This window comes from Salmo salar, chromosome 18 (genome assembly GCF_965601325.2).
Source record: "Salmo salar chromosome 18, fSalSal1, whole genome shotgun sequence".
Lineage (NCBI taxonomy): Eukaryota > Metazoa > Chordata > Actinopteri > Salmoniformes > Salmonidae > Salmo > Salmo salar.
Window position 1 is genome coordinate 99139478 of NC_138308.1, and position 72089 is coordinate 99211566.

General features: G+C 41.0%; 2 long non-coding RNA genes across 2 annotated transcripts; both read right to left on the reverse strand.

Annotated features, from left to right (window-relative positions):
• Positions 1-20122: 20122 nt before the first annotated feature.
• LOC145861686 (uncharacterized) lies at positions 20123-20520 on the reverse strand. Its single transcript, XR_014381309.1, has 2 exons — positions 20416-20520; positions 20123-20265 (listed from the first exon to the last, which is right to left on the reverse strand). It is a non-coding gene; the product is annotated as an uncharacterized LOC145861686 (long non-coding RNA).
• A 1145-nt stretch (positions 20521-21665) lies between these two features.
• On the reverse strand, positions 21666-23168 carry LOC123739373 (uncharacterized). The gene is made up of 3 exons (XR_014381308.1): positions 23083-23168; positions 22202-22283; positions 21666-21760 (listed from the first exon to the last, which is right to left on the reverse strand). It is a non-coding gene; the product is annotated as an uncharacterized LOC123739373 (long non-coding RNA).
• Positions 23169-72089: the final 48921 nt, after the last annotated feature.

Sequence of the window (72089 nt, forward strand, 5' to 3'; positions counted from 1 at the left end):
TAGGGCTTTATGTGTAGTTGTATTAGTAGTAGAGGACTGTGTGTGTAGTTGAATTAGTAGTATAGGGCTGTGTGTGTAGTGGTATTAGTAGTATAGGGCTGTGTGTGTAGTTGTGATAGTAGTATAGGGCTGCGTGTTTAGTTTTATTAGTGGTATAGTGCTGCGTGTGTAGTTGTGATAGTAGTATGGAGATGTAGGTCTCGTTGTATTAGTAGTATAGGGCTGTGTGTGTAGTTTTATTAGTTGAATAGGGCTGTATGTGTAGATGTATTATTAGTATAGGACTGTATGTGTAGTGGTATTAGGAGTTTGGGGCTGTGTGTGTAGTTGTATCAGTAGTATATGGCAGTATGTGTAGTTGTGTTATTAGTACGGGCCTCTGTGCAGTTGTATTACTAGTAGGGCTGTGTGTGTAGTTGATCAGTATTATAGGGCTGTGTGTGTAGTTGTATAGGCTGTATGTGTAGATGCATTATTTGTTGAGGACTGTATGTGTAGTTGTATTAGTAGTTTAAGTCTGTAACTGTTGTTGTATTAGAAGTGTGGAGATGTGTGTTCAGTTGTATTAGTAGTACAGGACAGTATGTGTAATTGTACGAGTAGTTTGGGGCTGTTTGAGTAGTTGTATCAGTAGTATAGGGCTGTATGTCTAGTTGTGTTAGTAGTATAGGGCTGTGTGTCTAGTTGTATTAGTAGTATAGGGCTGTGTGTCTAGTTGTGTTAGTAGTATAGGGCTGTATGTGTAGTGGTATTAGTAGTATAGGGCTGTGTGCAGTTGTATTAGTAGTTTAGGACAGTAGGTGTAGTTGTATTAGTAGTAGGGCTGCATGTGTAGTTTTCAATGTAGTATGTGGCTGTGTTTGTAGTTGTATCAGTGGTATTTGGCTGTGTATGTAGTTGTATTAGTAGTATAGGGCTGTGTGTGTAGTGGTATTAGTAGTATAGGGCTTTCTGTGTAGTTATGTTAGTAGTATAGGGCTTTATGTGTAGTTGTATTAGTAGTAGAGGACTGTGTGTGTAGTGGTATTAGTAGTATGGGGCTGTGTGTGTAGTTATATTCGCAGTAGGGCTGAATGTGTTGTTGTATTATTAGTTTTTGCTCTGGGTGTAGTTGTATTAGTAGTAGGGCTGTGTGTGTTGTTGTATTAGTAGTAGGGCTGTATGTGTAGTTGTATTAGTAGTAGGGCTGTATGTGTAGTTGTGTTATTAGTTTTTGCTGTGGGTGTAGTTGTATTAGTAGTAGGGCTGTGTGTGTTGTTGTATTAGTATTATAGTGATGTGTGTGTAGATGTATCAGTAGTGTATGGCTGTGTGTGTAGTTGTATTAGTAGTATAGTGATGTACGTGTAGTTCTGTTATTAGTATGGGGCTGTGTGTGTAGTTGTGTTATTAGTAGGGCTTTGTATGTAGTTGTATCAGTAGAAGGGCTGTGTGTGTAGTTGTATTAGATGTTTGGGGATGTGTGTACAGTTGTATTAGTAGTACAGGACTGTATGTGTAGTTGTACTAGTTGTTTTGGGCTGTATGTGTAGTTGTATTAGTAGTATAAGGCTGTATGTGTAGTTGTGTTAGTAGTATAGGGATGTGTTTGTTGTGGTATTAGTAGTATAGGGCTGTATGTGTAGTGGTATTAGTAGTATAGGGCTTTCTGTGTAGTTATGTTAGTAGTATAGGGCTTTATGTGTAGTTGTATTAGTAGTAGAGGACTGTGTGTGTAGTTGAATTAGTAGTATAGGGCTGTGTGTGTAGTGGTATTAGTAGTATAGGGATGTGTTTGTTGTGGTATTAGTAGTATAGGGCTGTATGTGTAGTGGTATTAGTAGTATAGGGCTTTCTGTGTAGTTATGTTAGTAGTATAGGGCTTTATGTGTAGTTGTATTAGTAGTAGAGGACTGTGTGTGTAGTTGAATTAGTAGTATAGGGCTGTGTGTGTAGTTTTATTAGTGGTATAGTGCTGCGTGTGTAGTTGTGATAGTAGTATGGAGATGTAGGTCTCGTTGTATTAGTAGTATAGGGCTGTGTGTGTAGTTTTATTAGTTGAATAGGGCTGTATGTGTAGATGTATTATTAGTATAGGACTGTATGTGTAGTGGTATTAGGAGTTTGGGGCTGTGTGTGTAGTTGTATCAGTAGTATATGGCAGTATGTGTAGTTGTGTTATTAGTACGGGCCTCTGTGCAGTTGTATTACTAGTAGGGCTGTGTGTGTAGTTGATCAGTATTATAGGGCTGTGTGTGTAGTTGTATAGGCTGTATGTGTAGATGCATTATTTGTTGAGGACTGTATGTGTAGTTGTATTAGTAGTTTAAGTCTGTAACTGTTGTTGTATTAGAAGTGTGGAGATGTGTGTTCAGTTGTATTAGTAGTACAGGACAGTATGTGTAATTGTACGAATAGTTTGGGGCTGTTTGAGTAGTGGTATCAGTAGTATAGGGCTGTGTGTCTAGTTGTGTTAGTAGTATAGGGCTGTGTGTCTAGTTGTGTTAGTAGTATAGGGCTGTATGTGTAGAGGTATTAGTAGTATAGGGCTGTTGTGCAGTTGTATTAGTAGTTTAGGACAGTAGGTGTAGTTGTATTAGTAGTAGGGCTACATGTGTAGTTTTCAATGTAGTATGTGGCTGTGTTTGTAGTTGTATCAGTGGTATTTGGCTGTGTATGTAGTTGTATTAGTAGTACAGGGCTGTGTGTGTAGTGGTATTAGTAGTATAGGGCTTTCTGTGTAGTTATGTTAGTAGTATAGGGCTTTATGTGTCGTTGTATTAGTAGTATGGGGCTGTGTGTGTAGTTATATTCGCAGTAGGGCTGAATGTGTTGTTGTATTAGTAGTAGGGCTGTATGTGTAGTTGTATTAGTAGTAGGGCTGTATGTGTAGTTGTGTTATTAGTTTTTGCTGTGGGTGTAGTTGTATTAGTAGTAGGGCGTGTGTAGTGTATAGTAGTGGGCTGTGTGTGTAGTTGTATTAGTAGTAGGGCTGTATGTGTAGTTGTGTTATTAGTTTTTGCTGTGGGTGTAGTTGTATTAGTAGTAGGGCTGTGTGTGTTGTTGTATTAGTATTATAGTGATGTGTGTGTAGATGTATCAGTAGTGTATGGCTGTGTGTGTAGTTGTATTAGTAGTGTAGTGATGTACGTGTAGTTCTGTTATTAGTATGGGGCTGTGTGTGTAGTTGAATTGGTAGCATAGGGCTGTGTGTTGTTGTGTAGGGATGTGTGTGTAGTTGTATTAGTAGTAGGGCTGTGTGTGTTGTTGTATTAGTATTATAGTGATGTGTGTGTAGATGTATCAGTAGTGTATGGCTGTGTGTGTAGTTGTATTAGTAGTGTAGTGATGTACGTGTAGTTCTGTTATTAGTATGGGGCTGTGTGTGTAGTTGTGTTATTAGTAGGGCTTTGTATGTAGTTGTATCAGTAGAAGGGCTGTGTGTGTAGTTGTATTAGATGTTTGGGGATGTGTGTACAGTTGTATTATTAGTATAGGACTTTATGTGTAGTTGTACTAGTTGTTTTGGGCTGTGTATGTAGTTGTATTAGTAGTATGGGGATGTGTTTTCAGTTGTATTAGTTGTGTGGGGCTGTGTGTGTAGTGGTGTTAGTATTGTATAGGTGTGTGTGTAGTGGTGTTAGTAGTATAAGGCTGTATGTGTAGTTGTACTAGTTGTTTTGTGCTGTGATAGTGTAGTTGTATTAGTAGTATGGGGATATGTGTTCAGTTGTATTAGTTGTATAGGTGTGTGTGTGTAGTGGTGTTAGTAGTATAGGGCTCTTGTCACGTCCTGACCAGTATAAGGGAAAATTGGTTATTGTAGTTTGGTCAGGACGTGGCAGGGGGTATTTGTTTTATGTGGTTCGGGGTTTAATGGGATATGTATTTATGTAAGAGGGGTGTTTGATTTATGTGTTCCGGGGTTTTTTGGTAATGTTCTTGTTGTGTATTTCTATGGTTTTCTATGTTGTGTATTTCTTTGTGTTGGCCTGGTATGACTCTCAATCAGAAACAGCTGTACATCGTTGTTGCTGATTGAGAGTCATACTTAGGTAGCCCTGTTTCACCTGTCCCTTTGTGAGAAGTTGTTGTTGTATTACTGTTCGTTCGATCGTTTTCTTGTCTTGTGTTTTCAGTGTTCTAAATGAAAAGTTAAAATGAGCACTCAACCCGCTGCGCCTTGGTCCCTTTCATACGACGACCGTTACAGCTGTGTAGTTGAGTTAGTACTATACTGCTGTATGTGTAGTTGTGTTGGTAGTACGGGGCTGTATGTGTGGTTGTGTTATTAGTAAGGGGCTGTATGTGTAGTTGTGTTGGTAGTACGGGGCTGTATGTGTGGTTGTGTTATTAGTAAGGGGCTGTATGTGTAGTTGAATTGGTAGCATAGGGCTGTGTGTTGTTGTATAGGGATGTGTGTGTAGTTGTATTAGTAGTATAGGGCGTTCTGTGTAGTTGTATTAGTAGATTAGGCCTGTGTGTAGTTGTATTAGTAGTGTGGGGCTGTGTGTGCAGTTGTATCAGTATTATGGGGCTGTAAGTGTAGTTGTATTAGTAGTGTGGGGTTGTGTGAGTAGTTGTATCAGTAGTGTATGGCTGTGTGTCTAGTTGTATTAGTAGTACAGGACTGTATGTGTAGTTGTACTAGTAGTTTTGGGCTGTGTGTGTAGTTGTATTAGTAATATAGGGCTGTATGTGGTGTTGTGTTAGTAGTATATGTCACGTCCTGACCATAGAAGCTTTTATTTTCTTTGGTAGAGTAGGTCAGGGCGTGACTGGGTTGTGTTTAGTTTAGATTTTCTATGTTGTCATGTTCTTGTTTCTGTATTTCTATGTTGTTGTTTTTTGGGGATGATCTCCAATTAGAGGCAGCTGGTTATCATTGTCTCTAATTGGAGATCATACTTGAGTTGTTGTTTTTCCCAACTGGGTTTGTGGGAGATTGTATTTTGAGTGAGTGTATGTTGCACCGCTTCGACATGGTTTGTTGTTTTGTTTATGAGTTTATTTGTATGTCTTGCATAGTTTCACAGTTATAATAAAATGTGTAACCGAACGCACGCTGCGCTTTGGTCCTATTCTTCAGACAGCCGTGACAGAATAGAGCTGTGTGTTGTTGAGTTAGTAGTATACTGCTGTATGTGTAGTTGTGTTGGTAGTAAGGGGCTGTATGTGTAGTTGAATTGGTAGCATAGGGCTGTGTGTAGTTGTATTAGTAGTATAGGGCTTTCTGTGTAGTTGTAATAGTAGTATAGGCCTGTGTGTGTAGTTGTACTAGTAGTATAGGGCTGTTTGTGTAGTTATATTAGTAGTAGGGCTGTATGTGTAGTTGTGTAATTAGTATGGGGCTTCTTGTGTAGTTGTATTCATAGTAGGGCTGTGTGTGTAGTTGTATTGGAGGTTTGCTGCTTTGTTTGTAGTTGTATTGGTAGTACAGTGCTGTTTGTAGTTGTATTAGTATTATGGTGCTGTGTGTAGTTGTAATAGTGGTGCTTTGTTTGTAGTTGTGTTATAAGTATATGGCTGTGTGTGTAGTTGTATTAGTAGTGTGGGGCTGTGTGTGTAGTTGTATTAGTAGTACAGTGCTGTGTGTAGTTGTACTGGTAGTACAGTGCTGTGTGTAGTTGTATTAGTAGTGTAGTTCTGTCACCTTAATAAAGATGTTATGGTTGTCAAATTGTCTCAGAGTAGAAGATCTGGGCCCTTTTTACAAATTGTCTCAGAGTAGAACAACTGGGCCCTTATTCATTATCCAGTGGCCTTGAACAGAAGAACTTGGATTTGGATATATTGTACAAATGATCTTACAGAATGACAGATGGTTTACAGGTGATCATGCTAAATAACAGATGGGTTACAGGTGATGATGCTGAATAACAAATGGGTTACTGGTTATAATGCTGAACAACAGATGGGTAACAGGTGATCATGCTGAATAACAGATGGGTTACAGGGGATCATGCTGAATAACAGATGGGTTACAGGTGATCATGCTGAAGAACAGATGGGTTACAGGTGATATGCTGATTAACAGATGGGTTACAGGTGATCTTGCTGAATAACAGATGGGTTACATGTGATCATGCTGAGTAACAGATGGGTTACAGGTGATAATGCTGATTAACAGATGGGTTACAGGTGATCATGCTGAGTAACAGATGGGTTACAGGTGATAATGCTGATTAACAGATGGGTTACAGGTGATCATGCTGAATAACAGATGGGGTACAGGTGATAATGCTGAATAACAGATGGGTTACAGGTGATCATGCTGATTAACAGATGGGTTACAGGTGATCATGCTGAATAACAGATGGGTTACAGGTGATCATGCTGAATAACAGATGGGTTACAGGGGATCATGCTGAATAACAGATGGGTTACAGGTGATCATGCTGAAGAACAGATGGGTTACAGGTGATATGCTGATTAACAGATGGGTTACAGGTGATCATGCTGAATAACAGATGGGTTACATGTGATCATGCTCAATAACAGATGGGTTACAGGTGATCATGCTGAATGACATCTGGGTTACAGGTGATAATGCTGAATAACAGATGGGTTACAGGTGATCATGCTGATTAACAGATTGGTTACAGGTGATAATGCTGAATAACAGATGGGTTACAGGTGATCATGCTGAATTACAGATGGGTTAATGGTGATCATGCTGATTAACGGATGGGTTACAGGTGATAATGCTGATTAACAGATGGGTTACAGGTGATCATGCTGAATAACAGATGGGTTACAGGTTATAATGCTGAATAACAGATGGGTTACAGTTGATCATGCTGATTAACAGATGGGTTACAATTGATCATGCTGAATAACAGATGGGTTACAGGTGATCATTTTGAATAACAGATGGGGTACAGGTGATAATGCTGAATAACAGATGGGTTACAGGTGATCATGCTGAATAACAGATGGGTTACTGGTTATAATGCTGATTAACAGATGGGTTACAGGTGATCATGCTGAATAACACATGGGTTACAGGTGATAATGGTGAATAACAGATGGGTTACAGGTGATCATGCTGATTAACAGACGGGTTACAGGTGATCATGCTGAATAACAGATGGGTTACAGGGGATCATGCTGAATAACAGATGGGTTACAGGTGATCATGCTGAATAACAGATGGGTTACAGGTGATCATGCTGAATAACAGATGGGTTACAGGTGATCATGCTGAATAACAGATGGTTACAGGTGATCAACCTGAATGACAGATGGGTTACAGGTGATAATGCTGAATAACAGATGGGTTACAGGTGATCATGCTGATTAACAGATGGGTTACAGGTGATAATGCTGAATAACAGATGGGTTACAGGTGATCATGCTGAGTAACAGATGGGTTACAGGTGATAATGCTGATTAACAGATGGGTTACAGGTGATCATGCTGAATAACAGATGGGGTACAGGTGATAATGCTGAATAACAGATGGGTTACAGGTGATCATGCTGATTAACAGATGGGTTACAGGTGATCATGCTGAATAACAGATGGGTTACAGGTGATCATACTGAATAACAGATGGGTTACAGGGGATCATGCTGAATAACAGATGGGTTACAGGTGATCATGCTGAAGAACAGATGGGTTACAGGTGATATGCTGATTAACAGATGGGTTACAGGTGATCATGCTGAATAACAGATGGGTTACATGTGATCATGCTCAATAACAGATGGGTTACAGGTGATCATGCTGAATGACATCTGGGTTACAGGTGATAATGCTGAATAACAGATGGGTTACAGGTGATCATGCTGATTAACAGATGGGTTACAGGTGATAATGCTGATTAACAGATGGGTTACAGGTGATCATGCTGAATAACAGATGGGTTACAGGTTATAATGCTGAATAACAGATGGGTTACAGTTGATCATGCTGATTAACAGATGGGTTACAATTGATCATGCTGAATAACAGATGGGTTACAGGTGATCATTTTAAATAACAGATGGGGTACAGGTGATAATGCTGAATAACAGATGGGTTACAGGTGATCATGCTGAATAACAGATGGGTTACTGGTTATAATGCTGATTAACAGATGGGTTACAGGTGATCATGCTGAATAACACATGGGTTACAGGTGATAATGGTGAATAACAGATGGGTTACAGGTGATCATGCTGATTAACAGATGGGTTACAGGTGATCATGCTGAATAACAGATGGGTTACAGGGGATCATGCTGAATAACAGATGGGTTACAGGTGATCATGCTGAATAACAGATGGGTTACAGGGGATCATGCTGAATAACAGATGGGTTACAGGTGATCATGCTGAAGAACAGATGTGTTACAGGTGATATACTGATTAACAGATGGGTTACAGGTGATCATGCTGAATAACAGATGGGTTTCAGGTGATCATGCTGAATGACAGATGGGTTACAGGTGATCATGCTGAAGAACAGATGTGTTACAGGTGATATACTGATTAACAGATGGGTTACAGGTGATCATGCTGAATAACAGATGGGTTACAGGTGATCATGCTGAATGACAGATGGGTTACAGGTGATACTGCTGATTAACAGATGGGTTACAGGTGATAATGCTGATTAACAGATGGGTTACAGGTGATCATGCTGAATAACAGATGGGTTACAGGTTATAATGCTGAATAACAGATGGGTTACAGTTGATCATGCTGATTAACAGATGGGTTACAATTGATCATGCTGAATAACAGATGGGTTACAGGTGATCATTTTGAATAACAGATGGGGTACAGGTGATAATGCTGAATAACAGATGGGTTACAGGTGATCATGCTGAATAACAGATGGGTTACTGGTTATAATGCTGATTAACAGATGGGTTACAGGTGATCATGCTGAATAACACATGGGTTACAGGTGATAATGGTGAATAACAGATGGGTTACAGGTGATCATGCTGATTAACAGAGGGGTTACAGGTGATCATGCTGAATAACAGATGGGTTACAGGGGATCATGCTGAATAACAGATGGGTTACAGGTGATCATGCTGAATAACAGATGGGTTACAGGGGATCATGCTGAATAACAGATGGGTTACAGGTGATCATGCTGAAGAACAGATGTGTTACAGGTGATATACTGATTAACAGATGGGTTACAGGTGATCATGCTGAATAACAGATGGGTTACAGGTGATCATGCTGAATGACAGATGGGTTACAGGTGATCATGCTGAAGAACAGATGTGTTACAGGTGATATACTGATTAACAGATGGGTTACAGGTGATCATGCTGAATAACAGATGGGTTACAGGTGATCATGCTGAATGACAGATGGGTTACAGGTGATACTGCTGATTAACAGATGGGTTACAGGTGATAATGCTGATTAACAGATGGGTTACAGGTGATCATGCTGAATAACAGATGGGTTACAGGTTATAATGCTGAATAACAGATAGGTTACAGTTGATCATGCTGATTAACAGATGGGTTACAATTGATCATGCTGAATAACAGATGGGTTACAGGTGATCATTTTGAATAACAGATGGGGTACAGGTGATAATGCTGAATAACAGATGGGTTACAGGTGATCATGCTGAATAACAGATGGGTTACTGGTTATAATGCTGATTAACAGATGGGTTACAGGTGATCATGCTGAATAACACATGGGTTACAGGTGATAATGGTGAATAACAGATGGGTTACAGGTGATCATGCTGATTAACAGAGGGGTTACAGGTGATCATGCTGAATAACATATGGGTTACAGGGGATCATCCAGAATAACAGATGGGTTACAGGTGATCATGCTGAATAACAGATGGGTTACAGGGGATCATGTTGAATAACAGATGGGTTACAGGTGATCATGCTGAAGAATAAATGTGTTACAGGTGATATACTGATTAACAGATGGGTTACAGGTGATCATGCTGAATAACAGATGGGTTACAGAAGGCCAAGAAATGGTCAGAGAGGGCGTTTCCTGTTTGGAATCTTCTCAGGTTTAGAAGTCTCGTGAACGCGCATCTCCAGTCTCACTGTCCCCAGGCTGACCACTTACAAACTCTGCTGCTGTACTTTGCCCAGAGACAGCAGACACCCCATTCCACTTTCTGGCGGCTTTAGAGAGCCAATGGAAGCCTTAGAAAGTGTCACATTACAGCACAGAGGCTGTAATGTCGATAGAGATGCAACAGAAGGACAACAAATTGTCAGACAGGGCACTTCCTGCATGGAATCTTCTCAGGTTTTGGCCTGCCATATGAGTTCTGTTATACTCACAGACACCATTCAAACAGTTTTAGAAACATCCGGGTGTTTTCTATCCAAATCAAACAATTATATGCATATTCTAGTTTCTGGGCAGGAGTAATAACCAGATTAAATCGGGTATGTTTTTAATCCGGCCGTGAAAATACTGCCCCCTATCCTAAACAGGTTAATGAAGATGCCAGTTGAGGACTTGTGAGTCGTCTGTTTTTCAAACTAGACACTCTAATGTACTTGTCCTCTTGCTCAGTTGTGCACTGGGGCCTCCCACTCTTCTTTCTATTCTGGTTAGAGCCAGTTTGCTCTGTTCTGTGAAGGAATTAGTACACAGCGATGTACGAGATCTTAAGTTTCTTGTCAATTTCTCACATGGAATAGCCTTCATTTCTCAGAACAAGAATAGACAGACGAGTTTCAGAAGAAAGGTCTTTGTTCCTGGCCATTTTGAGCCTATAATCAAACCCACAAATGCTGATGCTCAAGATACTCAACTAGTCTAAAGAAGGCCAGTTTTATTGCTTCTTTAATCAGAACACAGTTTTCAGCTGTGCTAACATGATTGCAAAAGGGTTTTCTAATGATCAATTAGCCTTTTAAAATGATAAACTTGGATTAGCTAACACAACGTGCCATTGGAACACAGGAGTGATGCTGTGTTCCAATTGCTGATAATGGGCATCTGTACGCCTATGTAGATATTCCATCAAAAATCTGCCATTTCCAGCTACAATATTCATTTACAACATTAACAATGTCTACACAGTATTTCTGATCAATTTTATTTTATTTTAGCCACACACAAATAGTTGTATTAGTAGCAGGGCTGTATGTGTAGTTGTATTAGTATTATTGGGCTGTGTGTGTAGTTGTGTTATTAAAATAGGGCAGTAAGTGTAGTTGTATTAGTATTATAGTGCTGTGTGTGTAGTTATGCTATTAAAATAGGGCAGTAAGTGTAGTTGTATCAGTAGTATAGGGCTGTATGTGTAGTTGTGTTATTAGTACGGGCCTGTGTGCAGTTGTATTACTAGTAGGGCTGTGTGTGTAGTTGATCAGTATTATAAGGATGTGTGTGTAGTTGTATTAGTTGTATAGGGCTGTATGTGTAGATGTATTATTAGTTTAGGACTGTATGTGTAGTTGTATTAGTAGTTTAGGGCTGTAAGTGTTGTTGTAATAGAAGTGTGGAGATGTGTGTTCAGTTGAATTACTAGTACAGGACAATATGTTTAGTTGTAGTAGTAGTTTGGGGCTGTGTGAGTAGTTGTATCAGTAGTATATGGCTGTGTGTCTTGTTGTGTTAGTAGTATAGGGCTGTGTGTGTAGTGGTATTAGTAGTATGGGGATGTATGTGTAGTTGAATTAGTAGATTAGGGCTGTGTGTGTAGTGGTATTAGTAGTATGGGGATGTATGTGTAGTTCAATTAGTAGATTACGTCTGTGTGTGTAGTTGTATACGGCTTTCTGTGTTGTTATGTTAATAATATAGGGCTGTGTGTGTAGTTGTATTAGTAGTAGAGGACTGTGTGTGTAGTTGTATTAGTAGTATAGGTCTGTGTGTAGTTATATTCGCAGTGGGGCTGAATGTGTTGTTGTATTATTAGTATGGGGCTGTGTGTGTAGTTTTATTAGTAGTAGGGCTGTGTGTGTAGTTGTATTAGTATTATAGTGATGTTTGTGTAGTTGTGTTGTTAGTATAGGTCTGTGTGTGTAGTTGTGTTATTAGTAGGGCTGTGTGTGTAGTTGTATCTGTATTATTGCTGTGTGTGTAGTTGTATTAGAAGTTTGGGTATATGTGTTCAGTTGTATTAGTAGTACAGGACTGTATGTGTAGTTGTACTAGTAGTTTTGGGTTGTGTGTGTAGTTGTATTAGTAGTATAGAGCTGTATGTGTAGTTTTATTTTTAGATTAGGCCTGTGTGTGTAGTTGTATTAGTAGTATAGGGCTGTGTGTGTAGTTGTATTAGTAGTATATGGCTGTGTGTCTGGTTGAATTAGTAGTATGCTGCTGTATGTGTGGATATATTAGTTTAGGACTGTGTGTGTAGTTGTATTAGTATTATAGGGCTTTAAGTGTAGTTGTATTAGTAGTGTGGGGCTGTGTGTACAGTTGTGTTAGTTGTATAGGGCTGTATGTGTAGTTGTGTTACTAGTACGGGGCTGTGTGCAGTTGTATTAGTAGTAGGGCTGTGTGTGTAGTTGATCAGTATTATAGGGCTGTGTGTGTAGTTGTATTGGTAGTATAGGGCTGTATGTGTAGATGCATTATTTGTTGAGGACTGTATGTGTAGTTGTATTAGTAGTTTAAGTCTGTAACTGTTGTTGTATTAGAAGTGTGGAGATGTGTGTTCAGTTGTATTAGTAGTACAGGACAGTATGTGTAGTTGTAGTAGTAGTTTGGGGCTGTGTGAGTAGTTGTATCAGTCGTATAGGGCTGTGTGTCTTGTTGTGTTAGTAGTATAGGGCTGTGTGTGTAGTTGTATTACTAGTAGGGCTGTGTGTGTAGTTGATCAGTATTATAGGGCTGTGTGTGTAGTCGTATTAGTTGTATAGGGCTGTATGTGTAGATGTATTATTAGTTTAGGACTGTATGTGTAGTTGTATTAGTAGTTTAAGTCTGTAACTGTTGTTGTATTAGAAGTGTGGAGATGTGTGTTCAGTTGTATTAGTAGTACAGGACAGTATGTGTAGTTGTAGTAGTAGTTTGGGGCTGTGTGAGTAGTTGTATTAGTAGTATGGCTGTATGTGTAGTTGGATAAGTAGTATAGGGCTGTGTGTGTAGTTGTATTAGATCTATAGGGCTGCATGTGAAGTTTTATTAGTAGATTAGACCTGTGTGTGTTGTTGTATTAGTAGTATAGGGATGTGTGTAGTTGTATTAGTAGTATAGGGCTGTATGTGTAGTTGTATTAGTAGTATAGGGCTGTGTGTAGTTGTATTAGTTGTATGGGGCTTTCTGTGTAGTTGTATTAGTAGTAGGCTGTATGTGTAGTTGTGTTATTAGTATGGGACTTTGAGTGTAGTTGTATTAGTAGTAGGGCTGCGTGTGTAGTTGTGTTATTATTTTAGGGCAGTAGGTGCAGTTGTATCAGTGTTATAGGACTGTATTGTAGTTGTGTTATAAGTATATGGCTGTAAGTGCAGTTGATTTAGCAGTGTGGGGCAGTGTGTGCAGTTGAATTGGTAGTGTAGGACTGTATGTGTAGTTGTATTAGTTGTTTGAGGCTGTGTGTGTAGTTGTATTAGTTGTTTGAGGCTGTGTGTGTAGTTGTATTAGCAGTAGAGGACTGTGTGTAGTTATATTCGAGGTAGGCCTGAATGTGTTGTTGTATTATTAGTTTGGGGCTGTGTGTGTAGTTTTATTAGTAGTATAGGGCTGTGTGTGTAGTTGTGATAGTAGTATAGGGCTGCGTGTTTAGTTTTATTAGTAGTATAGTGCTGCGTGTGTAGTTGTGATAGTAGTATGGAGATGTAGGTCTCGTTGTATTAGTAGTATAGGGCTGTGTCTGTAGTTTTATTAGTTGTATTGGGCTGTATGTGTAGATGTATTATTAGTATAGGACTGTATGTGTAGTGGTATTAGGAGTTTTGGCTGTGTGTGTAGTTGTATCAGTAGTATATGGCTGTGTGTCTAGTTGTGTTAGTTGTATAGGGCTGTATGTGTAGTGGTATTAGGAGTTTGGTGCTGTGTGTGTAGTTGTATTAGTTGTGTGGGGCTGTGTGTGTAGTTGTGTTAGTAGTATAGGGCTGTGTGTGTAGTTGTGTTAGTAGTATAGGGCTGTGTGTGTAGTGGTATTAGTAGTATAGGGATGTGTGTGTAGTGGTATTAGTAGTATAGGGCTGTGTGTGTAGTTTTATTAGTTGTGTGGGGCTGTGTGTGTAGTTGTATCAGTACTATATGGCTGTGTGTGTCGTTTTATTAGTTGTATAGGGCTGTATGTGTAGATGTATTATTAGTATAGGACTGTATGTGTAGTGGTATTAGTAGTATAGGGCTGTGTGTGTAGTTGTATCAGTAGTATATGGCTGTGTGTCTAGTTGTGTTAGTAGTATAGGGCTGTATGTGTAGAGGTATTAGTAGTATAGGGCTGTGTGCAGTTGTATTAGTAGTTTAGGACAGTAGGTGTAGTTGTATTAGTAGTAGGGCTGCATGTGTAGTTGTCGATGTAGTATGTGGCTATGTTTGTAGTTGTATCAGTAGTATTTGGCTGTGAATGTTGTTTGATTAGTAGTATAGGGCTGTGTGTGTAGTGGTATTAGTAGTATGGGGATGTATGTGTAGTTCAGTTAGTAGATTAGGGCTGTGTGTGTAGTTGTATAAGTAGTATAGGGCTTTCTGTGTAGTTATGTTAGTAGTATAGGGCTTTATGTGTAGTTGTATTAGTAGTAGAGGACTGTGTGTGTAGTTGAATTAGTAGTATAGGGCTGTGTGTGTAGTTATATTCACAGTATTGTGTTGTTGTATTATTCGTTTTTGGCTGTGTGTGTAGTTGTATTAGTAGTAGGGCTGTATGTGTAGTTGTGTTATTAGTTTTGGGCTGTGTGTGTAGTTGTATTAGTTGTAGAAGACTGTGTGTAGTTATATTCGCAGTAGGGCTGAATGTGTAGATGTATTATCAGTATGGGGCTGTGTGTGTAGTTGTATTAGTAGTAGGGCTGTATGTGTAGTTGTATTATTAGTTTTGGGCTGTGTGTGTAGTTGTATTAGTAGTAGGGCTGTGTGTGTAGTTGATCAGTATTATAGGGCTGTGTGTGTAGTCGTATTAGTTGTATAGGGCTGTAGGTGTAGATGTATTATTAGTTTAGGACTGTATGAGTAGTTGTATTAGTAGTTTAGGGCTGTAAGTGTTGTTGTATTAGAAGTGTGGAGATGTGTGTTCAGTTGAATTACTTGTACAGGACAATATGTTTAGTTGTAGTAGTAGTTTGGGGCTGTGTGAGTAGTTGTATTAGTAGTAGGGCTGTATGTGTAGTTGGATAAGTAGGCCCCATAATAATAACACAACTACACATACAGCCCTATACTACTAATACAACTAGACACACAGCAATACACTACTGATACAACCACACAAACAGCCCTATACTACTAGTACAACTACACACAGGCCTATACTAATAATACAACAACACATACAGCCCTACTGCGAATATAACCACACACACAGTCCTATACTACTAATATAACTGAACAGAAAGCCCTAATCTACTAATTGAACTACACATACATCCCCATACTACTAATATCACTACCAACACAGCCCTAAACTACAAACACAACAAGACACACAGCCATATACTACTGATACAACTACTCATACATCCCCAAACTACTACTACAACTAAACATATTGTCCTGTACTAGTAATTCAACTGAACAAGCTTCTCCACACTTCTAATACAACAACACCTACAGCCCTAAACTACTAATACAACTACACATACAGTCCTAAACTAATAATACATCTACACATACAGTCCTATACAACTAATACAACTATACACACAGCCCCATACTACGAATACAACTACACATACAGCCCTATACTACTAATACCTCTACACATACAGCCCTATACTACTAACAAAACTAGACACACAGCCATATACTACTGATAAAACTACACACACAGCCACAAACTCTTAATACAACTACACATACAGTCCTGTACTACTAATAAAACTGAACAGAAAGCCCTAATCTACTAATTGAACTACACATACATCCCCATACTACTAATATCACTACCAACACAGCCCTAAACTACAAACACAACAAGACACACAGCCATATACTACTGATACAACTACTCATACAGCCCCAAACTACTACTACAACTAAACATATTGTCCTGTACTAGTAATTCAACTGAACAAGCTTCTCCACACTTCTAATACAACAACACCTACAGCCCTAAACTACTAATACAACTACACATACAGTCCTAAACTAATAATACATCTACACATACAGTCCTATACAACTAATACAACTATACACACAGCCCCATACTACGAATACAACTACACATACAGCCCTATACTACTAATACCTCTACACATACAGCCCTATACTACTAACAAAACTAGACACACAGCCATATACTACTGATAAAACTACACACACAGCCACAAACTCCTAATACAACTACACATACAGTCCTGTACTACTAATAAAACTGAACACACATCCCCAATCGTCTAATACAACTACACACACAGCCTTACTACTAATACAACTACACACACAGCCCCATACTAATAACACAACTACACACACAGACCTACTACTAATACAACTACACACACAGCCCAAAACGAATAACACAACTACACATACAGTCCTATACTACTAATAAAACTACACATACAGCTCTACTACTAATACAACTACACACACAGCCCCATAATAAATTTACAACAACACATTCAGCCCTACTGCGAATATAACTACACACACAGCCCTATACTACTAATACCACTACACATACAGCCCTATACTACTAACACAACTAGACACACAGCCATATACTACTGATAAAACTGCACACACTGCCCCACACTACTAAATCAACTACACATACGGCGGTATACTTATAAGACAACTACAATACAGTCCTATAACACTAATACAACTACACCTACTGCCCTATACTAATATCACAACTACACACAGCCCTATAATACAAATACACACACAGCCCCATACAAATAACACAACTACACATACAGCCCTACTACTAATACAATTACACAAACAGCCCTATACTACTAATACAACTACTCACACATCCCTATACAACTAATACAACTACACACAAAGCCTTATACTAATAACACAACTACACATACTACTGCTGGTACTATTTGTACATTGTTATCAGCTCATTAACAATGTAGTTATACAGTTTTATCAGCTAATCAACAACGTACACTTCCGTTAAAAAGTTTGGTATCACCAAGAAGTGTCCTTGTTTTGAAAGAAAAGCAAAAAAAATGTGTCCATTAAAATAAAATAAAATTGATCAGAAGTACAGTGTAGACATTGTTAATGTTGTAAATGAATATTGTAGCAGGAAATGGCAGATTTTTTATGGAATATCTACATAGGCGTACAGAGGCCCATTATCAGCAACCATCACTCCTGTGTTCCAACGGCATGTTGTGTTAGCTAATCCAAGTTTATCATTTTAAAAGGCTAATTGATCATTAGAAAACCCTTTTTCAATTATGTTAGCACAGCTGAAAACTGTTGTTCTGATTAAAGAAGCAATAAAACTGGCCTTCTTTAGACTAGTTGAGTATCTGGAGCATCAGCATTTGTGGGTTTGATTATAGGCTCAAAATGGCCAGGAACAAAGACCTTTCTTCTGAAACTCGTCTGTCTATTCTTGTTCTGAGAAATGAAGGCTATTCCATGTGAGAAATTGACAAGAAACGTAAGATCTCGTACATCGCTGTGTACTAATTCCTTCACAGAACAGAGCAAACTGGCTCTAACCAGAATAGAAAGAGGAGTGGGAGGCCCCAGTGCACAACTGAGCAAGAGGACAAGTACATTAGAGAGTCTAGTTTGAAAAACAGACGACTCACAAGTCCTCAACTGGCAGCTTCATTAAATAGTACCCGCAAAACACCAGTCTCAACGTCAGCAGTGAAGAGGCGACTCCGAGATGCTGGCCGTCACTTACAACATTAACAATGTCTACACTGTATTTATGATCAATTTGATGTTTTTTAATGCAGTTATATCAGGTAATTAACAGTTTAGCTGTGCGGTTCTATCAACAGTATTTCTACAATGAATTTCCAGGAGGAGAAAGGAAAACCAATAGGCTAATCTACTACAGACTCTCTGAGTTGGCTGCAGTATAATAATAGCAATAGACTAGGCTACCACTGAAATATCAAGTTCTCTTCATTCATTGTAATACATACTATTTTACTAATACTCCCCTCCTCTCCTCCGTTCTGTCAGCTATACCATTCAACTATTCTGTCATTGAATACAAGTTGAAGCAACAGTAATGCCGGTGTGTGTGTGTGAGTGTGTGTGTGTGTGTGTGTTTTTAGGACTGATGAATGACCACAAGGTGGCAGTATTTGATCAGCAATTGTGAACCACTATGTTCTAGTTTGGCTGGAGTGGACTACAGTATTTGCACCTAATGTTCAGTACATTAAACCATTAACCCTCACCTCATTCTAAATCTAACCTCTAGTTTGGCTGGAGTGGACTACAGTACAGTAACCATAAACCCTGACCCTGACCCCAGCCCTAGTAGACCTTACATCCTATGCCCTTGAGGATATCGGAGACGATTTGACAGGTGTAAGAAATGTGTGTAAGCAATTTGAAAACATCATGAATTCAATGTTTTTTCAGCATTGACCTTTAAACATGAAGAAGGTAGTGATGGTGATGATGATGATGATGATGGTGATTTACATCAATTGGTCATCTCTGGTTTGACTATGAAAATGTAGAAAATGTTGACGACAATGAAAAGTATTACAAAGTGAGAAGCAACTGTTTAACTTCTTTGGGATAGGGGGCAGTATTTTCACGGCCGGATAAAAAACGTACCAGATTTAATCTGGTTACTACTCCTGCCCAGAAACTAGAATATGCATATAATTAGTAGATTCACATAGAAAACACTCTAACGTTTCTAAAACTGTTTGAATGGTGTCTGTGAGTATAACAGAACTCATATGGCAGGCCAAAACCTGAGAAGATTCCATGCAGGAAGTGCCCTGTCTGACAATTTGTTGTCCTTCTGTTGCATCTCTATCGACATTACAGCCTCTGTGCTGTAATGTGACACTTTCTAAGGCTTCCATTGGCTCTCTAAAGCCGCCAGAAAGTGGAATGGGGTGTCTGCTGTCTCTGGGCAAAGTACAGCAGCAGAGTTTGTAAGTGGTCAGCCTGGGGACAGTGAGACTGGAGATGCGCGTTCACGAGACTTCTAAAAAAAATTATTTCAGTCTTTGAATGAATACAACGTTGCCCGGTTGGAATATTATCGCTATTTCACGAGAAAAGTAGCATAAAAATAGATTTTAAACAGTGTTTGACATGCTTCTAAGTACGGTAATGGAATATTTTGAATTTTTTTGTCACGAAATGCGCTCGCGCGTTACCCTTCGGATAGTGATCTGAACGTACTCAGAATATTGCAAAATGTGCTTTCGCCGAAAAGCTATTTTAAAATCGGACATAGCGATTGCATAAAGGAGTTCTGTATCTATAATTCTGAAAATAATTGTTATGTATTTTGTCAACGTTTATCATGAGTAATTTAGTAAATTCACAGGAAGTTTTCGGTGGGTATGCTAGTTCTGAACATCACATGCTAATGTGAAAAGCTGTTTTTTGATATAAATATGAACTTGATTGAACAAAACATGCATGTATTGTATAACATAATGTCCTAGGAGTGTCATCTGATGAAGATCGTCAAAGGTTAGTGCTGCATTTAGCTGTGGTTTGGGTTTATGTGACATATATGCTTGCTTGGAAAATGGCTGTGTGATTATTTGTGTCTATGTACTCTCCTAACATAATCTAATGTTTTGCTTTCGCTGTAAAGCCTTTTGGAAATCGGACAACGGGGTTCGATTCAGGAGAAGTGTATCTATAAAATGGTGTAAAATAGTCCTATGTTTGAGAACGTTGAATTATGACATTTTGTGGTTTTAAATTTGGTGCTCTGATTTTTCACTGGCTGTTGAAAAGTGTGGGACGATTTCGTCCCACCTCCCCTAGAGAGGTTATTAACATTTAATTTACCAAAGATGTTATGTGGTACTTCACACTACAGAGTTTCATAGTTGGCTCCAGCTGGTGTTTTGTATAAATGACCACTGAACAAAAGGTAACATTGCAGACGGTGCCTTTATTTAAAACAATCTGAGAGCTTCTCCAATGTTGTCTCTCCCAAAATGTGGACATCAGCGCTTTCTGGAACACAGGAATGGACGTTTGTACCAGCAAGGGGCATCATTCTGACCGCGGGAAGCTGGGAAAGAGAAACAGAAAGGTAGGTATTATTTTTGTTTTATAAATATGTAGCTATAAAAGGAATAAATTCCCTTTAAGGTGTATTTTACTACTATCCAAATGATTGATGTATAATGAGCGGGAGACTAGTCTGGCGACAGCATTGTACCTCCATAATTCATCTCCATGCAATGCTCCCGGCAGTTCGTGTTGTCTTTCACAACAAAATGGTCGGAGTTAGAGGGTTGACCCGGGGCCCAGTTCTGGTAGTTAAACCTGGACCCGTCACTCCACAGCCAAAGACCCTCCTACAGAGCACACAGGACGATGCATCACCAGCAGACAGTAAACACTATATATACACACTGTAGTTACCTGGAGAAATGTAACCACTCTCAGATTCCTAGACAGAGCTATGGATACCAGGACTGACCATCTATGAGATAAGCATGATTTAACCATGGCTTGAAGCTAGACAGTGTTTGTAATATTAGATAACAAGCGTAGAAAACAAACTGATATGTGGGTTAAGGCACCACCAGGCCTTTATAGGTTCTATTCATCAAGAATCAATGCATCCTATATGTTTCAGGAGTGTTGAACAAACGGTGCATCTGACCTCGATGGCATCGTTGGCTCCAATCCAGGTGCGCTGGACTTTACCGGTACTATTACTGATGACAGACTGAAGGAAACGATACTGGGAAAGGCTGTGCACTGACGCCAGGTTACCTCCCAGGAGCAAACATTTCCTCTGGAGAGAGAGAGAGAGAGACAGACAGACAGAGAGGGAGAGAGGGGGAGAGAGAGAGAGAGCCAGAGAGAGAGAGGGGAGAGAGAGACAGAGAGATAGAGAGAGAGAGACGAGGAGAGAGAGAGAAACAGAGAGTGAGTGAGGGGTGGGGAGAGAGAGAGAGAGGGGAGAGAGAGAGAGACACAGAGAAAGAAAGAGAGAGAGAGACAGAGAGAGAGAGACAGAGACACAGAGAGAGAGAGAGAGAGAGAGAGAGAGAGAGACAGAGACACAGAGAGAGAGAGAGAGAGGAGAGAGAGAGAGAGAGAGAGAGAGTGGAGAGAGAGAGACAAAAAGAGAGAGAGAGAGAGAGAGAGAGAGAGAGAGAGAGAGACGAGGAGAGAAGGACGAGGAGATAGAGAGAGAGAAAGAGACAGAGACAGAAAGAGAGAGAGAGACAGAGAGAGGGGAGAGACAAGGAGACAGAGGTACAATATAAAGATAAATAGAAGGACTGGCACATCATGATATAGTTTCTCAACCCTGTTGAACACAGATTAAACCTACAGAGTCAACTACAACCCTGTATGGCCACCAGACAGGGATGGAAATAGCCTCCTCACTAGTCCAACTATAGTGCTTTTCAGACCAGGCTTCTAGATCATGTACAGCAGACATCCAGGTACCTCTGCCTCTGGCCATGTGGTCTGGACGGGGACGTAGTGATAGCAGTGTGTCGCATATCTGGGCCAGCCAGGTGGGCAGACTCTGTGATGCCTCTCTGTAGGGGGGAAGAGATCATCATTTAGAAAGATTAAAGATAACGATTAATAATATAATCACATCATTTCAGATTGCTTTTTAAAAGACTTGGAGGATCTATTCAATCAGCGTTACAGATTCCATGCTAGAAATTTTAAGGTAATTTCAGATTGAGCAGTTTGCATGCAGCGTTTACCGTGAATGCTGTCTCTGCTGAAGACGGAACATTGCCTTTAAATTTCAAACTGAACGAACCTAGATCAGTTTCAGAACTATGAAACCACAACAGACCTATAAAATAATTATATTTTAGCGAATACGACGGGGGCCCCAACCAGGAGCTCGGGGTCCAGTGACTGTTAAACCAAAACCTAGGTCACTAGGTGTTAAGGTTGCAACAATAACATCAAATAAAATCTGATGAGTGTGAACAGGTCACCAAAACCTTTGGTCAGAATACCTCTGCTACCCCTTGCATCTCCCAGAGCAAAGACAGCGCTGAGAAGCAGAAGAGTGGTCAACATCGCCATGGTGATAGTCTCCTGGAGAGAGAGAGAGAGAGAGAGAGAGAGAGCAGGGAGAGACAGGGAGAGACAGGGAGAGACAGGGAGAGACAGGGAGAGACAGGGAGAGAGAGACACAGAGACAGAGAGAGAGAGAGAGAGAGAGAGAGAGAGAGAGACACAGAGACAGAGAGAGAGAGAGAGAGAGAGAGAGAGACAGAGAGAGAGACAGAGAGAGAGAGAGAAAGAGAGACAGAGAGAGACAGAGAGAGACAGAGAGAGAGAGAGAGAGAGACAGAGAGAAAAAGAGAGACACAGAGAGAAAAAGAGAGACACAGAGAGACAGGGAGAGAGAGACAGAGAGAGAAGCCGTCAAGACAAATTCATGGAATATATCAAATCAGTGGAACGGCAGGGGGTACTTGGGAGGTCAGGGAAACCCTGTTTGTTACTTAACTTATGTAACTGCTGAGGCAGCGTTTTCCAAACTCGGTCCTGGGGAACCCCAAGCTGTGAATACATATTCATGTGTACTAGGCTAATCTACTGTAATTGGTAGAAAACATGATACCTGAGTTTTGGCAGCAGACTTGAATTCCTTAGCACAGTAGTTCTTAAACTCGGTCCAAAACGTTCACCCATTTGTGTCCCTAGTAACGAGTTTCCAAATGGGACCCTTTTCCCTATGTAGTGCACTACTTTTGACCAGAGCTACATATAACCAGGGCTACATATGCCCTATGGGCCCTTGTCTAATGTAGCTAACTTCAAAGGGAATAGGAGATCAGTTGGGATGAAGACAGGTACAGTATTAGATGAACAGATGTTGAAATCTCACCTTCTGAAGTCTTCAGTTGTAGCTTCACTTCTTCAGAGATCTTCAAAGGTCTTCACTGGGTCTCTCTCTCTCTCTCTCTCTCTCTCTCTCTCTCTCTCTCTCTCTCTCTGTCTCTGTCTCTCTCTCTCTCTCTCTGTCTCTGTCTCTGTCTCTCTCTCTGTCTCTCTCTCTCTCTCTCCTGCCTGTGAGTTGAGTTCTAGTCTCTCTCTCTCTGTCCTGCCTGTGAGTTGAGTTCTAGTCTCTCTCTCTGTCCTGCCTGTGAGTTGAGTTCTACATCTTCCTCCTCTCCTTTTTAAGGACCCATCCAGCCAGACCCCTCCCTCCATTTTTCTCTATCTCTCTCTCTCATCCTTTACATTGAAATGGAATTTAAATTCACTTCCTGAATTGACTGTGTAATGGGAATATTTAAGATTAATAAAATTCATTATCAGTTTAGAGATTAAACATAATTTATCATATTTAAATATGTTCCCTTTCTGTAATACACACGATGTCCACTGTTCTGTTTGTGACATTTGGGTTGATGTCCACTGTTCTGTTTGTGACATTTGGGTTGATGTCCACTGTTCTGTTTGTGACATTTGGGTTGATGTCCACTGTTCTGTTTGTGACACTCGGGTTGATGGTCACTAGACTTGAATCAGAATGTTATGGGTTAAACTCCTATCCGTTGATAGTGATTGACGCCAGACTGGAGGTACAAGGACAGAGGACCCTGATTATTATTGTAGTCTCTGAACACTGTGTGATTCTGCAGCAGGCAGCAAATGAAGTCACTGCTTTCTGTTTTGACTTTTTACATGCAACTTTGTGAAGAAATGGCTGTTTCTGGTGAATTTTGAATGGTAAATATGCCCACAACTTTCCTGATAATTTGGTCAATATATCCGAAACTCAACTGAAGTACCAACACTTTCTGTATTACTTTAAACCTTTGGTCTAACGAGTTCAGAAAGTCAACACCAAACCCCATGCTTTACCTCAATTTAAATGTCATAACCCATTAATCTATTTGTGTACCCTTCACTACATTTGAAATGCTCCCCTCAAAATGAATTGTAACAAAATGATCCTAACATATAATATAATTATATAACATATAATATAATCCCCTTTAGAAATGGGTCTAACAACATATTGGTCCATATGAACAGGCTGGTGTTTTTCAGCACCTGTAACCCATCTGTTATTCAACATGATCACCTGTAACCCATCTGTTACTCAGCATGATCACCTGTAACCCATCTGTTAATCAGCATTATCACCTGTAACCCATCTGTCAATCAGCATTATCACCTGTAAACCATCTGTCATTCAGCATTATCACCTGTAACCCATCTGTTATTCAACATTATCACCTGTAACCCATCTGTTATTTAGCATGATCACCTGTAACCCATCTGTTATTCAACATTATCACCTGTAACCCATCTTTTAATCAGCATGATCACCTGTAACCCATCTGTTATTCAGCATTATCACATGTAACCCATCTGTTATTCAGCATGATCACCTGTAACCCATCTGTTAATCAGCATTATAACCAGTAACCCATCTGTTATTCAGCATGATCACCTGTAACCCATCTGTTATTCAGCATTATCACCTGTACCCCATCTGTTATTCAAAATGATCACCTGTAACCCATCTGTTATTCAGCATGATCAATTGTAACCCACCTGTTAATCAGCATGATCAACTGTAACCCATCTGTTATTCAGCATTATAACCTGTAACCCATCTGTTTTTCAGCATGTTCACCTGTAACCCATCTGTTAATCAGCATTATCACCTGTAACCCATCTGTTAATCAGCAGTATTACCTGTAACCCATCTGTCATTCAGCATGATCACCTGTAACCCATCTGTTATTCATCATGATCACCTGTAACCCATCTGTTAATCAGTATATCACCTGTAACACATCTGTTCTTCAGCATGATCACCTGTAACCCATCTGTTATTCAGCATGATCACCTGTAACCCATCTGTTATTCAGCATGATCACCTGTAACCCATCTGTTAATCAGTATATCACCTGTAACACATCTGTTCTTCAGCATGATCACCTGTAACCCATCTGTTATTCAGCATGATCCCCTGTAACCCATCTGTTATTCAGCATGATCACCTGTAACCCATCTGTTATTCAGCATGATCCCCTGTAACCCATCTGTTATTCAGCATGATCACCTGTAACCCATCTGTTAATCAGCATGATCACCTGTAACCCATCTGTTATTCACCATTATCACCTGTAACCCATCTGTTATTAAGCATGATCACCTGTAACCCATCTGTTAATCAGCATTATAACCAGTAACCCATCTGTTATTCAGCATGATCACCTGTAACCCATCTGTTATTCAGCATTATCACCTGTAACCCAGATGTCATTCAGCATGATCCCCTGTAACCCATCTGTTATTCAGCATGATCACCTGTAACCCATCTGTTAATCAGCATGATCACCTGTAACCCATCTGTTATTCACCATTATCACCTGTAACCCATCTGTTATTCAGCATTATCACCTGTAACCCATCTGTTATTCAGCATTACCACCTGTAACCCAGATGTCATTCAGCATGATCCCCTGTAACCCATCTGTTATTCAGCATGATCACCTGTAACCCATCTGTTAATCAGCATTATAACCAGTAACCCATCTGTTATTCAGCATGATCACCTGTAACCCATCTGTTATTCAGCATTATCACCTGTAACCCATCTGTTATTCAGCATTATCACCTGTAACCCAGATGTCATTCAGCATGATCACCTGTAACCCATCTGTTATTGAGCATGATCACATGTAACCCATCTGTTATTCAGCATGATCACCTGTAACCCATCTGTTAATCAGCATATCACCTGTAACCCATCTGTTCTTCAGCATGATCACCTGTAACCCATCTGTTATTCAGCATGATCCCCTGTAACCCATCTGTTATTCAGCATGATCCCCTGTAACCCATCTGTTATTCAGCATGATCACCTGTAACCCATCTGTTATTCAGCATGAACACCTGTAACCCATCTGTTATTCAGCATGATCACCTGTAACCCATCTGTTATTCAGCATTATCACCTGTACCCCATCTGTTATTCAGCATGATCACCTGTAACCCATCTGTTATTCAGCATGATCACCTGTAACCCATCTGTTATTCAGCATGATCACCTGTAACCCATCTGTTATTCAGCATGATCACCTGTAACCCATCTGTTATTCAGCATTATCACCTGTAACCCATCTGTTAATCAGCATGATCACCTGTAACCCATCTGTTATTCAGCATTATCACCTGTAACCCATCTGTCATTCAGGTTGATCACCTGTAACCATCTGTTATTCAGCATGATCACCTGTAACCCATCTGTTATTCAGCATGATCACCTGTAACCCATCTGTTATTCATCATGATCACCTGTAACCCATCTGTTATTCAGCATTATCACCTGTAACCCATTTGTTATTCAGCATCATCACCTGTAACCCATCTGTTATTTAGCATTATCACCTGTAACCCATCTGTTAAGCAGCATGATCACCTGTAACCCATCTGTTATTTAGCATGATCACCTGTAAACCATCTGTCATTCTGTAAGATCATTTGTACAATATATCCAAATCCAAGTTCTTCTGTTCAAGGCCACTGGATAATGAATAAGGGCCCAGTTGTTCTACTCTGAGACAATTTGTAAAAAGGGCCCAGATCTTCTACTCTGAGACAATTTGACAACCATAACATCTTTATTAAGGTGACAGAACTACACTACTAATACAACTACACACAGCACTGTACTACCAGTACAACTACACACAGCACTGTACTACTAATACAACTACACACACAGCCCCACACTACTAATACAACTACACACACAGCCATATACTTATAACACAACTACAAACAAAGCACCACTATTACAACTACACACAGCACCATAATACTAATACAACTACAAACAGCACTGTACTACCAATACAACTACAAACAAAGCAGCAAACCTCCAATACAACTACACACACAGCCCTACTATGAATACAACTACACAAGAAGCCCCATACTAATTACACAACTACACATACAGCCCTACTACTAATATAACTACACAAACAGCCCTATACTACTAGTACAACTACACACACAGGCCTATACTACTATTACAACTACACAGAAAGCCCTATACTACTAATACAACTACACACAGCCCTATGCTACCAATTCAACTACACATACAGCCCCTTACTACCAACACAACTACCCATACAGCAGTATACTACTAACTCAACAACACACAGCTCTATTCTGTCACGGCTGTCTGAAGAATAGGACCAAAGCGCAGCGTGCGTTCGGTTACACATTTTATTATAACTGTGAAACTATGCAAGACATACAAATAAACTCATAAACAAAACAAACCATGTCGAAGCGGTGCAACATACACTCACTCAAAATACAATCTCCCACAAACCCAGTTGGGAAAAACAACAACTCAAGTATGATCTCCAATTAGAGACAATGATAACCAGCTGCCTCTAATTGGAGATCATCCCAAAAAAACAACAACATAGAAATACAGAAACAAGAACATGACAACATAGAAAATCTAAACTAAACACAACCCAGTCATGCCCTGACCTACTCTACCAAAGAAAATAAAAGCTTCTATGGTCAGGACGTGACATATACTACTAACACAACACCACATACAGCCCTATATTACTAATACAACTACACACACAGCCCAAAACTACTAGTACAACTACACATACAGTCCTGTACTACTAATACAACTAGACACACAGCCATACACTACTGATACAACTACTCACACAACCCCACACTACTAATACAACTACACTTACAGCCCCATAATACTGATACAACTGCACACACAGCCCCACACTACTAATACAACTACACACAGGCCTAATCTACTAATACAACTACACAGAACGCCCTATACTACTAATACAACTACACACACATCCCTATACAACAACACACAGCCCTATGCTACCAAATCAACTACACATACAGCCCCTTACTAATAACACAACCACACATACAGCCCCGTACTACCAACACAACTACACATACAGCCCCTTACTAATAACACAACCACACATACAGCCCCGTACTACCAACACAATTACACATACAGCAGTATAGTACTAACTCAACTACACAGCTGTAACGGTCGTCGTATGAAAGGGACCAAGGCGCAGCGGGTTGAGTGCTCATTTTAACTTTTCATTTAGAACACTGAAAACACAAGACAAGAAAACGATCGAACGAACAGTAATACAACAACAACTTCTCACAAAGGGACAGGTGAAACAGGGCTACCTAAGTATGACTCTCAATCAGCAACAACGATGTACAGCTGTTTCTGATTGAGAGCCATACCAGGCCAACACAAAGAAACACACAACATAGAAAACCATAGAAATACAAAACAAGAACATTACCAAAAAACACCGGAACACATAAATCAAACACCCCTCTTACATAAATACATATCCCATTAAACCCCGAACCACATAAAACAAATACCCCCTGCCAAGAGCCCTATACTACTAACACCACTACACACACACACCTATACAACTAATACAACTGAACACATATCCCCATACTACTAATACAACTACATACACAGCACAAAACAACTAGTACAACTACACATACAGCCTTATACTACTAACACCACTACACACACACCTATACAATACTAACACCACTACACACACAGCCCCACACAACTAATACAACTGAAAACACATCCCCATACTACTAATACAACTACATACACAGCCCAAAACAACTAGTACAACTACACATAAAGTCCTATACTAATAATACAACTGTACACACATCCCCAAACATCTAATACAACTACACACACAGCCCTTCTACTGATACAACTACATACAAAGCCCCATACTACTAATACCACTACACATACAGCCCTATACTACTAATACCACAACAAACACATCCCTATACTACTAACACAACTACACATACAGCCTTATACTACTAATACAACTACACATACAGCCCAAAACAACTAGTACAACTACACATACAGTCCTGTACTACTAATACAACTGTACACACATCCCCAAACATCTAATACAACTACACACACAGCCCTTCTACTGATACAACTACACACACAGCCCCATACTAATAACAGAACTACACGTACATCACTATACTACTAATACAACTACACACACAGCCATACACTACTGATACATCTACACACACATCACTATAATACTAATACAACAACACACACAGCCCTACTACTAATACAACTACACCCACAGCAAAAACTAATAACACAACTACACATACAGCCCTACTACTAATACAACTACACACACAGCCAAAAACGAATAATACAACAACACATTCAGCCCTACTGCGAATATAACTACACACACAGCCCCATACTACTAATACCACTACACACACAGTCCTCTACTACTAATACAACTACACATAAAGCCCTATACTACTAACATAACTACACAGAAAGCCCTATACTACTAATACCACTACACACACAGCCCTATACTACTAATACAACTACATACACAGCCAAATACCACTGATACAACTACAAACACAGCCACATACTACATTGAAAACTACACATGCAGCCCTATACTACTAATACAACTACACCTACTGTCCTAAACTACTAATACAACTGCACACAGCCCTATACTACTAATACCACTACACATACAGCCCTATACTACTAACACAACTAGACACACAGCCCTATACTACTGATACAACTACTCAAACAGCCCCAAACTATTCGTACAATTACACATACTGTCCTGTACTACTAATACAACTGAACACACATCTCCACACTTCTAATACAACAACAGTTACAGACTTAAACTACTAATACAACTACACATACAGTCCTCAACAAATAATGCATCTACACATACAGCCTATACAACTACACACACAGCCCTATAATACTGATCAACTACACACACAGCCCTACTAGTAATACAACTGCACAGAGGCCCGTACTAATAACACAACTACACATACAGCCATATACTACTGATACAACTACACACACAGCCCCAAACTCCTAATACCACTACACATACAGTCCTATACTAATAATACATCTAGACATACAGCCCTATTCAACTAATAAAACTACACACACAGCCCTATACTACTAATACAACGAGACCTACATCTCCATACTACTATCACAACTACACACGCAGCACTATACCACTAATAAAACTAAACACGCAGCCCTATACTACTATCACAACTACACACACAGCCCTATACTACTAATAAAACTACACACACAGACCCAAACTAATAATACAACAACACATTCAGGCCTACCTCGAATATAACTACACACAGCCCTATACTACTAATACAACTACACACACAGTCCTCTACTACTAATACAACTACACATAAAGCCCTATACTACTAACATAACTACACAGAAAGCACTATACTACTTATCCAACTACACATACAGCCCTACTACTAATACAACTACTCACACAGCCCCAAACTACTACTACAACTAAACATATTGTCCTGTACAAGTAATTCAACTGAACACACATCTCCACACTTCTAATACAACAACACTTACAGCCCTAAACTACTAATACAACTACCCATACAGTCCTAAACTAATAATACATCTACACATACAGCCCTATACAACTAATACGACTACACACACAGCCCTATAATACTGATCAACTACACACACAGCCCTACTACTAATACAACTACACACACAGCCCAAAACTAATAACACAACTACACATACAGCCCTACTACTAATACAACTACACACACAGCCCCATACTAATAATACATCTACACATTCAGCCCTACTGCGAATATAACTACACACAGTCCTCTACTACTAATACAACTACACACACAGCCCCAAACAACTAATACAACTACACATACAGTCCTATACTACCAATACAACTGCCCACACTGCCCCACACTACTAAATAAACTACATTTACAGCCGTATACTTATAACACAACTACAATACAGTCCTATAACACTAATACAACTGCACCTACTGCCCTATACTAATAACACAACTACACACACAGCCCTATAATACAAATACAACTACACACACAGCCCTACTACTAATACAACTACACTAAACGTCCCATACTAATAACACAACTACACATACAGCCTACTACTAATACAACTACACAGAAAGCCCTATACAACTAATACAACTACACACACAGCCCTATACTACTAATACAACTACACATACAGCCCTATACTGCTAATACAACTACACACACAGCCCTATAATACTAATACAACTACACACATAGCCCTATACTAATAATACAACTACACACACAGGCCTAATCTACTAATAAAACTTCACATGCAGCCCTATAGTACTAATACCACTACACACACAGCCCTATACTACTAACACAACAAGACACACAGCCCTATACTACTGATACAACTACTCAAACAGCCCCAAACTATTCATACAATTACACATACAACAGTTACAGACTTAAACTACTAATACAACTACACACACAGTCCTCAACAAATAATGCATCTACACATACAGCCCTATACTACCAATACAACTACACACACAGCCCTATTTTAATAGCATAACTACACACACAGCCCTATAATACTAATACAACTACACTTACTGCCCTATTTTAATAACACAACTACACACACAGCCCTATACTACTGATACAACTACACTTACTGCCCTATTTTAATAGCATAACTACACACACAGCCCTATAATACTAATACAACTACACTTACTGCCCTATTTTAATAACACAACTACACACACAGCCCAATAATACTAATACAACTACACATACAGCCCTGCTACTAATACAACTATTTGTGTGTGGCTAAAATAAAATAAAATTGATCAGAAATACTGTGTAGACATTGTTAATGTTGTAAATTAATATTGTAGCTGGAAATGGCAGATTTTTTATGGAATATCTACATAGGCGTACAGAGGCCCATTATCAGCAACCATCACTCCTGTGTTCCAACGGCATGTTGTGTTAGCTAATCCAAGTTTATCATTTTAAAAGGCTAATTGATCATTAGAAAACCCTTTTGCAATTATGTTAGCACAGCTGAAAACTGTTGTTCTGATTAAAGAAGCAATAAAACTGCCCTTCTTTAGACTAGTTGAGTATCTGGATCATCAGCATTTGTGGGTTTGATTATAGGCTCAAAATGGCCAGGAACAAAGACCTTTCTTCTGAAACTCGTCTGTCTATTCTTGTTCTGAGAAATGAAGGCTATTCCATGTGAGAAATTGACAAGAAACGTAAGATCTCGTACATCGCTGTGTACTAATTCCTTCACAGAACAGAGCAAACTGTCTCTAACCAGAATAGAAAGAGGAGTGGGAGGCCCCAGTGCACAACTGAGCAAGAGGACAAGTACATTAGAGTGTCTAGTTTGAAAAACAGACGACTCACAAGTCCTCAACTGGCAGCTTCATTAAATAGTACCCGCAAAACACCAGTCTCAACGTCAGCAGTGAAGAGGCGACTCCGAGATGCTGGCCGTCATTTACAACATTAACAATGTCTACACTGTATTTCTGATCAATTTGATGGTTTTTTAATGCAGTTTTATCAGGTAATCAACAGTTTAGCTGTGCAGTTCTATCAACTGTATTTCTACAATGAATTTCCAGGAGGAGAAAGGAAAACCAGTAGGCTAATCTTCAACAGACTCAATACAAGTTGAAGCAACAGTAATGCCGGTGTGTGTGTGTGTGTGTGTGTGTGTGTGTGTGTGTGTGTGTGTTTAAGACTGATGAATGAACACAAGGTGGCAGTATTTGATCAGCAATTGTGAACCACTATGTTCGAGTTTGGCTGGAGTGGACTACAGTATTTGCACCTAATGTTCAGTACATTAAACCATTAACCCTGACCTCATTCTAAATCTAACCTCTAGTTTGGCTGGAGTGGACTACAGTACAGTAACCATAAACCCTGACCCTGACCCATGCCCTAGTAGACCTTACATCCTATGCCCTTGAGGATATCGGAGACGATTTGACAGGTGTAAGAAATGTGTGTAAGCAATTTGAAACATAATTAATCAATATGACGATGGTTATGATGATGATGGTGATTTACATCTCTGGATTGACTATGAAAATGTAGACGACAATGAAAAGTATTACAAAGTGAGAAGCAACTGTTTAACATTTCATTTACCAAAGATGTTATGTGGTACTTCACACTACAGAGTTTCATAGTTGGCTCCAGCTGGTGTTTTGTATAAATGACCACTGAACAAAAGGTAATATTGCAGACGGTGCCTTTATTTAAAACAATCTGAGAGCTTCTCCAATGTTGTCGCTCCCAAAATGTGGACATCAGCGCTTTCTGGAACACAGGAAGGGACGTTTGTACCAGCAAGGGGCATCATTCTGACCGCGGGAAGCTGGGAAAGAGAAACAGAAAGGTAGGTATTATTTTTGTTTTATAAATATGTAGCTATAAAAGGAATAAATTCCCTTTAAGGTGTATTTTACTACTATCCAAATGATTGATGTATAATGAGCGGGAGACGAGTCTGGCGACAGCATTGTACCTCCATAATTCATCTCCATGCAATGCTCCCGACCGTTCGTGTTGTCCTTAATAACACCATGGTTATAGTTGGAGGGTTGACCTGGGGCCCAGTTCTGGTAGTTAAACCTGGACCCGTCGCTCCACAGCCAAAGACCCTCCTACAGAGCACACAGGACGATGCATCACCAGCAGACAGTAAACACTATATATACACACTGTAGTTACCTGGAGAAATGTAACCACTCTCAGACTCCTAGACAGAGCTATGGATACCAGGACTGACCATCTATGAGATAAGCATGATTTAACCATGGCTTGAAGCTAGACAGTGTTTGTAATATTACATAACAAGCTTAGAAAACAAACTGATATGTGGGTTAAGGCACCACCAGGCCTTTATAGGTTCTATTCATCAAGAATCAATGCATCCTATATGTTTCAGGAGTGTTGAACAAACGGTGCTTCTGACCTTGATGGCGTCGTTGGCTCCAATCCAGGTGCGCTGGACTTTCCTGGTACTCTTCCTGATGACAGACTGAAGGAAACGATACTGGGGAAGGCTGTGCACTGACGCCAGGTTACCTCCCAAGCGCAAACATCTCCTCTGGAGAGAGAGAGAGAGGGGAGAGAGAGAGAGAGACAGAGAGAGAGAGGGGAGAAAGAGTGGTGAGAGACACACACACAGAGAGAGATGGGAGAGAGAGAGACACAGAGACACACAGAGAGGAGGGAGAGAGCAAGTACCTCTGCCTCTGGCCATGTGGTCATGATGGGGACATAGTGATAGCAGTGTGTCTTATGTCTGTGCCAGCCGTTTGGGCAGGCTCTGTGATGCCACTCTGTAGGGGGGAGAGAGATCCCATTAAATAACATTATTTTACATTTTAGTCAGTTAGCAGACGCTCTTATCCAGAGCGACTTCCAGTAGTGAATGCATACATTTCATACATTTTGTGTATTTATTTATTTTTCCTCCGTACTGGTCCCCCGTGGGAATCGAACCCACAACCCTGGCGTTGGAAACAACTGAGCCACACGGGACCGTTACAGAACAGTACGGTCTGTTCCCACCAGACAATCTGATTCATCAAAAGTGCGTTTCAGCTGTTACTGAGCAACACATCACGGCCAACCGCGTGTTGTTGAAAAAATGACCGATTCACTTTGAAAAGTAACTTTTCGGGCAACATGACCAAATTTGCATAGAAATGTGTGTTATAGATCTGTAATTCTCATTGAAAGCAAGTCTAAGAAGCGGTAGATCTATGTGCACTATGTCCACGCTTCCCATTATAACATTTTGTTTTTGCGTCTTCTTCTTACGGTTTTGTGCAAACAGCTGAACATATTATATTTGTGGTTATTGAAAATATATTTCACAGCAGTTTAGATTGTACAATGATTCTCTATATTTAGATCTCTATACTTGCTTGTTTTGTAACATAAACTGTCATTTTTACCGGTTATCAGGTTCTCCATAATATGTTTCTCACCTTTCCGTGGACGAATGTGTTCCTCTGAGTCAGATCGATCTTTCGGAGGAGGAATGTGTTCCTCCGAGTCAGAATAATCTGTCGGAGGAATAATTTGTTCCTCCGAGGGAGAACTGTTTTCCTCTGAGTCATACGGATCTTTCGGAGGAGGAACGATTTCCTCCGAGTCACAGCGATTACGCCGATCCCCTACAACAAAAGAGAGACAAAGAGAGAGGGAATATTGAGACAGGTGCTTTTTAAAAGACTTGGGAATCAATTCTATCAGCGTTACAGATTCCATGCTAGAAATGTTAAAGGTAATTTCAGATTGAGCAGTTTGCATGCAGCGTTTACCGTGAATGCTGTCTCTGCTGAAGACGGAACATTGCCTTTAAATTTCAAACTGAACGAACCTAGATCAGTTTCAGAACTATGAAACCACAACAGACCTATAAAATAATTATATTTTAGCGAATACGACGGGGGCCCCAACCAGGAGCTCGGGGTCCAGTGACTGTTAAACCAAAACCTAGGTCACTAGGTGTTAAGGTTGCAACAATAACATCAAATAAAATCTGATGAGTGTGAACAGGTCACCAAAACCTTTGGTCAGAATACCTCTGCTACCCCTTGCATCTCCCAGAGCAAAGACAGCGCTGAGAAGCAGAAGAGTGGTCAACATCGCCATGGTGATAGTCTCCTGAGAGAGGAGAGAGAGAGAGAGAGAGAGAGAGACACAGAGAGAGACACAGAGAGAGAGACACAGAGAGAGCGAGAGAGACACAGAGAGAGAGAGAGAGAGAGAGAGAGAGAGAGAGAGGAGAGAGAGAGAGAGAGAGAGAGAGAGAGAGAGAGAGAGAGAGAGAGAGAGAGAGAGAGAGAGAGAGAGAGAGAGAGAGAGGGCGAGACAGAGAGAGAGAGAGAGAGAGAGAGAGAGACACACAGAGAGAGAGAGAGAGAGAGAGAGACACAGAGAGAGAGAGAGAGAGAGAGAGAAGCCGTCAAGACAAATTCATGGAACCAGATATCAAATCAGTGGAACGGCAGGGGGTACTTGGGAGGTCAGGGAAACCCTGTTTGTTACTTAACTTACGTAACTGCTGAGGCAGCGTTTTCCAAACTCGGTCCTGGGGCACCCCAAGCTGTGAATACATATTCATGTGTACTAGGCTAATCTACTGTAATTGGTAGAAAACATGATACCTGAGTTTTGGCAGCAGACTTGAATTCCTTAGCACAGTAGTTCTTAAACTCGGTCCAAAGCGTTCACCCATTTGTGTCCCTAGTAACGAGTTTCCAAATAGGACCCTTTTCCCTATGTAGTGCACTACTTTTGACCAGAGCTACATATGACCAGGGCTACATATGCCCTATGGGCCCTTGTCTAATGTAGCTAACTACAAAGGGAATAGGAGGTCAGTTGGGATGAAGACAGGTACAGTATTAGATGAACAGATGTTGAAATCTCACCTTCTGAAGTCTTCAGTTGTAGCTTCACTTCTTCAGAGATCTTCAAAGGTCTTCACTGGGTCTCTCTCTCGCTCTCTCTCTCTCTCTCTCTCTGTCCTGCCTGTGAGTTGAGTTCTAGTCTCTCTCTCTCTGTCCTGCCTGTGAGTTGAGTTCTACATCTTCCTCCTCTCCTTTTTAAGGACCCATCCAGCCAGACCCCTCCCTCCATTTTTCTCTATCTCTCTCTCTCATCCTTTACATTGAAATGGAATTTAAATTCACTTCCTGAATTGACTGTGTAATGGGAATATTTAAAATGAATAAAGTTCATAATCATTTTAGAGATTAAAACAATGTTTATCATATTTAAATATGTTCCCTTTCTGTAATACACACGATGTCCACTGTTCTGTTTGTGACATTTGGGTTGATGTCCACTCTTCTGTTTGTGACATTTGGGTTGATGTCCACTGTTCTGTTTGTGACATTTGGGTTGATGTCCACTGTTCTGTTTGTGACACTCGGGTTGATGTCCACTGTTCTGTTTGTGACATTTGGGTTGATGTCCACTGTTCTGTTTGTGACATTTGGGTTGATGTCCACTGTTCTGTTTGTGACATTTGGGTTGATTTCCACTGTTCTGTTTGTGACACTCGGGTTGATGGTCACTAGACTTGAATCAGAATGTTATGGGTTAAACTCCTATCCGTTGATAGTGATTGACGCCAGACTGGAGGTACAAGGACAGAGGACCCTGATTATTATTGTAGTCTCTGAACACTGTGTGATTCTGCAGCAGGCAGCAAAAACCTTTTTCTATTGAACAACAACATTATCTATATAATTCTTACTCGTGCTAATGAATTAACCATGGTGTAGTATTTCATTTGTCCCAAGTTAGCTCACAGATTTGACAGTTTGTTAAAGGAAAGATTCACCCATTTTGAATGTTATCGGGGTTTTTTTCGTGCATCTCTGAGCTATGTTCTATCGTTCCCTGGGTCATTTCATGTTTTCCCTTTTGTAGTTGCAGCCTGGTCTCAGTGACTACACGTAACATACAGTAAGTAGTACACTAGGCCTAAAACTAAAAGAGAGTGGTAAGTCATAGTGGATGGTTGGGGAGCGTCTAACGCGAATGTCTAACAACCCAACTGTTGCCTGTTCAAATCTCATCATGGACAATTTTAGCTAATTACTATAAATAATATCATAATATATTATATAAATATATATAATTATATATAATTACTATAATTACTAATTACTTTTAAGCTCCTTACTACTTTTGTTGCTACTTTACAACTACTTAGCATGTTAGCTAACCCTTCCCCTAACCCTAACCTTAATGTTAGCTAACCCTTCCCCCACCCCTAACCTTAATGTTAGCTAACCCTTCCCCCAACCCTAACCTTAATGTTAGCTAACCCTTCCCCCAACCCTAACCTTAATGTTAGCTAACCCTTCCCCCAACCCTAACCTTAATGTTAGCTAACCCTTCCCCCAACCCTAACCTTAACGTTAGCTAACCCTTCCCCAAACCCTAACCTTAATGTTAGCTAACCCTTCCCCCAACCCTAACCTTAATGTTAGCTAACCCTTCCCCCAACCCTAACCTTAATGTTAGCTAACCCTTCCCCCAACCTTAACCTTAATGTTAGCTAACCCTTCCCCCAACCCTAACCTTAATGTTAGCTAACCCTTCCCCAACACTAACCTTAATGTTAGCTAACCCTTCCCCCAACCCTAACCTTAATGTTAGCTAACCCTTCCCCCAACCCTAACCTTAATGTTAGCTAACCCTTCCCCCAACATTAATAACCCAGTGTTTCCCAAACTCGGTCAAATCAAATTTATTTGTCACATACACATGGTTAGCAGATGTTAATGCGAGTGTAGCGAAATGCTTGTGCTTCTAGTTCCGACCATGCAGTAATATCTAACAAGTAATCTAACCTAACAATTTCACAACAACTACCTTATACACACAAGTGTAAAGGAATGAATATGAATATGTAATAAAAATATATAAATGAGTGATGGCCGAACGGCATAGGCAGGATGCAGTAGATGGTATAGAGTACAGTATGTACATATGAGATGAGTATTGTAGGGTATGAAAACATATAAAGAGGCATTGTTTAAAGTGGCTAGTGATACATTACATCAAGATGGCAAGATGCAGTAGATGGTATAACGTACAATATATACATATGAGATGAGTAATGTAGGGTAAGTAAACATATAATATAAAGTGGCTAGTGATAAATTGATTACATTGATTACATTCCATTTTTCCATTATTAAAGTGGCTAGAGATTTGAGTCAGTATGTTGGCAGCAGCCACTCAATGTTAGTGATGGCTGTTTAACAGTCCAATGGCCTTGAGATAGAAGCTGTTTATCAGTCTCTCGGTCCCAGCTTTGATGCACCTGTACTGACCTCGCCTTCTGGATGATAGCGGGGGAAACAGGCAGTGGCTCGGGTGGTTGATGTCCTTGATGATCTTTTTGGCCTTCCTGTGACATCGGGTGGTGTAGGTGTCCTAGAGGGCAGGTAGTTTGCTCCCGGTGATGCGTTGTGCAGACCTCACTACCCTCTGGAGAGCCTTACGGTTATGGGCGGAGCAGTTGCCGTACCAGGCGGTGATACAGCCCGACAGGATGCTCTTGATTGTGCTTCTGTAAAAATGTGTGAGTGTTTTTGGTGACAAGCCAAATTTCTTCAGCCTCCTGAGGTTGAAGAGGCGCTGCTGCGCCTTCTTCACCACGCTGTCTGTGTGGGTGGACCATTTCAGTTTGTCCGTGATGTGTACGCCGAGGAACTTTAAACTCTCCACCGTCTCCACTACTGTCCCGTCAATGTATATGGGGGGCTGCTCCCTCTGCTGTTTCCTGAAGTCCACGATCATCTCCTTAGTTTTGTTGACATTGAGTGTGAGGTTATTTTCCTGACACCACACTCCGAGGGCCCTCACCTCTTCCCTGTAGGCCGTCTCGTCGTTGTTGGTAATCAAGCCTACCACTGTAGTGTCGTCTGCAAACTTGATGATTGAGTTGTATGCGTGCATGGCCACGCGGTCGTGGGTGAACAGGGAGTACAGGAGAGGTCTGAGAACACACCCTTGTGGGGCCCCAGTGTTGAGGATCAGCGTGGTGGAGATGTTGTTACCTACCCTCACCACCTGGGGGCGGCCCGTCAGGAAGTCCAGGACCCAGTTGCACAGGGCGGGGTCGAGACCCAGGGTCTCGAGCTTAATGACAAGTTTGGAGGGTACTATGGTGTTAAATGCTGAGCTGTAATCGATGAACAGCATTCTAACATAGGTATTCCTCTTGCCCAGATGGGGATAGGGCAGTGTGCAGTGTGATGGCGATTGCGTCGTCTGTGGACCTATTGGGTCGGTAAGCAAATTGAAGTGGGTCTAGGGTATCAGGTAGGGTGGAGGTGATATGATCCTTAACTAGTCTCTCAAAGCATTTCATGATGACGGAAGTGAGTGCTACGGGGCGGTAGTCATTTAGCTCAGTTACCTTAGTTTTCTTGGGAACAGGAACAATGGTGGCCTTCTTAAAGCATGTGGGGACAACCACCTTAATTCTACAGACACAAGAGTTTTCACCCACACTCTGCACACAGTAGTTTTTCTAATGTAGCTGATGCTCACACACACCCCTCTCCCTTCACATTTAACTGTTTACTCAGCCTCTGCTGAACCATGGTGATGTAGCGTATGGCCATGTCCCAGAGCATCAAAACGACTACATTCCACTGCCGACTGACTGATCTACAAAATGCATCACAAGTTACGACTCATTATCATTCATAGATCAGTCAGTCAGTCACAATTTACCCATGATACATTGCGGTTTTGATCCTCCATTCCTCGATTTTAACAAACGTTCTAAAAACATATATGTATGTATATATATATATATGTATGTATGTATGTATGTATGTATGTATGTATGTATGTATGTATGTATGTATGTATGTATGTATATATATATATATATATATATATATATATATATATATATATATATATATATATATATATATATATATATATATATATATATATTCTGGAGGCTACAATCTATCTGTCTGTCGTAACAGATACTGCAGTTGAACAAGCATGACGCAGTCCCTACACTTTGGACACATTTTTTGTGATGATGTAGGGTAATCTTTATAGTTTGCTGTCACGTCTTCAGTTGCTGAAAAAGATACCACTACTTGACTGACTCCTGCACAGCTTAGCCAATGTTTGTAGTGATGATGAATAAAAGGACATAACATCGCTAATTAGACTGCATGTTTGTGTTCCACCTCTGGGCAACCTAAAGTTTTATATCAAGACCGGTAAAAAAAAAAGTCTTGACAATCGAGCTGGTTCGTTTTGCATCGCCCGGCGCCATAGTTTTGCCATAAAAACAAATATCTTGGCGAGAGTAAATAGTTGCATGTAACTCAGCAGCTAAGTAGAACATTAAATCGTTATTACGTTTGCAATACTGACAACAAAGTTTTGTACGAACATGTCGACAAAAGTATTTTGTGTAAAAACATGTAAATAGCTGCATGTAGCCGATAACCCCACCTGAAAAAAAACTACAGGAAGTCAGATCATTGCGTTTCGGTACACCACAAATACATTCATTTCCAATGGATGCTGCGTTGCTTAAATGGGATTTATCGGTTTGACAGAAATGGTAGCAGACAGGTGAATGTTGAACTTTTGTTGCAGACATACACAGATGATGCTGCGTAGCATTTTGTGCGATAATGCTGTAGTTTTATTTTTTATTTTTGCGACGTGTAAATTTGATAAAGCCAACCTACACACCACACAGAACACACTGCAACTGCCTCTGCGAGACAAACGGCAGCGTTCCCTAGACTACCACAGTATGAGTCATAATACCCATAAGACCTAGCGGTCGAACAGGGAAATGGTTCCCAATCGTTCCCTAGACTACCACAGTATGAGTCATAATACCCATAAGACCTAGCGGTCGAACAGGGAAATGGTTCCCAATCGTTCCCTAGACTACCACAGTATGAGTCATAATACCCATAAGACCTAGCGGTCGAACAGGGAAATGGTTCCCAATTGTTCCCTAGACTACCACAGTATGAGTCATAATACCCATAAGACCTAGCGGTCGAACAGGGAAATGGTTCCCAATCGTTCCCTAGACTACCACAGAATGAGTCATAATACCCATAAGACCTAGCGGTCGAACAGGGAAATGGTTCCCAATCGTTCCCTAGACTACCACAGTATGAGTCATAATACCCATAAGACCTAGCGGTCGAACAGGGAAATGGTTCCCAATCGTTCCCTAGACTACCACAGTATGAGTCATAATACCCATAAGACCTAGCGGTCGAACAGGGAAATGGTTCCCAATCGTTCCCTAGACTACCACAGAATGAGTCATAATACCCATAAGACCTAGCGGTCGAACAGGGAAATGGTTCCCAATCGTTCCCTAGACTACCACAGTATGAGTCATAATACCCATAAGACCTAGCGGTCGAACAGGGAAATGGTTCCCAATCATTTTTCCACCATACATTTTTTCCCATAGGGGATTTTTAGAAACACTTAAAAATAAGGTCTGTTTCATTTTTTTATAAAACGTTTTTTTTTTCACCTTTATTTATTAATGTAGGTTTACCGTGACGTGACGTTTTGATAACCATGTAAATCCCTCTTTGACAAGGTGACTTTTATCAATATATTCGCCTGTATTTACCCCCCCCCCCAAAAAAAATACTATAATATGCAAATTAGTTGCTAATGTGGCTTTCATAAAGAACTACAAATGATGATACTGCTGAATCGAGGCAAAGGTAAGAATCTCTGGATTCACTATCTAATGTTTGTTAAATGTAGTCATTAATAAATTGGCAAGTATTCTTTTTTTTAAAATGGTATCTGGTATTTCCAAGCGGTCTCCCGTCCCAGGACTAACCAGGCCTGACTATGACCAGGTGTATACAGGTTTGTATGACCATAAGCTTATTTTCTTTACCCCGTTTTGACCCTTGGCTTATATTTGCAACTCCTCAATGGGCTCGGAAAGAGGCGAAGGTCAAGTCATAAGTCCTATCTTAAATACATACACCCGCCTGGCCACCTAATTCTCATCACACTGCTCTCTTAACCCGGATGTCAGCCGCACCAATGTGTCGGAGGAAATACCTCCACTGTGGTGAGATATATACGAAATGAAGGTACTTCTCGTGTATCAAAAGGCAATGACGATTTTGGTGTGATCGAGGCGTGAGATAAGAAATGCAACAGTTTAGTGTACAACATAAAGTTTGTAGGAAATCCCCCTTATGCTTCATAGACTACTGAGGGAACGTAACAGACCAGTTTGGTGTACAACATGAAGTTTGTAGGAAATCCCCCTTATGCTTCATAGACTACAGAGGGAACGTAACAGACCAGTTTAGTGTACAACATGAAGTTTGTAGGAAATCCCCCTTATGCTTCATAGACTACAGAGGGAACGTAACAGACCCGTTTAGTGTACAACATGAAGTTTGTAGGAAATCCCCCTTATGCTTCATAGACTACTGAGGGAACGTAACAGACCCGTTTAGTGTACAACATGAAGTTTGTAGGCTACACAACCAGATAAAGCCGATCAAGGAGGGGGAGCGGCAGAGGAGTACTCAGCTACACACAATATATCCAAATCCACAGACACTGGGTTGTGAATAAGGGCCCAGATTTCTACTCTGAGATGCTGTGTGAATAAGGGCCTGTTACTTCTACTCTGAGACGCTGTGTGAATAAGGGCCCAGATATTCTACTATGAGACACATTGTGAATAAGGGCCCAGATCTTCTGTGAGTGTATTACAGTTAATAATAGTTAATTAATAAGTACTGAATACAAGCACATAAAAAACAGCTATATTACACCAGACATGTTCAATAATTTTGATGCCAAGCCTGAACAGAGGAATCTAACTGCAATGGGATCAAGGACCTCATTGTTTTGGTTCTGAGGTCTCCATTCCCTTGGAGCACAGGACCCGATGTTCTAGCCTTGACGACGACCTGACGACAACAAAACTAACACATCAAACATTCTGAAACAATTGGGATTGTTTACTCATCGTAACCTAGATAGAGTTACAGAGGACAAGCATAACATCTTTATTAAGGTGACAGAACTACACTACTAATACAACTACACACAGCACTGTACTACCAATACAACTACACACAGCACTGTACTACCAATACAACTACACACAGCCCCATAATACCAATACAACTACACACAGCCCCATAATACCAATACAACTACACACAGCACTGTACTACCAATACAACTACACACAGCACTGTACTACCAATACAACTACACACAGCACTGTACTACCAATACAACTACACACAGCAATGTACTACCAATACAACTACACACAGCCCCATAATACCAATACAACTACACACAGCACTGTACTACCAATACAACTACACACAGCACTGTACTACCAATACAAATACACACAGCACTGTACTACCAATACAACTACACACAGCCCTATACTACTCATACAACTACACATACAGCCCTATACTACTCATACAACTACACATACAGCCCTGTACTACTAATACAACTACACATACAGCCCTATACTACTAATACAACTACACATTCAGCCCTGTACTACTAATACAACTACACATACAGCCCTATACTACTAATACAACTACACACACAGCCCTATACTACTAATACAACTACACATTCAGCCCTGTACTACTAATACAACTACACATACAGCCCTATACTACTAATACAACTACACACACAGCCCTATGCTACTAATTCAACTACACATACAGCCATTTACTACTAACACAACTTCACATACTACTATTACTACTATTTGTTCATTTTTATCAGCTAATTAACAACGTAGTTTTACAGTTTTATCAACTAATCAACAGCGTACACTACCGTTCAAAGGTGTGGTGTCACTTAGAAATGTCTTTGTTTTTGAAAGAAAAGCTATTTTTTGTCCTTTAAAATAACATCAAATTGATCAAAAATACAGTGTAGACATTGTTAATGTTGTAAATGACTATTGTAACTGGAAACGGCAGGTTTTTAATGGAATATCTACATAGGCGTACAGAGGCCCATTATCAGCAACCATCACTCCTCTGTTCCAATGGCACGTTGTGTTAGCTAATCCAAGTTTATAATTTTAAAAGGCTAATTGATCATTAGAAAACCCTTTTGCAATTATGTTAGCACAGCTGAAAACTGTTGTTCTGATTAAAGAAGCAATAAAACTGGCCTTCTTTAGACTAGTTGAGTATCTGGAGCATCAGCATTTGTGGGTTTGATTATAGGCTCAAAATGGCCAGGAACAAAGACCTTTCTTCTGAAACTCGTCAGTCTATTCTTGTTCTGAGAAATGAAGGTTATTCCATGCGAGAAATTGCCAAGAAACTGAAGATCTCGTACAACACTGTGTACTACTCCCTTCACAGAACAGCACAAACTGGCTCTAACCAGAATAGAAAGACGAGTGGGAGGCCCCGGTGCACAACTGAGCAAGAGGACAAGTACATTAGAGAGTCTAGTTTGAAAAACTGACTATTCACAAGTCCTCAACTGGCAGCTTCAATAAATAGTACCCGCAAAACACCAGTCTCAACGTCAACAGTGAAGAGGCAACCCCGAGATGCTGGCCGTCATTTACAACATTAACAATGTCTACACTGTATTTCTGATGAATTTTATGTTTTTTTAATGGACAAAAAATGTGCTTTATCTTTCAAAAAACAAGGACATTTCAAAGGGACCCCAAACTTTTGAACGGTCGTGTACATTGTGTAGTTTTATCATTTAATCAACGTAGCTGTTGTCACGACTTCCACCGAAGTCGGTTCCTCTCCTTGTTCGGGCAGCGTTTGGCGATTGACGTCACCGGCTTTCTAGCCATTGCCACTCCATTTCTCATATTCCATTGGTTTTGTCTTGTTCCATTACACACCTGGTTTTCATTCCATAATTACTGCATGTATTTAGTCCTCTGTTCCCCTCCATGTCTTTGTGTGTAATTGTTTGTTTGTTATGTGGATATTGACAGGCGCTTTACTTTTGCTATGTTCTGTGTTTTTGGCACGTTATTGTTTTTATGTGCTGTCATTTTTGTAACGGAATTAAAGTGCGCCTGTTCACTACACTCTGCTCTCCTGCACCTGACTTCGCCTCCCGTACACACCCCTAACAGCTGTGCAGTTTTATCAGTTTTATCATTTAATCAACGTAGCTGTGCAGTTTTATCATTTAATCAACATAGCTGTGCAGCTTTCTAATTTAACTTTTTAAGGTATAGGGGGCAGTTTTTTCATTTTCGGATGAAAAGCGTGCCCAGAGTAAACTGCCTAATACTCAGGCCCAGAGTCAAATATTTTCATATTATTAGTAGATTTGGATAGAAACCACTCTGAAGTTTCTAAAACTGTTTGAATGATATCTGTGAGTATAAGAGAACTCATATGGCAGGCAAAAACCTGAGAAAAATCCAACCAGGAAGTGGGAAATCTGAGAATTGTAGTTCTTCTTTTGAATCCCTATCGAAACTACAGTATCTGTGGGGTCACGTTGCACTTCCTAAGGCTTCCATTGGCTGTCAACAGCCTTTAGAAACGTGTTTCATCCTTCTCCTGTTACTGGTAAAATGGTTTTTTTTGGATATAAATATGAACTTTATCGAGCAAAACATACATGTATTGTGTAACATGAAGTCCTATGAGTGCCATCTGATGAAGATCATCAAAAGGTTAGTGAATATTTTAGCTGTATTTTTGGTTTTTGTGATGCATGTCCTAGCTTGGAAAATGGCTGTGTGGTTTTTCTTGTGAAGTTTATGTCCTAACATAATCTAATTTTATGCTTTCGCAGTAAAGCCTTTTTGAAATCGGACAATGTGGTTAGATTAACAAGAGGTTTATCTTTAAAATGATGTAAAATAGTTGATTGTTTGAGAAAATGAAATTATGAGATTTTTGCTGTTTTGTATTTCGTGCCATGGTATTTCACTGGCTGTTGAATAGTGTGTCCCGCAGGTGGGACGGTTACGTCCCACCTAGCCCGTAGAAGTTAATCAACGTAGCTGTGCAGTTTCATCAGTTAATCAACAGCGTAGTTGTGTAGTTTTGTCCACTAATCAACAGCGTAGCTGTGCAGTTTTATAATTTAATCAACAACGTAGCTGTGCAAATTTATCAACTAATGAACAACGTAGCTGAGCAGTTTTATCATTTAATCATCGTAGCTGTGCAGTTTTACCATTTAATCAATGTAGCTGTGAATATTTATCATTTAATCAACGTAGCTGTGCAGTTTTATAATTTGATCAACTAAGCTGTGCAGTTTTATCAGTTAATCAACAGAGTAGCTGTGCAGTTTTATAATTTAATCAACAATGTAGCTGTGCAGTTTTATGAACTAATCAACAGCGTAGTTTTGTAGTTTTGTCAACTAATCAACAGAGTAGCTGTGCAGTTTCATCAGCTAATCAAAAGCGTAGCTGTGCAGTTTTATCAAGGTAATCAACATCGTAGCTGTGCAGTTTTATCAGTTAATCAACACCATAGCTGTGCAGTTTTATCAGTTAATCAAAAGAGTAGCTGTGCAGTTTTATCAACTAATCAACAACGTAGCTGTGCAGTTTTATAATTTAAACAACGTAGCTGTGTATTGTTATCAACTATTCATCAGAGTAGCTGTGCAGTTTTATCAGTTAATCAACAGAGTGGCTGTGCAGTTTTATCAGTTAATCAAAAAGAGTAGCTGTGCGGTTTCATCAGTTAATCAATGTAGCTGTGCAGTTTTATCATTTAATCAACGTAGCTGTGCAGTTTTCTCATTTAATCAATGTAGCTGTGCAGTTTTATCATTTAATCAACAGCGTAGCTGTGCAGTTTCATCAGTTAATCAACAGAGTAGCTGTGCAGTTTTATCAACTAATCAACAGCGTAGTTGTGTAGTTCTGTCTACTAATCAACAGCGTAGCTGTGCAGTTTTATAATTTAATCAACGTAGCTGTGCAGTTTCATCAGTTAATCAAAAGAGTAGCTGTGTAGTTTCATCAGTTAATCAACAGCGTAGCTGTGCAGTTTTATAATTTAATCAACAATGTAGCTGTGTAGTTTCATCAGTTAATCAACAGCGTAGCTGTGCAGTTCTATCAACAGTATTTCTACAATGAATTTCCAGGAGGAGAAAGGAAAACCAATAGGCTAATCTACTACAGACTCTCTGAGTTGGCTGCAGTATAATAATAGCAATAGACTAGGCTACCACTGAAATATCAAGTTCTCTTCATTCATTGTAATACATACTATTTTACTAATACTCCTCTCCTCTCCTCCTTTCTGTCAGCTATACCATTCAACTATTCTGTCATTGAATACAAGTTGAAGCAACAGTAATGCCGGTGTGTGTGTGTGTGTGTGTGTGTGTGTGTGTGTGTGTGTGTGTGTGTGTGTGTGTGTGTGTGTGTGTGTGTGTGTGTGTGTGTTGTGTGTGTGTGTGTGTGTGTGTGTGTGTGTGTGTGTGTTTTTAGGACTGATGAATGACCACAAGGTGGAAGTATTTGATCAGCAATTGTGAACCACTATGTTCTAGTTTGGCTGGAGTGGACTACAGTACAGTAACCATAAACCCTGACCCTGACCCCAGCCCTAGTAGACCTTACATCCTATGCCCTTGAGGATATCGGAGACGATTTGACAGGTGTAAGAAATGTGTGTAAGCAATTTGAAAACATCATGAATTCAATATTTTTTCAGCATTGACCTTTAAACATGAAGAAGGTAGTGATGGTGATGATGATGATGATGATGGTGATTTACATCAATTGGTCATCTCTGGTTTGACTATGAAAATGTAGAAAATGTTGACGACAATGAAAAGTATTACAAAGTGAGAAGCAACTGTTTAACTTCTTTGGGATAGGGGGCAGTATTTTCACGGCCGGATAAAAAACGTACCAGATTTAATCTGGTTACTACTCCTGCCCATAAACTAGAATATGCATATAATTAGTAGATTCACATAGAAAACACTCTAACGTTTCTAAAACTGTTTGAATGGTGTCTGTGAGTATAACAGAACTCATATGGCAGGCCAAAACCTGAGAAGATTCCATGCAGGAAGTGCCCTGTCTGACTAGTTGTTGTCCTTCTGTTGCATCTCTATCGACATTATAGCATCTGTGCTCTAACGTGACACTTTCTAAGGCTTCCATTGGCTCTCTAAAGCCGCCAGAAAGTGGAATGGGGTGTCTGCTGTCTCTGGGCAAAGTACAGCAGCAGAGTTTGTAAGTGGTCAGCCTGGGGACAGTGAGACTGGAGATGCGCGTTCACGAGACTTCTAAAAAAAATTATTTCAGTCTTTGAATGAATACAACGTTGCCCGGTTGGAATATTATCGCTATTTTACGAGAAAAGTAGCATAAAAATAGATTTTAAACAGCGTTTGACATGCTTCTAAGTACGGTAATGGAATATTTTGAAATTTTTTGTCACGAAATGCGCTCGCGCGTTACCCTTCGGATAGTGATCTGAACGTACTCAGAATATTGCAAAATGTGCTTTCGCCGAAAAGCTATTTTAAAATCGGACATAGCGATTGCATAAATTTGGTGCTCTGATTTTTCACTGGCTGTTGAAAAGTGTGGGACGATTTTGTCCCAACTCCCCTAGAAAGGTTATTAACATTTCATTTACCAAAGATGTTATGTGGTACTTCACACTACAGAGTTTCATAGTTGGCTCCAGCTGGTGTTTTGTATAAATGACCACTGAACAAAAGGTAACATTGCAGACGGTGCCTTTATTTAAAACAATCTGAGAGCTTCTCCAATGTTGTCGCTCCCAAAATGTGGACATCAGCGCTTTCTGGAACACAGGAATGGACGTTTGTACCAGCAAGGGGCATCATTCTGACCGCGGGAAGCTGGGAAAGAGAAACAGAAAGGTAGGTATTATTTTTGTTTTATAAATATGTAGCTATAAAAGGAATAAATTCCCTTTAAGGTGTATTTTACTACTATCCAAATGATTGATGTATAATGAGCGGGAGACGAGTCTGGCGACAGCATTGTACCTCCATAATTCATCTCCATGCAATGCTCCCGGCAGTTCGTGTTGTCCTTAATAACACCATGGTTATAGTTGGAGGGTTGACCCGGGGCCCAGTTCTGGTAGTTAAACCTGGACCCGTCGCTCCACAGCCAAAGACCCTCCTACAGAGCACACAGGACGATGCATCACCAACAGACAGTAAACACTATATATACACACTGTAGTTACCTGGAGAAATGTAACCACTCTCAGACTCCTAGACAGAGCTATGGATACCAGGACTGACCATCTATGAGATAAGCATGATTTAACCATGGCTTGAAGCTAGACAGTGTTTGTAATATTAGATAACAAGCGTAGAAAACAAACTGATATGTGGGTTAAGGCACCACCAGGCCTTTATAGGTTCTATTCATCAAGAATCAATGCATCCTATATGTTTCAGGAGTGTTGAACAAACGGTGCTTCTGACCTCGATGGCATCGTTGGCTCCAATCCAGGTGCGCTGGACTTTCCCGGTACTATTACTGATGACAGACTGAAGGAAACGATACTGGGGAAGGCTGTGCACTGACGCCAGGTTACCTCCCAGGAGCAAACATTTCCTCTGGAGAGAGAGAGAGAGACAGACAGACAGAGAGGGAGAGAGGGGGAGAGAGAGAGAGAGCCAGAGAGAGAGAGGGGAGAGAGAGACAGAGAGATAGAGAGAGAGAGACGAGGAGAGAGAGAGAAACAGAGAGTGAGTGAGGGGTGGGGAGAGAGAGAGAGAGGGGAGAGAGAGAGAGAGACACAGAGAAAGAAAGAGAGAGAGAGACAGAGAGAGAGAGAGAGACACAGAGAGAGAGAGAGAGAGAGAGACAGAGAGAGACAGAGACACAGAGAGAGAGAGAGAGAGAGAGAGAGAGAGAGAGAGAGAGAGAGAGAGAGAGAGAGAGAGAGAGAGAGAGAGAGAGAGTGGAGAGAGAGAGACAAAAAGAGAGAGAGAGAGAGACGAGGAGAGAAGGACGAGGAGATAGAGAGAGAGAGAGAGAGGGGAGAGAGAGAGACAGAAAGAGAGAGAGAGAGAGAGAGAGAGAGAGAGACGAGGAGAGAAGGACGAGGAGATAGAGAGAGAGAAAGAGACAGAGACAGAAAGAGAGAGAGAGAGAGGGGAGAGAGAGAGACAGAAAGAGAGAGAGAGACAGAGAGAGAGACAGAGAGAGGGGAGAGACAAGGAGACAGAGGTACAATATAAAGATAAATAGAAGGACTGGCACATCATGATATAGTTTCTCAACCCTGTTGAACACAGATTAAACCTACAGAGTCAACTACAACCCTGTATGGCCACCAGACAGGGATGGAAATAGCCTCCTCACTAGTCCAACTATAGTGCTTTTCAGACCAGGCTTCTAGATTATGTACAGCAGACATCCAGGTACCTCTGCCTCTGGCCATGTGGTCTGGACGGGGACGTAGTGATAGCAGTGTGTCGCATATCTGGGCCAGCCAGGTGGGCAGACTCTGCGATCACACTCTGTAGGGGGGAAGAGATCATAATTTAGAAAGATTAAAGATTAATAATAAAATAACATTATTTCAGAATGCTTTTTAAAAGACTTGGGGATCTATTCAATCAGCGTTACAGATTCCATGCTAGAAATTTTAAGGTAATTTCAGATTGAGCAGTTTGCATGCAGCGTTTACCGTGAATGCTGTCTCTGCTGAAGACGGAACATTGCCTTTAAATTTCAAACTGAACGAACCTAGATCAGTTTCAGAACTATGAAACCACAACAGACCTATAAAATAATTATATTTTAGCGAATACGACGGGGGCCCCAACCAGGAGCTCGGGGTCCAGTGACTGTTAAACCAAAACCTAGGTCACTAGGTGTTAAGGTTGCAACAATAACATCAAATAAAATCTGATGAGTGTGAACAGGTCACCAAAACCTTTGGTCAGAATACCTCTGCTACCCCTTGCATCTCCCAGAGCAAAGACAGCGCTGAGAAGCAGAAGAGTGGTCAACATCGCCATGGTGATAGTCTCCTGAGAGAGAGAGACAGAGAGAGAGAGAGACAGAGAGAGACAGACAGAGAGACAGAGAGAGAGAGAGAGAGAGAGAGAGAGAGAGCGAGAGAGAGACAGAGAGAAAGAGAGAGACACAGAGAGAGAGAGAGAGAGAGAGAGAGAGAGAGACAGAGAGAGAGAGAGAGAGAGAGAGAGAGACACAGAGAGAGAGAGAGAGAGAGAGAGAGAAGCCGTCAAGACAAATTCATGGAACCAGATATCAAATCAGTGGAACGGCAGGGGGTACTTGGGAGGTCAGGGAAACCCTGTTTGTTACTTAACTTATGTAACTGCTGAGGCAGCGTTTTCCAAACTCGGTCCTGGGGAACCCCAAGCTGTGAATACATATTCATGTGTACTAGGCTAATCTACTGTAATTGGTAGAAAACATGATACCTGAGTTTTGGCAGCAGACTTGAATTCCTTAGCACAGTAGTTCTTAAACTCGGTCCAAAACGTTCACCCATTTGTGTCCCTAGTAACGAGTTCCCAAATAGGACCCTTTTCCCTATGTAGTGCACTACTTTTGACCAGAGCTACATATGACCAGGGCTACATATGCCCTATGGGCCCTTGTCTAATGTAGCTAACTACAAAGGGAATAGGAGGTCAGTTGGGATGAAGACAGGTACAGTATTAGATGAACAGATGTTGAAATCTCACCTTCTGAAGTCTTCAGTTGTAGCTTCACTTCTTCAGAGATCTTCAAAGGTCTTCACTGGGTCTCTCTCTCTCTGTCCTGCCTGTGAGTTGAGTTCCAGTCTCTCTCTCTCTGTCCTGCCTGTGAGTTGAGTTCTAGTCTCTCTCTCTCTCTGTCCTGCCTGTGAGTTGAGTTCTAGTCTCTCTCTCTCTGTCACACCCTGGGGTCAGGGTCAGGGTTTATGGTTACTGTAGTACTGTAGTCCACTCCAGCCAAACTAGAGGTTAGATTTAGAATGAGGTCAGGGTTAATGGTTTAATGTACTGAACATTAGGTGCAAATACTGCCACCTTGTGTTCATTCATCAGTCCTAAAAACACACACACACACACACACACACACACACACACACACACACACACACACACACACACACACACACACACACACACACCGGCATTACTGTTGCTTCAAGCCTAGTCTATTGCTATTATTATACTGCAGCCAACTCAGAGAGTCTGTAGTAGATTAGCCTATTGGTTTTCCTTTCTCCTCCTGGAAATTCATTGTAGAAATACAGTTGATAGAACTGCACAGCTAAACTTTTGATTTGCTGATAAAACTGCATAAAAAAACCCATCAAATTGATCAGAAATACAGTGTAAACATTGTTAATGTTGTAAATGACGGCCAGCATCTCAGAGTCGCCTCTTCACTGCTGACGTTGAGACTGGTGTTTTGCGGGTACTATTTAATGAAGCTGCCAGTTGAGGACTTGTGAGTCGTCTGTTTTTCAAACTAGACTCTCTAATGTACTTGTCCTCTTGCTCAGTTGTGCACTGGGGCCTCCCACTCCTCTTTCTATTCTGGTTAGAGCCAGTTTGCGCTGTTCTGTGAAGGAATTAGTACACAGTGTTGTATGAGATCTTCAGTTTCTTGTCAATTTCTCACATGGAATAATCTTCATTTCTCAGAACAAGAATAGACTGATGAGTTTCAGAAGAAAGTTCTTTGTTTCTGTCCATTTTGAGCCTGTAATTGAATCCACAAATGCTGATGCTCCAGATACTCAACTAGTCTAAAGACGGCCAGTTTTATTGCTTCTTTAATCAGAACAACAGTTTTCAGCTGTGCTAACATGATTGCAAAAGGGTTTTCTAATGATCAATTAGCCTTTTAAAATGATAAACTTGGATTAGCTAACACAACATGCCATTGGAACACAGGAGTGATTGTTGCTGATAATGGGCCTCTGTACGCCTATGTAGATATTCCATAAAAAATCTGCCATTTCCTGCTACAATATTCATTTAAAACATTAACAATGTCTACGCTGTACTTCTGATCAATTTAATTTATGGACACTTTTTTTTTGCTTTTCTTTCAAAACAAGGACACTACTTGGTGACACCAAACTTTTGAACGGAAGTGTACGTTGTTGATTAGCTGATAAAACTGTATAACTACATTGTTAATGAGCTGATAACAATGTACAAATAGTAGCAACAGTAGTATGTGTAGTTGTGTTATTAGTATAAGGCTTTGTGTGTAGTTGTATTAGTAGTATAGGGCTGTGTGTGTAGTTGTATTAGTAGTATAGGGCTGTGTGTGTAGTTGTATTAGTAGTATAGGGCTGTATGTGTAGTTGTATTAGTAGTATAGGGCTGTGTGTGTAGTTGAATTAGTTGTATGGGGCTTTCTGTGTAGTTGTATTAGTTGTAGGCTGTATGTGTAGTTGTGTAATTAGTATGGGGCTTTGAGTGTAGTTGTATTAGTAGTAGGGCTGTGTGTAGTTGTGATATTAGTATAGGGCAGTAGGTGTAGTTGTATTAGTGTTATAGGACTGTATTGTAGTTGTCTTATAAGTATACAGCCGTATGTGTAGTTGATTTAGTAGTGTGGGGCTGTGTGTGCAGTTGTATTAGTATTATGGGGCTGTAAGTGTAGTTGTATTAGTAGTGTGGGGCTGTGTGTGTAGTTTTATCAGTAGTATATGGCTGTGTGTCTAGTTGTGTTAGTAGTATAGGGCTGTGTGTGTAGTTATATTCGCAGTAGGGCTGAATGTGTTGTTGTAAATTTAGTATGGGGCTGTGTGTGTAGTTCTATTCGTAGTAGAGCTGTATGTGTAGTTTTATTAGTAGTATAGGGCTCTATGTGTAGTTGTGTTAGACGATTGGGGATGTGTGTTCAGTTTTATTAGTAGTACATGACTGTATGTGTAGATGTATTATTAGTTTAGGACTGTATGTGTAGTTGTATTAGTAGTTTAGGGCTGTAAGTGTTGTTGTATTAGAAGTGTGGAGATGTGTGTTCAGTTGAATTACTAGTACAGGACAATATGTTTAGTTGTAGTAGTAGTTTGGGGCTGTGTGAGTAGTTGCATCAGTAGTATATGGCTGTGTCTTTTTGTGTTAATAGTATAGGGCTGTGTGTGTAGTGGTATTAATAGCATGGAGATGTATGTGTAGTTGAATTAGCAGATTAGGGCTGTGTGTAGTTGTATTAGTATAGGGCTGTAGATGTAGTTGTATTAGTATTATAGAGATGTATGTGTAGTTGTGTTATTAGTATGGGGCTGTGTGTGTAGTTGTATCAGTAGTAGGGCTGTGTGTGTAGTTTTATTAGAAGCTTGGGGATGTGTGTTCAGTTGTATTAGTAGTACAGGACTAAATGTGTAGTTGTACTAGTTGTTTTGTGCTGTATGTGTAGTTGTATTAGTAGTATAAGGCTGTATGTGTAGTTGTGTTACATTTACATTTTAGTCATTTAGCAGACGCTCTTATCCAGAGCGACTTACAAATTGGTGCATTCACCTATAATATCCAGTGGAACAACCACTTTACAATAGTGCATCTAAATCTTTTAAGGGGGGGGTTAGAAGGATTACTTTATCCTATCCCAGGTATTCCTTGAAGCGGTGGGGTTTCAGGTGTCTCCGGAAGGTGGTGATTGACTCCGCTGTCCTGGCGTCGTGAGGGAGCTTGTTCCACCATTGGGGTGCCAGAGCAGCGAACAGTTTTGACTGGGCTGAGCGGGAACTGTGCTTCCTCAGAGGTAGGGAGGCGAGCAGGCCAGAGGTGGATGAACGGAGTGCCCTTGTTTGGGTGTAGGGCCTTGTATCAGTCGTATAGGGCTGTGTGTCTTGTTGTGTTAGTAGTATAGGGTTGTGTGTGTAGTTGTGTTAGTAGTATAGGGATGTGTTTGTTGTGGTATTAGTAGTAGGGCTGGATGTGTAGTTGAATTAGTAGATTAGGCCTGTGTGTGTAGTTGTATTAGTAGTATAGGGTTGTGTGTGTAGTTGCATTAGTAGTAGGGCTGGATGTGTAGTTGTATTAGTGTTATAGGGCTGTGTGTGTAGTTGTGTTATTAAAATAGGGCAGTAAGTGTAGTTGTATTAGTATTATAGGGCTGTGTGTGTAGTTGTCCTATAAAAATTTGGCAGTAAGTGTAGTTGTATTAGTAGTATAGGGTTGTATGTGTAGTTGTGTTATTAGTATGTGGTTGTGTGTAGTTGCATTAGTAGTAGGGCTTGATGTGTAGTTGTATTAGTGTTATAGGGCTGTGTGTGTAGTTGTGTTATTAAAATAGGGCAGTACGTGTAGTTGCATTAGTATTATAGGGCTGTGTGTGTAGTTGTCCTATTAAAATAGGGCAGTAAGTGTAGTTGTATTAGTAGTATAGGGCTGTATGTGTAGTTGTGTTATTAGTACGGGGCTGTGTGTAGTTGTATTAGTAGTAGGGCTGTGTGTGTAGTTGATCAGTATTATAGGGCTGTGTGTGTTGTTGTATTAGTTGTGTAGGGCTGTATGTGTAGTTGTATTAGTAGTTTAGGGCTGTAAGTGTTCTTCTATTAGAAGTGTGGAGATGTGTGTTCAGTTGAATTACTAGTACAGGACAATATGTTTAGTTGTAGTAGTAGTTTGGGGCTGTGTGTGTAGTTGTATCAGTCGTATAGGGCTGTGTGTCTTGTTGTGATAGTAGTATAGGGCTGTGTGTGTAGTGGTATTAGTTGTATGGGGATGTATGTGTAGTTGAATTAGTAGATTAGGGGGGTGTGTGTTGTTGTATAAGTAGTATAGGGCTTTCTGTGTAGTTATGTTAGTAGTATAGGGCTGTATGTGGTGTTGTGTTAGTAGTATAGGGCTGTGTGTAGTTGAGTTAGTAGTATACTGCTGTATGTGTAGTTGTGTTGGTAGTACGGGGCTGTATGTGTAGTTGTATTAGGGTTGTTTGTGTAGTTGTGTAATTAGTATGGGGCTTTTTGTGTAGTTGTATTAGTAGTATGGCTGTGTGTGTATTTGTAGTATAGGTCTGTGTTAGTAGTTGTGTTATTAGTATAGGGCAGTAGGTGTAGTTGTATTAGTGTTGTAGGACTGTATGTGTAGTGTTATACGTTTGGGGCTGTGTGTATAGTGGTGTTAGTAGTATGGGGCTTTATGTGTAGTTGTTTTAGTTGTAGAGCTGTTTTTGTAGTTGTATCAGTAGTATATGGCTGTATGTGTAGTTTTATTAGTAATATAGGGCTTTCTGTGTAGTTGTATTAGTAGTATAGGCCTGTGTGAAGTTGTACTAGTAGTATAGGGCTTTCTGTGTAGTTGTATTAGTAGTAGGGCAGTAGGTTTAGTTGTATTAGTAGTAGGGCAGTAGGTTTAGTTGTATTAGTAGTACAGGGCTGTGTGTGTAGTTGTATTAGTAGTAGGGCTGTGTGTGTAGTTGTATTGGAGGTTTGCTGCTTTGTTTGTAGTTGTATTAGTAGTACAGTGCTGTGTGTAGTTGTATTGGTAGTACAGTGCTGTGTGTAGTTGTATTGGTAGTACAGTGCTGTGTGTAGTTGTATTGGTAGTACAGTGCTGTGTGTAGTTGTATTGGTATTATGGTGCTGTGTGTGTAGTTGTATTAGTAGTACAGTGCTGTGTGTAGTTGTATGAGTAGTATAGTGCTGTGTGTAGTTGTATTGGTAGTACATTGCTGTGTGTAGTTGTATTAGTAGTACAGTGCTGTGTGTAGTTGTATTGGTAGTACAGTGCTGTGTGTAGTTGTATTGGTAGTGTGGGGCTGTGTGTAGTTGTATTAGTAGTATAGGGCTGAATGTGTAGTTGTATTAGTAGTACAGGGCTGTATGTGTAGTTGTATTAGTAGTACAGGGCTGTATGTGTAGTTGTATGAGTAGTATAGGGCTGTATGTAGTTGTATTGGTAGTACAGTGCTGTGTGTAGTTGTATTGGTATTATGGGGCTGTGTGTAGTTGTATTGGTAGTACAGTGCTGTGTGTAGTTGTATTGGTATTATGGGGCTGTGTGTAGTTGTATTGGTAGTACAGTGCTGTGTGTAGTTATATTAGTAGTGTAGTTCTGTCACCTTAATAAAGATGCTGTGCTTGTCCTCTGTAACTCTATCTAGGTTACGATGAGTAAACAATCCCAATTGTTTCAGAATGTTTGATGTGTTAGTTTTGTTGTCGTCAGGTCGTCGTCAAGGCTAGAACATCGGGTCCTGTGCTCCAAGGGAATGGAGACCTCAGAACCAAAACAATGAGGTCCTTGATCCCATTGCAGTTAGATTCCTCTGTTCAGGCTTGGCATCAAAATTATTGAACATGTCTGTTGTTGTCACATTCTGACCTGTAAAGGTGTTATTTGTTAGTGTTTAGTTTGGTCAGGACGTGGCAGGGGGTATTTGTTTTATGTAGTTGTGTGTATGTGTCCATGGAGAGAGGGGTATTTGATTTATTAGTCCAGGGTTTTGGTTATTGTTCTATGTTAGTTTATTTCTATGTTCTGTCTAGTCGTTTGTATTTCTATGTTTAGTTAATTGGTGTTGGGGCCTTCAGTTGGAGGCAGCTGTCTATCGTTGCCTCTGATTGAAGGTCCTATAATTAGGGCTGTGTTTGTATTGTGGATTGTGCTTGTCACCTGACAGAACTGTTAGTGTCGTTTCTGTTAATTGTTTATTTACGTGTTTATTTTGTTTCTTATTAAAAAGAGAAGATGAGTATTGGTCCTCCACACACGACACGAGTTACAGGTGAAATATGACTGTATTTTATTTGCTTGTATTCAGTACTTATTAACTGTAATACACTCACAGAAGATCTGGGCCCTTATTCACAAACTGTCTCAGAATAGAATATCTGGGCCCTTATTCACACAGCATCTCAGAGTAGAAATCTGGGCCCTTATTCATAACCCAGTGTCTGTGGATTTGGATATATTGTGTGTAGCTGAGTACTCCTCTGCCGCTCCCCCTCCTTGATCGGCTTTATCTGGTTGTGTAGCCTACAAACTTCATGTTGTACACTAAACTGGTCTGTTACGTTCCCTCAGTAGTCTATGAAGCATAAGGGGGATTTCCTACAAACTTCATGTTGTACACTAAACTGGTCTGTTACGTTCCCTCAGTAGTCTATGAAGCATAAGGGGGATTTCCTACAAACTTCATGTTGTACACTAAACTGGTCTGTTACGTTCCCTCAGTAGTCTATGAAGCATAAGGGGGATTTCCTACAAACTTCATGTTGTACACCAAACTGGTCTGTTACGTTCCCTCAGTAGTCTATGAAGCATAAGGGGGATTTCCTACAAACTTCATGTTGTACACCAAACTGGTCTGTTACGTTCCCTCAGTAGTTTATGAAGCATAAGGGGGATTTCCTACAAACTTCATGTTGTACACTAAACTGGTCTGTTACGTTCCCTCAGTAGTCTATGAAGCATAAGGGGGATTTCCTACAAACTTCATGTTGTACAGCAAACTGGTCTGAAAGGGATGTGACATCACAGCAGTAAGTCTTCAGATGGGTTACAGGTGATGATGCTGAATAACAGATGGGTTACAGGTGATCATGCTGCAGAATAGATGGGTTACAGGTGATAATGCAGAATAGATGGGTTACAGGTGATAATGCTGAATAACAGATGGGTTACAGGTGATCATGCTGAGTAACAGATGGGTTACAGGTGATCATGCTGAATAACAGATGGGTTACAGGTGATAATGCAGAATAGATGGGTTACAGGTGATAATGCTGAATAACAGATGGGTTACAGGTGATCATGCTGAGTAACAGATGGGTTACAGGTGATCATGTTGAATAACAGATGGGTTACAGGTGCTGAAAAACACCAGCCTGTTCATATGGACCAATATGTTGTTAGACCCATTTCTAAAGGGGATTATATTATATGTTATATAATTATATTATATGTTAGGATCATTTTGTTACAATTCATTTTGAGGGGAGCATTTCAAATGTAGTGAAGGGTACACAAATAGATTAATGGGTTATGACATTTAAATTGAGGTAAAGCATGGGGTTTGGTGTTGACTTTCTGAACTCGTTAGACCAAAGGTTTAAAGTAATACAGAAAGTGTTGGTACTTCAGTTGAGTTTCGGATATATTGACCAAATTATCAGGAAAGTTGTGGGCATATTTACCATTCAAAATTCACCAGAAACAGCCATTTCTTCACAAAGTTGCTTGTAAAAAGTCAAAACAGAAAGCAGTGACTTCATTTGCTGCCTGCTGCAGAATCACACAGTGTTCAGAGACTACAATAATAATCAGGGTCCTCTGTCCTTGTACCTCCAGTCTGGCGTCAATCACTATCAACGGATAGGAGTTTAACCCATAACATTCTGATTCAAGGTCTAGTGACCATCAACCCCGAGTGTCACAAACAGAACAGTGGACATCAACCCAAATGTCACAAACAGAACAGTGGACATCAACCCAAATGTCACAAACAGAACAGTGGACATCAACCCAAATGTCACAAACAGAACAGTGGACATCAACCCAAATGTCACAAACAGAACAGTGGACATCAACCCAAATGTCACAAACAGAACAGTGGACATCAACCCAAATGTCACAAACAGAACAGTGGACATCAACCCAAATGTCACAAACAGAACAGTGGACATCAACCCAAATGTCACAAACAGAACAGTGGAAATCAACCCAAATGTCACAAACAGAACAGTGGACATCGTGTGTATTACAGAAAGGGAACATATTTAACATTTTCCATTTACATTTTTAGTCATTTAGGAGACGCTCTTATCCAGAGCAACTTACAGTAGTCACTACATTTCATACAATTTCATACATTTCATACATTTTTTTTCTGTGCTGGCCCCCCGTGGGAATCGAACCCACAACCCTGGCGTTGCAAACACCATGCTCTACCAACTGAGCTACAAATATGATTAATATTGTTTTAATCTCTAAACTGATTATGAACTTTATTCATCTTAAATATTCCCATTACACAGTCAATTCAGGAAGTGAATTTAAATTCCATTTCAATGTAAAGGATGAGAGAGAGAGATAGAGAAAAATGGAGGGAGGGGTCTGGCTGGATGGGTCCTTAAAAAGGAGAGGAGGAAGATGTAGAACTCAACTCACAGGCAGGACAGAGAGAGAGAGAGACTAGAACTCAACTCACAGGCAGGACAGAGAGAGAGAGAGACCCAGTGAAGACCTTTGAAGATCTCTGAAGAAGTGAAGCTACAACTGAAGACTTCAGAAGGTGAGATTTCAACATCTGTTCATCTAATACTGTACCTGTCTTCATCCCAACTGACCTCCTATTCCCTTTGTAGTTAGCTACATTAGACAAGGGCCCATAGGGCATATGTAGCCCTGGTTATATGTAGCTCTGGTCAAAAGTAGTGCACTACATAGGGAAAAAGGTCCCATTTGGGAACTCGTTACTAGGGACACAAATGGGTGAACGTTTTGGACCGAGTTTAAGAACTACTGTGCTAAGGAATTCAAGTCTGCTGCCAAAACTCAGGTATCATGTTTTCTACCAATTACAGTAGATTAGCCTAGCACACATGAATATGTATTCACAGCTTGGGGTTCCCCAGGACCGAGTTTGGAAAACGCTGCCTCAGCAGTTACGTAAGTTAAGTAACAAACAGGGTTTCCCTGACCTCCCAAGTACCCCCTGCCGTTCCACTGATTTGATATATTCCATGAATTTGTCTTGACGGCTTCTCTCTGTCTCTCTCTCTCTCTCTCTCTGTCTCTCTCTCTCTCTCTCTCTGTCTCTCTCTCTGTCTCTGTGTCTCTCTCTGTGTCTCTCTCTCTCTCTCTCTCTCTCTCTCTCTCTCTCAGGAGACTATCACCATGGCGATGTTGACCACTCTTCTGCTTCTCAGCGCTGTCTTTGCTCTGGGAGATGCAAGGGGTAACAGAGGTATTCTGACCAAAGGTTTTAGTGACCTGTTCACACTCATCAGATTTTATTTTATGTTATTGTTGCCAATATCCAATGATAGAGCGTGGCGCGAATTACAAACACCTCAAAAATTCAAAAATTTCAATTTTTCAAACATATGACTATTTTACACCATTTTAAAGACAAGACTCTCGTCAATCTAACCACACTGTCCGATTTCAAAAAGGCTTTACAACGAAAGCAAAACATTAGATTATGTCAGCAGAGTACCCAGCCAGAAATAATCAGACACCCATTTTTCAAGCTAGCATATAATGTCACATAAACCCAAACCACAGCTAAATGCAGCACTAACCTTTGATGATCTTCATCAGATGACACACATAGGACATTATGTTATACAATACATGCATGTTTTGTTCAATCAAGTTCATATTTATATCAAAAAACTGCTTTTTACATTAGCATGTGACGTTCAGAACTAGCACACCCCCCGCAAACTTCCGGGGAATTTGCTAACAATTTACTAAATTACTCACGATAAACGTTCACAAAAAGCATAACAATTATTTTAAGAATTATAGATACAGAACTCTTCTATGCACTCGCTATGTCTCTTCGGTGAAAGCACATTTTGAAATAATCTAAGTAGATAGCCCGGCATCACAGGGCTAGCTATTTAGACACCCACCAAGTTTAGCCCTGACCAAAGTCAGATTTACTATAAGAAAAATGTTATTACCTTTGCTTTTCTTCGTCAGAATGCACTCCCAGGACTTCTACTTCAATAACAAATGTTGGTTTGGTTCAAAATAATCCATAGTTATGTTCAAATATCCTCTGTTTTGTTCGTGCGTTCAAGACACTATCCGAAGTGTAAAGAAGGGTGACGCGCCCGACGCGTTTCGTGACAAAAAATGTCTAAATATTCCATTACCGTACTTCGAAGCATTTCAACCGCCGTTTAAAATCAATTTTTATGCCATTTTTCTCGTAAAAAAGCGATAATATTCCGACCGGGAATCTATGTTTTAGTACAAAGAGAGAGAAAATAAAAACATGGTGTCGCCCCGTGAACGGGCCTCAGTCTGATAGTCCGCTGATAGACCACTTACCAAAGGCGATAATGTGTTTCAGCCTGGGGCTGGAATTACATCATTCAGCTTTTTCCCGGGTTCTGAGAGCCTATGGGAGCCGTAGGAAGTGTCACGTTACAGCAAAGATCCTAAATGTTCAATAAACAGAGCCAAGAAGAACAAGGAATGGTCAGAGAGGGTACTTCCTGTTTGGAATCTTCTCAGGTTTTTGCCTGCCATATGAGTTATGTTATACTCACAGACACCATTCAAACAGTTTTAGAAACTTTAGGGTGTTTTCTATCCAAAGCCAATAATTATATGCATATTCTAGTTTCTGGGCAGTAGTAATAACCAGATTAAATCGGGTACGTTTTTTTTATCCGGCCGTGTAAATACTGCCCCCTAGCCGTAACAGGTTAACACCTAGTGACCTAGGTTTTGGTTTAACAGTCACTGGACCCCGAGCTCCTGGTTGGGGCCCCCGTCGTATTCGCTAAAATATAATTATTTTATAGGTCTGTTGTGGTTTCATAGTTCTGAAACTGATCTAGGTTCGTTCAGTTTGAAATTTAAAGGCAATGTTCCGTCTTCATCAGAGACAGCATTCACGGTAAACGCTGCATGCAAACTGCTCAATCTGAAATTACCTTAACATTTCTAGCATGGAATCTGTAACGCTGATAGAATGGATTCCCAAGTCTTTTAAAAAGCACCTGTCTCAATATTCCCTCTCTCTTTGTCTCTCTTTTGTTGTAGAGGATTGGCGTATTCGCTGTGACTCGGAGGAAATCGTTCCTCCTCCGAAAAGTGAAACATTATTGAGAACGTCATATGCAAATTGCCGGTAAAATGTCCGTTAATGTGACAAAACGAGGAAGTATAGTGTATAGAGAATCTGTTTTAAGTTGGCATACAAAACCGAAAGTAAAACAAAAACAAAATTTAGAACAGATCTACTGCTTCTTAGACTAGCTTTAAATGAGAATGACAGATCTATAACTCACATTTCTATGTGAATTTGTTCAGGTCGCCCAAAAAGTTACATATTGCTGATTTAAAGGACTCAAAGTGAATCGGTCCTTTTTCAACAACACACGGTTAGCCGTTGTGTTTTGCTCAGTAACATCACAGCTGGAATGCACTTTTGACAGATCAGATTTTGTGGTGGGAACAAACCATTTCATAATGTTATTTAATGGCATCTCTCCCTCCTACAGAGTGGCATCACAGAGTCTGCCCACCTGGCTGGCCCAGATATGCGACACACTGCTATCACTACGTCCCCGTCAGGTCCACATGGCCAGAGGCAGAGGTACCTGGATGTCTGCTGTACATAATCTAGAAGCCTGGTCTGAAAAGCACTATAGTTGGACTAGTGAGGAGGCTATTTCCATCCCTGTCTGGTGGCCATACAGGGTTGCAGTTGACTCTGTAGGTTTAATCTGTGTTCAACAGGGTTGAGAAACTATATCATGATGTGCCATTCCTTCTATTTATCTTTATATTCTACCTCTGTCTCCTCGTCTCTCCCCTCTCTCTCTGTCTCTCTCCCCTCTCTCTCTCTATCCCCACCCCTCACTCACTCTCTCTTTCTCTCTCTCTCCTCGTCTCTCTCTCTCTATCTCTCTCTCTCTGGCTCTCTCTCTCTCTCCCCCTCTCTCTCTCTGTCTCCTCGTCTCTCCCCTCTCTCTCTGTCTCTCTCTCTCTTTCTTTCTCCCCTCTCTCCCTCTCTGTCTCCCCCTCTCTCCCTCTCTGTCTGTCTGTCTCTCTCTCTCTCTCTCCAGAGGAGATGTTTGCGCTTGGGAGGTAACCTGGCGTCAGTGCACAGCCTTCCCCAGTATCGTTTCCTTCAGTCTGTCATCAGGAAGAGTACCGGGAAAGTTCAGCGCACCTGGATTGGAGCCAACGATGCCATCGAGGTCAGAAGCACCGTTTGTTCAACACTCCTGAAACATATAGGATGCATTGATTCTTGATGAATAGAACCTATAAAGGCCTGGTGGTGCCTTAACCCACATATCAGTTTGTTTTCTAAGCTTGTTATCTAATATTACAAACACTGTCTAGCTTCAAGCCATGGTTAAATCATGCTTATCTCATAGATGGTCAGTCCTGGTATCCATAGCTCTGTCTAGGAGTCTGAGAGTGGTTACATTTCTCCAGGTAACTACAGTGTGTATATATAGTGTTTACTGTCTGCTGGTGATGCATCGTCCTGTGTGCTCTGTAGGAGGGTCTTTGGCTGTGGAGCGACGGGTCCAGGTTTAACTACCAGAATTGGGGCCCGGGTCAACCCTCCAACTATAACCATGGTGTTATTAAGGACAACACGAACGGTCGGAAGCATTGCATGGAGATGAATTATGGAGGTACAATGCTGTCGCCAGACTAGTCTCCCGCTCATTATACATCAATCATTTGGATAGTAGTAAAATACACCTTAAAGGGAATTTATTCCTTTTATAGCTACATATTTATAAAACAAAAATAATACCTACCTTTCTGTTTCTCTTTCCCAGCTTCCCGCTGTCAGAATGATGCCCCCTGCTGGTTTACATTTCCCTTCCTGTGTTCCAGAAAGTGCTGATGTCCACATTTTGGGAGAGACAACATTGGAGAAGCTCTCAGATTGTTTTAAATAAAGGCACCGTCTGCAATATTACCTTTTGTTCAGTGGTCATTTATACAAAACACCAGCTGGAGCCAACTATGAAACTCTGTAGTGTGAAGTACCACATAACATCTTTGGTAAATGAAATGTTAAACAGTTTCTTCTCACTTTGTAATACTTTTCATTGTCGTCAACACTTTCTACATTTTCATAGTCAAACCAGAGATGACCAATTGATGTAAATCACCATCATCATCATCATCACCATCCAACTTCTTCATGTTTAAAGGTCAATGCTGAAAAAATATTTAATTCATGATGTTTTCAAATTGCTTACACACATTTCTTACACCTGTCAAATCGTCTCCGATATCCTCAAGGGCATAGGATGTAAGGTCTACTAGGGCTGGGGTCAGGGTCAGGGTTTATGGTTACTGTACTGTAGTCCACTCCAGCCAAACTAGAGGTTAGATTTAGAATGAGGTGAGGGTTAATGGTTTAATGTACTGAACATTAGGTGCAAATACTGTAGTCCACTCCAGCCAAACTCGAGGTTAGATTTAGAATGAGGTCAGGGTTAATGGTTTAATGTACTGAACATTAGGTGCAAATACTGCCACCTTGTGTTCATTCATCAGTCCTAAAAACACACACACACACACACACACACACACACACAAACACACACACCGGCATTACTGTTGCTTCAACTTGTATTCAATGACAGAATAGTTGAATGGTATAGCTGACAGAAAGGAGGAGAGGAGAGGAGTATTAGTAAAATAGTATGTATTACAATGAATGAAGAGAACTTGATATTTCAGTGGTAGCCTAGTCTATTGCTATTATTATACTGCAGCCAACTCAGAGAGTCTGTAGTAGATTAGCCTACTGGTTTTCCTTTCTCCTCCTGGAAATTCATTGTAGAAATACTGTTGATAGAACCGCACAGCTACGCTGTTGATTAACTGATGAAACTACACAGCTACATTGTTGATTAAATTATAAAACTGCATAACTATGCTGTTGATTAGTTGATAAAACTGTATTCCTACCTTGTTGATTAGAGATCTAATGAGTGTGTCCCTGTTTGACTCCAGTGGTGGAAAAAGTACCTCATTGTCATAGTTGAGTAAAAGTAAAGATTCCTTAATAGAAAATGACTCAAAAGTGAAAGTCACCCAGTGAAATACTACTTGAGAAAAAGTCTAAAAGTATTTGGTTTAAAATACACTTAAGCGTCAACATTAAATGTAATTGCTAAAATATACCTAAGTATCAAAAGTAAAAGTATAAATAATTTCAAATATATATATATGAAGCATACCAGAAGGAAACATTTTTTATTTTTTAATACGTATAGCCAGGGGCACACTCCAACACTCAGACATAATTTACAAAAGAAGCATTTGTGTATCGTGAGTCCTCCAGATCAAAGGCAGTAGGGATGACCAGGGATGTTCTCTGTTTAGTGAGTCCTCCAGATCAGAGGCAGTAGGGATGACCAGGGATGTTCTCTGTTTAGTGAGTCCTCCAGATCAGAGGCAGTAGGGACGACCAGGGATGTTCTCTGTTTAGTGAGTCCTCCAGATCAGAGGACGTAGGGATGACCAGGGATGTTCTCTGTTTAGTGAGTCCTCCAGATCAGAGGCAGTAGGGCTGACCAGGGATGTTCTCTGTTTAGTGAGTCCTCAGGTCAGAGGCAGTAGGGATGACCAGGGATGTTCTCTGTTTAGTGAGTCCTCCAGATCAGAGGCAGTAGGGATGACCAGGGATGTTTTCTGTTTAGTGAGTCCTCCAGATCAGAGGCAGTAGAGATGACCAGGGATGTTCTCTGTTTAGTGAGTCCTCCAGATCAGAGGCAGTAGGGATGACCAGGGATGTTCTCTGTTTAGTGAGTCCTCCAGATCAGAGGACGTAGGGATGACCAGGGATGTTCTCTGTTTAGTGAGTCCTCCAGATCAGAGGCAGTAGGGCTGACCAGGGATGTTCTCTGTTTAGTGAGTCCTCCAGATCAGAGGCAGTAGGGCTGACCAGGGATGTTCTCTGTTTAGTGAGTCCTCCAGATCAGAGGCAGTAGGGATGACCAGGGATGTTCTCTGTTTAGTGAGTCCACCAGATCAGAGGCAGAAGGGATGACCAGGGATGTTCTCTGTTTAGTGAGTCCTCCAGATCAGAGGCAGTAGGGATGACCAGGGATGTTCTCTGTTTAGTGAGTCCACCAGATCAGAGGCAGTAGGGATGACCAGGGATGTTCTCTGTTTAGTGAGTCCTCCAGATCAGAGGCAATAGGGATGACCAGGGATGTTCTCTTGATCAGTGTGTGAATTGGACCATTTTCTATCCTGCTAATCATTCAAAATATAACGAGTACTTTTGGGTGTCAGGGAAAATGTATGGAGTAAAAAGTACATAATTTGCTTTTGGAATGTAGTGAAGTGAAAGTAAAAGATGTAAAAAATGTAAATAGTAAAGTACAGATACCCCAAAAAACTACTTAAGTAGCACTTTCAAGAATTTTTACTTTAGTACTTTACACCACTGTTTGTCTCCTACTGCGAATTATGTCATTTTGTTGTGAGTTTGGATTCTGTCAAAAACTCAGAGATACAAGTTCCAAAGTCGGAAATAAGCACAAGAACTTCATTTCGGAAGGTATTTTTTGTACAGATTTGGACCAGCATTATGAAGTGTATACTTCCTCTAACCTCCAGCTCATGACATTGCAGTCAGATTCCACTGTTACCTTGATCCCATTGCAGCCAGATTCCACTGTTACCTTGATCCCATTGCAGTCAGATTCTACTGTTACCTTGATCCCATTGCAGTCAGATTCCACTGTTACCTTGATCCCATTGCAGTCAGATTCCACTGTTACCTTGATCCCATTGCAGTCAGATTCCTGTTACCTTGATCCCATTGCAGTCAGATTCCTGTTACCTTGATCCCATTGCAGTCAGATTCCACTGTTACCTTGATCCCATTGCAGTCAGATTCTACTGTTACCTTGATCCCATTGCAGTCAGATTCCACTGTTACCTTGATCCCATTGCAGTCAGATTCCTGTTACCTTGATCCCATTGCAGTCAGATTCCACTGTTACCTTGATCCCATTGCAGTCAGATTCCACTGTTACCTTGATCCCATTGCAGTCAGATTCCACTGTTACCTTGATCCCATTGCAGTCAGATTCTACTGTTACCTTGATCCCATTGCAGTCAGATTCCACTGTTACCTTGATCCCATTGCAGTCAGATTCCACTGTTACCTTGATCCCATTGCAGCCAGATTCCACTGTTACCTTGATCCCATTGCAGCCAGATTCCACTGTTACCTTGATCCCATTGCAGTCAGATTCCACTGTTACCTTGATCCCATTGCAGTCAGATTCCACTGTTACCTTGATCCCATTGCAGTCAGATTCCTGTTACCTTGATCCCATTGCAGTCAGATTCCACTGTTACCTTGATCCCATTGCAGTCAGATTCCACTGTTACCTTGATCCCATTGCAGTCAGATTCCACTGTTACCTTGATCCCATTGCAGTCAGATTCTACTGTTACCCCGATCCCATTGCAGTCAGATTCCACTGTTACCTTGATCCCATTGCAGTCAGATTCCACTGTTACCTTGATCCCATTGCAGTCAGATTCCACTGTTACCTTGATCCCATTGCAGTCAGATTCCACTGTTACCTTGATCCCATTGCAGCCAGATTCCACTGTTACCTTGATCCCATTGCAGTCAGATTCCACTGTTACCTTGATCCCATTGCAGTCAGATTCCACTGTTACCTTGATCCCATTGCAGTCAGATTCCACTGTTACCTTGATCCCATTGCAGCCAGATTCCACTGTTACCTTGATCCCATTGCAGTCAGATTCCACTGTTACCTTGATCCCATTGCAGTCAGATTCCACTGTTACCTTGATCCCATTGCAGTCAGATTCCACTGTTACCTTGATCCCATTGCAGTCAGATTCCACTGTTACCTTGATCCCATTGCAGTCAGATTCCACTGTTACCTTGATCCCATTGCAGTCAGATTCCACTGTTACCTTGATCCCATTGCAGTCAGATTCCACTGTTACCTTGATCCCATTGCAGTCAGATTCTACTGTTACCTTGATCCCATTGCAGTCAGATTCCACTGTTACCTTGATCCCATTGCAGTCAGATTCCACTGTTACCTTGATCCCATTGCAGTCAGATTCCTGTTACCTTGATCCCATTGCAGTCAGATTCCACTGTTACCTTGATCCCATTGCAGCCAGATTCCACTGTTACCTTGATCCCATTGCAGTCAGATTCCACTGTTACCTTGATCCCATTGCAGTCAGATTCTACTGTTACCTTGATCCCATGATCATTTTTTCTTCCCGTTTGATATTTGATTGCATTCAGTAGTTATGAACTGCCAATACAGTCACTGAACATCTGGGCCCTTATTGACAAAGTGTCTGAGAGTTTGAAGATCTGGGCCCTTATTCACAATGTGTCTCAGAGCAATACTATTGATTAATATTTAACAAACCAGGGTTGAGGGATGTGGGTACGCAGGCCCTCGTGATGAATTCAGATTTTTTTTGTGGCCCCCACCTCCATCAAAGTTGCCCCTCCCTGACATATGGTATCCATCTCTAAGTAATTAGTACAATAGTGGGTCCTGGTCTATGGTAGTGTACTATATAGGGAATAGGGTCTATAGTAGTGTACTATATAGGGAATAGGGTGCCATTTGGGACACTGTATAGACCTGACTGTCTTCAAGTGAACATGTGATCATTAAACAAGTGATAGAAGGAGGGATCAGTCCCCTCCTCCTCTTCCTCCTCCTCCACCACCTCCTCTCATGTTCTCTCTCATCCATCCTCTCTTCTCTCATGTTCTGTCTCTCATCCATCCTCTCTTCTCTCATGTTCTGTCTCTCCTCCTCCACTCCGTCTTCCTCCCTCATTGCGTCTCTGTTCCAGAACAGTTTGTGAAGTTGGAGTCCCTCGTTGCCGAGTGACCTGTTTCAACAGCCTCTGTCCTATTACCTCCTCCCTCCTCTTCCTCTCTCTCCTCTTCCTCCCCCTGTCCTCGGCACGCTGAGACAGTTACTTTCTTCTCCATCTTAAGAGGCATGCTAGACTTCCGGGGTTTCTTCTTGGGGGCGGGATCAGCGGAAGTACACCAACCCCCTTGATTGGATGACCCGAGAGCCTTGGCCCCACCCATTAACCCAGAGGAAGAAGCCAATTGGTCCAACAGAGATGAGGAAGAGGGAAGAGGGGAGGTCTGTCGTGTAGCACGATAGAACTGAGACAGTGGTTGGACTTCTCCCAGAGAAGAAACCAATAGCTGGGTCTGAGAGGAGGACAGAGGAGCAGTGATGCCCACTGAGGGATGCCCTGACCTGGGGAAGATGGGCCCCTTGTGGGAGTCTGGGCTGGAGGGTTTGTCTGGCTCTGGGTGGGGGGCTGGAGTGGGGTTTGAAGGGTGAGTCAGAGGGGTGTGTTGTTGCTGTTGTGGATGCTGGGGGTAGTTTGGGGGTACGGCTGTGGCTATGTTGTGGGGCCCCTGTTGTTTATAGAGTTTATCACAGGTGTGTGTGCGTCGGTTACGGGTGTGTGTGTGTTGACTCCAGGTGTGTGTGTGTCGTGTGTGTGTGTGTGCGGTCTCCCTGTCCTTGTGTGGTGTCGGTGCGTATCTAAGTGTATCCATGTGTAATCTGGGATTGGGGTTAGCACTGTGTCTGTTGCGACTCCTTAGTGAGCTAAACACCATACTACACCCGTCCACAGTACACCTGTGTTTTATCTTCAGGTGTACCGCGTTGTAGTGGATCTTCAAGGTTCCTTTGTCATAAAAGCTCTTGTTGCAGGCACCGCAGCAAACCCTGCCCTTGCGGAGAGAGGGCGAGACCTCTGGGAAGAGCCAGCCCTTAGGGAGGGAGGAGGAGCAGGGGGGAGAGGACACATCAGGGAAGAGCCAGCCCTTAGGGAGGGAGGAGGAGCAGGGGGGAGAGGACACATCAGGGAAGATCCTGTCGTTACGGAGGGAGGAGGTGTTGCTGTCGTTTTTGGACAGCCCAAAGTTCTTCTTGTGTAGCTCAGGGTTGGTTACTAGGTAACTGAGTCGACGGCGGCGATCGTCATGGTTACCGGCCGGCTGCTGCTGGTCGCGGTGTGGCTGCCATGACGACACCCTCGTCGGTGATTCGTTGTGTTCAGGTTTAGGTTCCATCGTCTTGGTCCCAGTTCCGTTTCCCATATCTCCTCCTAGACCGTTAACGGCAGCCAGTACCGGACTCACCAGGTTGCCATATGGAGACTCAGACATGCTGCTTTCTGACTGGTGCTGTGGTCCTTCGCTCCGTTTGACCCTCCCGGGCCTCCGTAGTCCACCCAGCCTGGTGGGAGGGGCCAAACCCTGCAAGGAGGAAGGGCTATGGAACTGGAATGGGAGAAGCATAGAGAGACTGGCGGGAAAGTTATCAAAATGGTGGAGATTGGCAGGACTGCCCTTCTCAAAATGGTGCCCAGTCGCCGGAATGCCCTTCTCAAAATGGTGGCCGGTCGCAGGACTGCCCTTCTCAAAATGGTGAACACTCACAGGACTGCCCATCTCAAAATGCCCGCTCTGCCTGTTGCTCTCAATGAACGCTTGGATGTTGGAGTCCGTCCGGGAGGAGGAGG